General features: G+C 38.4%; 2 protein-coding genes across 2 annotated transcripts; both read left to right on the top strand.

Moving 5' to 3' along the window:
* Positions 1 to 7645: 7645 nt before the first annotated feature.
* Positions 7646 to 10569, top strand: LOC149780427 (uncharacterized). Its single transcript, XM_089937352.1, has 2 exons — positions 7646 to 8154; positions 9034 to 10569. The coding sequence occupies exons 1-2, from the start codon at positions 7729 to 7731 to the stop codon at positions 9835 to 9837; spliced, it is 1230 nt and encodes a 409-aa protein (XP_089793478.1). The 5' UTR covers positions 7646 to 7728; the 3' UTR covers positions 9838 to 10569.
* Positions 10570 to 41463: 30894 nt separating this feature from the next.
* Positions 41464 to 47134, top strand: LOC149780426 (uncharacterized). The gene is made up of 2 exons (XM_089937351.1): positions 41464 to 41917; positions 45104 to 47134. Exons 1-2 carry the CDS (start codon positions 41486 to 41488, stop codon positions 45854 to 45856), a joined length of 1185 nt encoding a protein of 394 aa, XP_089793477.1. The 5' UTR covers positions 41464 to 41485; the 3' UTR covers positions 45857 to 47134.
* Positions 47135 to 53637: the final 6503 nt, after the last annotated feature.

Here is a 53637-nt window from a genome sequence, read left to right as displayed (position 1 = left end):
TTTGTCCGAAACCAAAAATCGCAAAAGTAAGGTCAACTGTTGCAAATGACTACAACTCTTTCACCAGAAAGCTTTAGATGATACAGCTTTACACAATCTGAAAGGTTTTAAGACCTTGATGAAAAGTCCACCACCACCACTACTACCACCAGTGACCAATACAGAAAAACGAGAAGAAGAAAAAGAGTTTCAAATTCTGCCAGAAAAGGTACACAAGTTAACAACACCACCTACATCCAGGATTGGAAGGATTAAAAAGATGATGACCACCCCTTCTTCGTCAGAAGAGAAAAAGAAGGTGAAGATAGAAGTGAAACAATAACCGATTACCCCTATTCAGACATCCTCCTTCTCAACACCTATCGCTGGCCAGACACGCAAAACAATACAAACCAAGAAAATACCACACGAGAAAAAGAGTAGCATCAGTGAAGAGTGGGTGACTTATTAACAACTACAAAAAATGAAGAATGTGTTAGAGAGCATTTACTACGATCTGTCCCTTCCTGCAGGTTACGGAGGAGTTCACAAATTGTATTGTGCTGCCAAAACTCAACTGAAAAGTCTCTGTTTACCTCAAGTGCAACGATGGTTACAAGAACAAGCTACCTACTCTTTACACAAACCCATTCGACACAAGTTTTCCAGAAGTCGCACCCTAGTGGAAGGCATCGATCATCAATGGCAAGCCGATTTAGCCGATGTCTCATTTTGGCCACCTACAATCGTGACTACAAATATTTGTTTTGTGTCATCGACGTCTTTTCCAAATTTGCCTGGGTCGTGCCATTGACTTCCAAATCGAGCAGCTAGTTAGTGCGAGCCCTGCAACGGGTGTTGAAACAAAACGGTCGTCATCCCCTTCGATGGCAAACGGACAAAGGCACCGGATTTCTGAACCAAGCTTTCCAAAAAGAATTAAAGAAACGTGACATTCATTTTTACCACTGAGAATCCTGAAACCAAGGCCAGTATCATGGAACGTTTTCAACGCACTTTGAAAGAACGCATGTGGAAATATTTTACACATGACCACACTCTCAAGTACATCGACATCTTACCGCACCTCGTCCAAGTATACAACCAATCTTACCATCGAAGCATTGGACGTGCCTCGTAAGATGTGACTCCCGACAACGAAGTGCTGTTTTCTGTTCGCCTGTTTGGTACGTTCCCAACGGAGGCTGTCTACAAGAAAGGTGAAGTGTTGGCTGTAGGAGATTGGGAATGCATTGGTTTTTGAAAAGCCGTGCTTTCTGACCTCTCTCTATCCCTCACATCAAACTATTTGAGCATTCCAACTCGAAACCATGTAGGGATGTTCGCGTCCGTGCTTTAGCCATAAAAGCGGGATAGTCTCCAGTCTGACCATCCATTGTCAACTCATCCTCCTACGAAGATGTACTCAAGATTAGCCAAGCTGAACGAAGCCTACGTGAATTCGCACCGGGTCATGAGAAGTCTGATATCGAGACCTGAAGAGATGGACAATGTCAGAATGTTGACAGCCACTGAAGACCTGATAGAAGACCTATTCAGAGAGGAAATCAATAAGGAGAAAGAAGAATGGACAGAGAAGTAGACTTCAAAATCAGCAAAGAGAGCAGCTGCAACAAGAGTAGCAGGAACCAGACAGAGGTTTTGTTGACAGCCGTGTCGACACCAAAGAGCTCTCCTTCTCTTTCTGAAGAAGCAGACCCTATCCTGTGGGAAAGCCTGTCACCAGACTAACCCACAATCTTAGATCATAAATGATTGCCATGGCTCCTCGTCAGTCAGTCAGTCAGTCATTTAATTTTAGTGATGTGCGTTCTTATGAACATGTATCACTGTTTCATTCACATAATGTGATTTTTAATTACTCCTGAGGGAAGGAATGGTGCCACATCCCTCCCCCCGGCTATAATGTACTCAAAAAGTACTTTTTAACTATAGGTGTTAGGTTGTAAGACTATTTGGTCCTTAACAACCTAAGTGTAAGGCTTTTTACATGGGTGGGAATTGAAACACGCACTCATGTTAGTTAAACTGGATTGAAATGCCCCAGGTGTCAACCGAAGCAGTATGTGATGCCTGCTACGATTGGTCGGCAGTGATGATGTCACATTACGACACCTGGGCTTGTGGCAGTTGGAAATCGTTCCACATTCTGCCAGTTGTACGATGTCTGAGCGAAGTAAAGGAGCAAGCCAGCCACGGACGTCAAGTACTCTCCGAAACGCCAGCCCGTACTTATTTCAAATCAAGTCCAGTTGTACTAATGAACATAAATGTACCAATATTGTGTTAGCCACCTCTGTAAGTAATCAAATCCATTTAGTTTGTACATTTTGAAAAATTAATTACGAACAAGTTGGGGTTTAGTGTACAACGTGTACATACAATTTTTTTAATAAAATACCAATCAGTCAAGTCTAAATGACTTATAACAGCTTGCATCACGCAAGACTAAAAAAAAGGTATACAAATTTAAACGGTGGTATAAAAACAGGTCAAATTAGGTTAATTATAAAATAGATATTATCAGATGAGTTCTCAAGCCAAAATGAGAACCAAGATTTAATCGACCAGGCAACTTGAAAGCTTTTCTCGGGAGTTAAGCCTCTGTGTGTGTGCTTACACTAAAGGCTAGTGCATATTCTTCTTTCAAGGAAATGTCACAGCTAAACCGCATAGGAACTCACTGGTACTTGGTCAGGCTTTTCCTCAATTAGTCAACCCTCCAATGTTTATTAGCCATACCCCCTTTTCTTCTATTTTGTTGGTTAGTCATGGCCATGTGGAGCGCGCTTTCTCCGCTACATTCATCTTTCCCTAACACTGGTGGTCGGTGCTCCAGTTATTCTCTGTTCATTTCTTGCAGTCTTCTTCCTTGCTGTCCTCAAGGTGCCCTTCACAGCCGCCACGTAGTCAACAGGAGAGAGTGCTCCACAATGTCGCCTTGGTCGACGTCCTCTGGCTGAATGTGACGTTTTTGGTGATAATATGGATAATGTAAGTTTAGGTATCAAGGATGTTTCCTTCACGTCCGTGCTCAAGTTTTTATAGGAAAACGCTCGTCAGTCTGGCTACCCCTGTTGATTTGTGAAGAACGAAAAATGAGTAGCAGAATTGCTTAGTTAATGGAACTGCAGATGCGCCTGGAATACGCCAGGCGCCACCTGAATGAGCTGTCAGCGGATGACATTGTATAAGAAGGTAGGATGAAAGAGGAGGAGGAGCAGAGAAGGAAGAAATAAGAGGAGGAAAAGAAAAGACCTATCCTGTCTTATCCTACGATGAGACCTAAGTGTGAGGTGAAACCTGAGGCGAGGACGCATCCACAGGTAGCATGACAGCCACAACCACAACAACAAAGCCAACAAGAACCACAACCAGTACAAAGACTAGTGGTTCACCAGAGAGAAAACTGGGAGAAGGAGCTAGAGAGAGAACGGGAACAAAGACAATGACAGCATCCTAGACTGCGGGATAGAAGAAGAAGAAGACAAAGGAAGTTTTCATTATCCCAGAAACTGAAGATTGGGGTGCTGAGGCTACTTATCAAGCCTCTGCACTCCCAACCACAGGGTAAATTGGGAAGGTGATTGGAGCAGACGATGCATATGCGGTGCCAGACCTGGGAGATGCCAGCATTAGCCAGGTGCCGCTGAAGTTCAAAAAACATCCTTTTTCAGGGCTAACCAAAGCTCTAGAAAAGAAACACTATTCAATTTGCCAATGTGTGAAGTGTCGAGTAGTGTGAATATAAACATTAACTGGTATGACTCTGTGTGTGTGTGTGTGTGTGTTTATGTGTGATTGTGCTTGTAAGCGCTCACGTATATTTGTGTGGATGGTAGATTATTGGGGTTTGTAAGCGCTTACATACGTTTGTGTGGATAGTAGAGTGTGTGGTTTTTTCACCTTCCCTTCTATGTGGATAGTACAATTTGGGGTTTGATTTTGGCTTCTTTGCGTGTGTGGATAGTAGATTATGGTTAGTTTGTAGCTTCTTCGCGTGTGTGGATAGTATATTTGGGGTTTGAATTGGTTTCTACGCGTGTGCGGATAGTAGACTGTTGTTATGTTTTTGCTTCTTCTCGTGTGTGGATACTAGATTTTTGGTTTGATTTGGCTTCTCCGCGTGCATGAATAGTATAATTTGGGGTTATGTTTTTAGCTTCTTCGCGCATGTGGATAGTATATTTTGGGTTTGTTATGCTTCTTGGCATGCGTGGATATTATATAATGTGGTTAGTTTTTTGTTTCGTTACCTTTGTGTTGATAGTAGATAAAAAGAGAAAAATAGGGGTATGTTTTCCTTCACGTCCGTGCTTTACATATAAAAACTCAAAGGGTTCGTCATTGCACCATTCTACGGATGGCTATTATGCAGTGGAAAGGCTTGAACATGAATGGAGGCATGCAGTTACAAAAGACTTTGTTACAAGACAAGCAAATAACCTCAAATTTGCCATGGATCTTGTGAAAAAGATGATAGAGGATGAGGTGAAGAGAATAAGAGGCTTCATTAACCCAGAGTATGTGAAAGTGTGTAACTTGAAAGAAGCCCTAAATATTGTAATGAGAGTGAGGTGCTTCTTAGAAGATATGCTGGAATGGACAGAGTGGTCTTTTGTAAAATGGGGAATGGACCAGCTGAGTAAAGCAGAAGAAATTATGAGAAAAGTGCTGACAGAAGTTAAGAAGATTAAAGAAAGATGGGGAAAAGAAAAGAAAGAAAGAATACAAAGAAAGAAAAAGAGAATACAAAGAAAAAGAGGACTTTGAAAGACTGAACAATAACTGGATCAAAGTTCAGAGTGATAGGCCATCCTGACTGGATTCCAGAGTTGGAAAAGAAGAAAAAAGGAATATTTGGAAAATTCAGGAGATGATGAAGAAATGCAGAAAGTAGACGAAGAAGAAGAAGAAGCCATAGGCCTCGAAAAGAATTGACTTTCTTGCCCAATTGTTTTCTTCTTCATGCTGTAGAAGTGTTTTATAATCCACGATATATTCCCATGTTAAATTCCCCTTGACCCTAGATATTCCCATGATATATTCCCATGTTAATTTTCCCTTGACGCTAGACAGTCCCACGATATATTCCCATGTTAAATTCCCCTTGACGCTAGACAGTCCCACGATATATTCCCATTTTAATTTACTTTGACGCCAGGGCATCCCTATCGTTGTCTATATGTTCCATTCCCCATTCACTCCATGTTAAATTTCCCCATGCTAAATTCCATTTGACACCAGAGTACAACCCGCTAGTTTAACAGTAAAGTCCCCTTGATGCAAGGGTGGCCCACTATACTACTGCTATACTCTAGACCTAACGCGTTTCTAAGAGTCCAGGTAATATATGAGGTCCGGGGGTACAAAGGTTCATGTCCAAACATTGGCACATTACTTTGAACTACGAAAAGCCTATAATGTTCGTGTGTGTATGCATCCAAGGCATGTATAGGAAACATTGTTAGGTCTTTAAATTTGTTCTTGCAGTCGAAATAAGTGAGCTTTGAGAGCCCTCTTGACTGTGATCACTGTGTCTTTGTGTCTAAGTTCAGTGGGCAATTCATTCCACGTTGCTAGGCCTTGGTATGCAAAAGAACACTCTCCATATGACTTTGTTTTCATATTGGGAATAATGAATATACGATTGTCAGAAGAGAAGAGTTAAGTATCTTGCTGGTGTGTACACATGGGTAAGATCGGAATTTAATGTTGGTGTTGCTGATATTTATTGTCTGAGGTAAAGGATGTGGATGAGAAAGTCTTTGTGTTGTGATCAGAATGGCCTCAGTTTTATCATCATTCATCTGCAGCTTGTTCCATGTCATCCATGATTTCACATCAGAAATACACCTCTCTACACCTTGGATGGTAGCATCAACTTCAGTTGGGTGGCTAGATTTGTTGTTGTTGTTGTTGTGGGGTTTAACGCCATTTTTCAGCACACGATAGGCTATACATGGCGGCCAGTATTAATGGTGGAGGAAGAACCCGGGAAAACCTCGGAAAGAACCACCGACTCATGAGAAGCTACTGGCAAGCTTTCTCACATACCCACACTGGCTGAATCTGAGACTCGAACCTGCGCAGACAGAGGTGAGATGGCAGTGATCAGTAACGGAGAGCGCTTTAGACCACTCGGGGCCCCCGGCTAGATTTGTATATTTGCGTGTGATCAGCGTACAATTGATGAAACAATGGATAATGAGCTATGACACTTGAGAGCGACTGAGTGTACAGAATGAAGAGAACAGGTCCAAGAACAGACCTCTGTGGAACACCACAACATAGATCTACTGGGCTGGAGTGTATTCCATTTACAGATACAATTTGTGTCCTGTTGACCAAGTAAGACTTGAACCACAGTAAGGCTGTATCATGAATGCCAAATACATGCTGGAGATGGTGAAGTAATATATCATGGTCTATTGCATCAAATGCTGCAGACAAATCAAGGAGGGTGAGGACTGTAATCTTTCCGCTATCCAACGCAGAGAGAATGTCATTAACTACTTTGAGAAGAGTAGTTTCAGTACTGTGGCAAGGGCAATATGCATATTGTACATTGCTAAAAAGACTGTTTGAATTTAGATGAGATACAAGCTGGGATAGAATAACCTTTTCTAAGATTTTTGATATGAATGGGAGATTAGAAACTGGGCGGTAGTTCTTCAAATCGTTATGGTCTAGTGTTGGTTTTTTCAGCAGATGCTTTACAATGGCAGTTTTGAAAAATGATGGGAATTCCCCGGATGGGAGAGAGGTATTAATAACATCAGTTAGTGAAGGCAATACTGGATCTAAGCACTCAAGCAGCAGTGATGTTGGAATTGGATCAAGTTCACATGACTTTGGTGCACTCTTCATCACGATTGTACGTACAAAATCCATAGAGACAGGTTCAAATGCTACTAATGGTTGCCGCTCAAATTCTGTATCCCAGCTGTATGGTGATGATGAGTCAGTTGAAACTGTGAAATAATACAATAGGCATAACACTTTTGGGAGAGTCCTTGGCACAAGGATCTGAGAGGAATTATGAGATATTTATACTTAATCAGTGAGTAGTGATAGAGAAAAGACCACAAATAATTTCATAACATGACACACAAGTGTATATTTTTTATGTGAATACAGCCTAAGCACTAATGATTAAGTATATTATATTAATGTATTATGCATGCTGTGGCATCTGTACTTGTTAGCGTATAATGTCATTCTGTGAAACTCTTTAAAAATTTACTTTTGTAATTTAATTGGAGATATGGAAACTATGTTTTGTCGAGTGTGATTTTAGTGTGAAATTGAAAAGGCAGCTGTCTTGAAATCTGAAAGGGACATAATAATTTCATATTAGAATAATAAAATTATTGCTAAAGCAACACGAGTTATAAAATATAAAAAAAAAATTATATAAAAAACATGTCCCGTTAAAAATTTAGTTAGTTCAGAATATAATTATTTGAAAAACCTTGTCAAATGCAATTACAACCATATGATTAGAGGGACTCAGAAGAAAGCATAAGTTTATGAGCAATGTCTCCCAACGTCGACAATTACCTCTCCAACGGCCGAGTCATATTTGTATGCGGAATAAAGTTTAGGTTGCGACCTATCGAAAAATAAAAACATTACTGTACCAGTCAAGATCGCCCGGCCCAGGTTCATATCCATCTAAAGCTACTGGCGGCGGTACTTTGCCATATAGCGCCGACCCAAATTATCATGTATCTCAGTGTCGATAAATGTGCGAATTGTTATGGCGACTTTGAGAAAAAGATGTCGGGTTATAAACGCTATTCTTTGGAAACGTGTCTACAAGGGTCTAAGACTCTTATAAGAGAAGCAATTTCATCTATAACAGGAGTCACTTTTGAATCGGCGCCAGTACGATGCGGGTTTTTCTTGTGTCAAGTTTGCTATAGGACATTAAGCCGTGCTATACAAGCCAAAGAGAATTTGGAAACGTTTTGTACAAGTACAAATCCATCAAGTTATATTGGCTTAAGAGCTGCTACACGTGATTCTGATTGGAGTGTTTGCCAGAATCTAACTCAACCGAGTACAAGCATACCACAAGAATCTGAAAACCAACAGGTTACTGAGCACAATTACATAAAAGGCACACAGAATAATCGACAGGTACAAAAGGTGCGTATAATCCTGTGCTCAGTCATACACTGGATTAGTCAAGCTGTACTCGGATTCAGAACTTCCAGATTCAGTAACACAGGCACTTGATTCTGGGGAAACTAATGTGTACACTCGTCATAAATGGTGATGTACTCATTAGTTTTTCAGAATCAAATGCCTGAGTTCAGTAACTACCCGATCCTGCAGCTCAAGTAATGCAGCTGGGGTGTGTGAGGAATGGAGCAAATACAAAAGTGGACCCAACATCCCAATTTCGTTGGGGTGTTATGAAACACTCAAATCCACACCAAATCACATTGTGTCTACCGTTTCATTTATAAATTACAATTCTCTCCCTCCGAATTTTTTCTTTAAAGCTTAGCGTTCTTGTGTTGGGTTGATCAATAATAAATACAAATGCAAATTACTAGTATTATATCTTTCAACTCTAATCTCCACTCAATACATAAGTGACAATTTGCTCCATCGCATCACTTCATCGCCTGGTCAAATACTAAACCCTGGAGAGATCGGGTGAAAAAGTAAAAGATTATGGTCATTGATTGGGGGGAAAAATGGTTTATTTTCCACAAATGTTTGAGTTACTTGCTTTTACATAGAGGACAATTAAATATGCATTTTATGGTATTTGTTTTTACAGTTAATATAATTTGAACCAAAAGAGAAAGGAATAGATCTCAAGACAGTGTGTGATGATTGAACAGAGAGGTCTATGGTTAGACAGACAAGGGAAGACTGCATGTCCTACCACTGTTGTAGTGACATATAGGCTTAATTGTAGTAGCCCTACAGACATGCATGCATGCACATGTACGCGCACACAGAGCATGAACGTTTCCTTCTCTGTCTAGCTTTTTACTTTTTCTCTTGTTACAGGATAAGCCACCACCAGTCCCTATGAAACAAAGGAAGCACAGCTATCAATTGGGCAAAGCTGCTGGATATATAAAAAATAGCGAGTACCGTAAGGCATATAGGGCATTATTCAGTGCAACAAAATCCTCCAGACAGCAGTTTTTGAATTTTATATGCAATAGAGTGCGCAGTGAAGTTAGATGCCTACGTACTTCCACAAGTTTTCCTCTTTTTAACAAAACAACTGCTTCAAACTTGAGGAATTTCTCATGGGATACCACCATTGAACAATTAGCAGAATGTGCCCCTGTGTTATATTCGGCACTGGTTGGTGCAATAACACACAAGAAAAATGGAGATTCATTGAAAAAGAAATATAATTTTAATCCTAAGGTTCGCTTGGGAACTGCCTTGTCTTGTCTTCTGTACACTAAGTATCCCAGAAAAGCATCATTTATTCCGTCAGTTTACTCTGCTCAGTTTGCAAAAATAAGAAAGCTGCAAGCAATGAAATACCTTTACCATGCAGGGTTATGCACACAATTGTCACGTGCATCAGTAGTATTGAACACAGTTGGAAATGATTTTGAGATTGCTGCAAAAACAGTTTTTGAAATGGGAAAAGCAGATGATGAGGACGATGAAATGGAGGAAGAGGAGGAGGAAGATGAAAATGATGATACTGATGATGAAGAATCTGGCAATGATGATAATGAGATGAGCAAAGAAGATGCTGAAGACAAAGATAATGATGTCAGTAATGAGGAAGAAGTTGATCAGGATGAAAAGGAAGAAAAATTGACCATGCTAGAAAATGGAAACTGAAATTAGCGGTTGGATTCAAGGAACACTGAAATTCCATTTGATTTGTACAAATCATTAATCATGACAACTCAAATTAATGGAGAATGACATTTGTCTTGTTGAGAACTGTAAATAAGATATGCCAAGGTCAAGGGATGAATACTTCTGGTGGCAGGTGCTTGTGGTGTCATATTAAATTATGAAATGACTTTATATGTAATTTACACCCTTCATAAATTGGACAGATCACATTAACACTGTTTCCACCTGGGGAAAATGATTACTTTATTTTAACATTTTCTGGACAATAACGTTTTGAATTTATGATTAGAATTACTATAACCATTATGGTGGTCTCACAGTTAAGGTGACATCCAGTGAAAATTTCATTCTGCTGTGTCTATCCATAATATTTTGAACATGTGAATATATTTTCATGGAACTGTAGCTTGCTTAATATTGTTAGTTCTGTTTTCATATACCATGTAAAGGCTGGGTGATTGTTTTCATGGTGTTGTGTTATGAGAATACTGCATAAACTTAGAAGATGGTCCAAAATGTTAGCAAGGCAGTAAATCTGGACTACAATGGTCTTCCACTGAAATTAGGGAGTAGTGCTCAACAAGATACATTCACTAATCAAGCTTGATTACAGGTAGGATACCATGTACATGACATGCAAAATAAAACACCTGTGTGCCGATGAACTAACAAAAACTGAACTTGAAGCAATAAAATGTGAAATAAAGGGAACTGACTTTATACTTGTATGGTACTAAGAAAGTGATGTAAAGTTATCAGCATTAATGATTAAAGCTTGAAGCAAAAAGTTCAACCCAAGTTTGTGAAGCATGAAACATGGGTAACAGTTACCTACTTTTGTGAGGTTATCAAGTTGTATCGACTCGAACAATTGTGTGATTCCTGGTGGAAAGGATGCACACAATGCTTACCGATATTGAGCTAAATGGAAAAGTAGCATAAGCCAATAAAAATGTGAAATGTAGGTCACAATAACCTAGTTATCAGGGTATGGTATTGACAGACATACTCTTTTACTTTGATGATTCAAGCCAGAACAGTGCTTGAGAAATAATATTGAGGCATAATATTCATCAAGATCCCCCCCACCGCCTTTTATTTGATTCAGGGTATAATGGTAGGTATGCATGGTTTAAAACCCAAACTGATTATGAGTTAAATGCAAAAGCTTCACATATATCAGTAAAATGTGAAATCAGGTCACCATGACTCTGTTTTGTTTTAAGAGTGTTGTACCAGTTGAAATGCATACAGTCACAAAGATAGAAGATTCTAGCATAAGTTGGGAAGGAATAACAAACTTGAAATAAATTTGAACCAAGGTCAGTGAAATAGGAAATATGGGCAACAGTGACCTACATTTGTCATGAGGATACATTACTAATAAAGCTTCATGATTTTATATAAATTAGTATAAATATAAAAACCTAAACTGATGCAAAATTGAGCCAAAAATGTACAGCTGGAGCAGAGTTGTTTTGGTAGGTTCGATACCTTCCCAGGCCAGCATGGGTTGACTGTAAAGGTATGGCCAGCGCCAGGCCCAGACAGACTACCTGGCACCCTAGGCAAAGTTAGATTCTGGTGTTTCCCCCCGCCCCGAAAATATCAGTTTCAAACTTTATCAACAGTAATGTTTTTTAAATATGCGCCCCCTGAAATCAGCGCCCTAGGTGGCTGCCTAGTTTGTCTATATGGTAGCGCCGGCCCTGGGTATGTCCTTGCATATAGCTCTTATTTCATTGGCAAAATATTGCAGTACTGGATTAAAGTGTAACACAGAGGTCATGTGCCCCACCCCCCATAATACGTGTGCTTAAAGAAACCGTGTCTAGGTCTGCAGTTTAATACTTTGAATAATATAACTACAAAGAAATCATGTACAAGGGGCCCCGAGTGGTCTAAAGCGCTCTCCGTAATGGAGCATTGCCATCTCACTTCTGTCTGCGCCAGTTCAAGTCTGATTCAGCCAATGTGGTATGTGAGAAAGCTTGCCAGTAGCTTCTTGTGGGTTGGTGGTTCTTTCTGGGGTTTTCCTGGGTTCTTCCTCCACCATTAATACTGGCCGCCATATATAGCCTATCATGTGCTGAAAAATGGCGTTAAACCCTGCAACAATAACAAACCGTATATAGGTCTGCAGTTTAATAGTTAGAACAATATAACTATAATGATTATAAACATATTAAGAACAGATTTCATTTGTCAGTAAACAACTTATTTATAACTTACAAACAAAACAGGCATTTACACTTTCTATAACCTTCTTAGGTCAAAAGGCAAAATGCCCAGTGCAGTCTACATTCATGGACATAAATTAGACACACAATTTAGATTTTATGCAATATTTTAATTGACAACAGTTAAGCACATGATATAGATATACGAAACAGGATACAGTTCAATGTACCATGCAATCCATACATTAGATAGATCACACACATGTAATTTCCTCTTATGTACTCCCCACTATATTGTGAAATCACCAGGCCTTACTGGTTAAGCCCAGCCCATGCCATACTGTGCTGTTAGGTGTTCATTTTGAGTGATTTATGGCCCATGTAGTGTAGTTTCCTACTCAGATTCATTTAATCCATAAATGTGTAAGGTAGATAACTCATGCCAATGTAGTAGTATGCTGTTTCTATAGAGCTAAAGTACACCATCGTTATATATCACTCAGCTCTGCTACTTTCTTTTGGTGTCACTTGTAAAATCTTCATAATGAGCACAACCACTGTCAGCATTCAGTAATAATAATGATAATAATAATAATAATAGCAATGATAAAGAGAATAACAATGATAAAACATTATTTTAGAAATTATGCAGTACTTATTTTGATATATAAAAACCCATCAGATATTCATTTTACAGCAACAAAAGGTGACTTGTTATAATGTACATAAATAGACCACTCTGGTGGCCTAGTGGTTAGAGCATTTGCCTCGGATTTGGTATGCCACTGGTTTGAACCATGGCCCGAGTCATACCAAAGACTTGTAAAAATGGTACTAACAGCTGCATCACTAGCCACTCAGAATTAAGAGGTTAATGTTAGGACTGGTTGGTCTGGTGTCAGGATAATGTGACTGGATGGGACATCATGCTACATGTCTACGCCATGATGCCCCAGTACTAGACATCATTATGAACTGCCAGTCTGCAGACATCAGAGCAATATAACTGAATTTTTTTTATTAAAGCTATGTCAAAAATCCAAATCACACACACACACACACACAGAATTTAATTTTTTAAAACTAATATTTCAAGATCCTAAAGAGTATACGTATCTAAGAGGAACTCTCCTCAATTCACCTTACACAGTGCTGTTCTGTGTTTATTGTTTAACACAAATAATTGTTTAAAAAATATAAATGAACTCTTGCAATATAATCATATTGTATAAATCTTATATGCATCTTCATCATCTGATGAAACTATAATAATCAAATAATAATAATAAAAATAAATTTATAGAAGGTGACTAAAGAAGAAAGTATAATAATAAAATCATACATATGGTAATAGCTATTGTTATACAGATTATTTCTAAATGTGAAATTCTAATATTATCTATTAGTTACATGCTCGTGACATCTCTTCTTAAATACTTTACTTTTCTGCACATTTTTTAGGCAGCGAAATGGATGCTTATTTCAATGAACTTTACCACAAAATTAGAAGCTTTTTTTAAACTTCATTGTTCTTGCAGATGAAAGTTCCCAGGTGATTTTGATCAGACTGGTATTGTGTTGAATAGGTCCGGAATAATTCATAGAACTACTCTGGGGCAGCTCCATGTAGACATTCATGTACAAGATAATTAATCCATTCATATTTTGTTTCTATAAACAATGCTTTGGAGGAATAACAAATAGGTGCATTACTGTCAGATCCTGTCAAGCCTAGTTTTCACATTTTTCTCATGCATTTGAGCAATAATCCATTTTTGGAAACATTGTATACATTGAGTAAAAAGAAAGTTTCTATAGGTAAATATTACATGAATCCACCAAATATGGCAAATTTAGACAAGGGTGCTTTATAAAACTTGTCAGTATAGTATATCTGCAAAGTTACATCCTATTTAGATAATTTTGATAATACGATTGGATTGTAACATTAGTTCCATTGATCCTCGTAAGATAAGTAACCTTCGTACATTTCAAGGTATCTGGAAAGTTACCAATCTTTATACTTAATTTTATAACAAGAGTTACTGACCTTTGTATTACTGGAGCAAACAATTTAAGACTTTGTAGCCCAGTGATAGCTGTTAATGCACATATCAAAAGCTGAGCATCACTAACATTACTGTAGTTATTAAAAAGTAATTATCATCTACTATTTTAGCTTTTACAAATTTGGAAAGCACTCCAAGCTCTATATGCATATTAGTTTGGTTCTGAATACAGTCACTGAAGAAGTTTGTGAAGATTAAAGAACGCATTGAACTTTTAAAAGCAATAAATGTATTAAATATATTTCCCTAAATTAGTTAGATAAATAATTTAACAAGTGCAGTGACTAAAGTTATAATTGTGGAATGACAATCAGAATAAAATGAGCTAAACCTATAGAAAGTCTCAAAAACATCTCTTGGATGACAAGAATTTAATATAGGGCACATCATTTTGAGTATATGGATAAGTGGACCAATTATGTTATAAATATGCACAGATTTCACATGATGGATAGTTATAGGGACAGTGGGAATTTAACATTAAGTTGCCATTTTTAGGATTTATAGTGACATAGGTAAATTTATTATTAGAATGCATATATATTTAGCATTGTAGGACTGTATGGTGGCAAGGGAAAAAGTAAGAATCTTTAACACCATATCTCTTTGTTGCTTTAAACACAAATTAGATGGTCCTGGATAGAAAGAATTGGAATTTTACATTGGTCCATAGGTTCAATAGCATGGTTCTGCAAGGCAGCATGGGAAAACTGATTTTTAAACATGAAATTTCTCATTGTTGCTATAAATATTATTGGATGATCATGTATGGTTGCAATAGAAATTTAACATTAGTCCATAGATTTATTATGATGGGTCTGTATGCAACATGGGAGAAACTTAATGTCCATAGATTTCACCTACAGTTTGACAAACCAATACCCAGTCATCTGATCTAGTACCCAGGTATGACCGCTCAGGTGGCCTAGTGGTTAGAGCGTCCGCTTGGAAGTGGGAGGTTGTGGGTTCAATCCCCAGACGAGTCATACCAAAGACTTACAAAAATGGTACTAACAGCTGCCTCAATTGGTGCTCAGCATTAAGAGTCTAGTGTTAGGACTGGTTGGCCTGGTGTCAGGATAATGTGACTGGGTGGGACATTATGCTACATGTCTGCGTCATGATGCCCCAGTGCTGGACATCACTATAAACTGCCACACTGCAGACATCATAGCGATATGACTGAATAATTGTTAAAGCTACGTTAAAAATCCTAATCACACACACACACACACACACACAATGTACTGTCCAATACCCATACCTAGTAATCAGTATGCCATTTGGAGTGAATGGCTCCCAGTGATCTATTATACAGAAACCCATCTATGTACCATCCAGCATACAACACATGTTTAGTAATGACCATTGACCAATATGAAGTTATATACTAGCTATCACCCAGTTATATACTGTCTAATGCCCATGTACTGTAGGTAACAGAAACTTGTCAACACCTCACATATACTTGTCAATGCCTTTTAGAGTGACCAACATCCTATTACACTGTACCTATGATTGGACACCCAGTTATACACAATCCAACATCCAGTGTTTTACTCTCCAACATGCATTTTGTAATGACCAATACTCAGTTGTCTAGAGTCCAAGGTTCATGGATCAGCTAACTTATCATTCACTAATCTGCTGAAAACGTAAGATTTAAAATATGGGGGTATAAAATTTATTTTAAATCCTTCATCAAAGGAGTGAACATCCCAATCATTGTATAACCTAAAATATAATCTCTATCAATCAATCTCTATGTTATGTGTGTTTATATATATATATATATATATATATATATATATATATATATATATATATATATATATGTGTGTGTGTGTGTGTGTGTGTTTGTGTGTATGGTTACTAAAGTTAATTTTCTCACTTTCAACGGCAAAATTATTTCAATCTTGAGAGATGGTGGAGATACAGACTGGTAACTTTTGTGATATAATAATGATGAACACTTGTCATGTAAATCAACATCTTTTTAATAAATCTCGCTTTAACTTTAAACTTGGGATGCACTTTTTGTGCCAAGCGTAAGATTGACAGAGGAGAGAAAATAAAAATTTATATTGGACAGAATAAACATGTATTTGTAGCAAACATGTTACATGTAGCGTTTTTACTTGTGAGGAAAGTATTTTTTGTAAGCTGTTATCATGCTCTTACAGTGTATGGTGGTGGCAACTATTGCAACAAATTTACATTTTTAAAAGCGTCCCCGAATGGTCTAAAGCGCTCACCGTTCCGGATCACTGCTATCTCACCTCTGTCTGCAAGGGTTCGAGTCCAAGGCTCGGCTAGCATGGGTACGTGGGAAAGCCTGCCAGTAGCTTCTCGTGGCTCGGTGGTTCTTCCCTGAGTTTTCTAGGGTCTTTCCTCCACCAGTTATACTGGCCGCCATGTATAGCCTATCTTGTGCTGAAAAATGGCGTTAAACTCTAGAACAACAACATTTTTTTAAAGTTTGATAAAACCAATTCACATTTTAAATAAAATTCACGTTTCTTCTTTCATGGTACAAAAAATTCACATAGAAAAACTAAATTAATGTCAAAGTCGGGTGGTTTTTTTTGGGGACACCACTAGTTGAATGACATGCTGAGGGTGTTGGATAATATATTACTCGGTGTTGATCTCTCAAACCCGGTTGTTGGTAAATATGTGTAGGGTGTTGGGTTATGGATCACTCGATTATTAATTGCTCCAGTGGTGTATCGATAGTATATCGTAGACGTGGGTCAGTAAAAAGAACGTATCGGACGGAATTGATGGTGTGTGATATTAAAGAACAGATGAGAGATATCCTAATTTTATTGTGATCGCAAGAGAGTGTTCTTTTTAAAATGGTTTAGAAATGTGGTTCTCATTGTAGTTTTTTTCACAAACAAGACAACAACAGGTTTTTCAAATAACTTATGGGTGTGCTCTGATCAAGCTTAACGTTCTGCTCCCCGGGTTCTAATCGCCGTAGATTACAAAATTAAAAATTGTCTAACCTGCATGATAACATTATTTATTATCAAAGTCTGTTAATGTTAATTAATAAGAATTCTTTTGTAGGATCCAAATATAGTACGTTCTCTCTCGATGGATGAATATTATTTTGTTATTTCCAAATCGTGGTAACAGAAAATGTTACAAATTTACAGTCAAACTCTAGGTTCGAGACAACTTATTACTAGATGGCAAATTTAACCCGCATGTCAGTAGTTCATATGCTACATTGTACACAGAGAATGAAAACAAATAAAACGATATATATTGTTTTAAAAAATGTACTTAAAACGAATGGCAAACGTAAACGTAAGTTTTCAGCAAGGAAGCTGAAGAGACACTTGTCTCATAAATCGTTGGCGCTGAAATTTACTTTCAACCAAGGTGTGTCAAGTGACACATATGAAAACATTAAATGAGGGACGTCAGAGGCCAGAACACCTTTTAGATTGTACAAGAAAGCAGACAGAACAAATTCTTTTCCAGATAAGTCAAACCTTAAGTGTAAGACGCCCTTTAAAAACTTTGAAAAGAAAATGTCACAACCTTACAAGGCTGGCTTAGTTTCGCAATATAGCAAAGTTACATCTCGTTCCAAAAGTCACATTTCACTCAATGTACACCCCTCCGACGAAAGAAAAAAACCCAACTTGTTATGTATATTTAATTTGTATCGTTTGCTAGCTTCTCCTCCGTGATTATATGTTGTGTAATATTGTTTCTTGTGCTTGGCCTTGTCTAAATGAATTCATGTAACATTGATTTTGTAAACAATAGAATAGATATCTAATATTTTCCTACGATTGTGGATTAAGTATTCAGATTAATGTTAATGTAAGCTTGTTTATTTTAATCTGAGTCTAGGACATTGGAATTACCCCATGCAATAACCTGGTCTACTTGATGTTGATCGTCTTCTTTGTTATCATTATAGTGACAGATTTTTATCTTGTTGACAACTTCAATATTCTAGAATAAAACTTCCATTAAGTGACAGTATTTTTTTTCTTCAGAAAATGGTAATTGCTGCCTAGTTCAAGTAGACGGCTTTATAATCTTGTTTTTATAAAGATAACTCAGTCTTGCAATTAATATCTGAGGCAAAATCAGTCTTCTTGTTTTCAGTTTTTCATTTGTGTGGAATTATTCGTTCAAATTATTCTTCGCCGAAAATACAAAGTACTCGTCTATACTATTGGATTTTAACATTAACCTGGAATTATAGTGAATTCAGGAAAGGACATATTGGATTATGTTATTGAAATTCATCAAAAGAATATTGGTACACCTCACGCCGCAGGCTACTACAGGCACATCAAGACATTCAAAGTTGAAGCGTTTTTTGGAACACCACTGAAATTTAATCAGAACTTTATTCATTAGGAATGGTGATGGAACTATTTCGAATTTAATTCACAATACTGTAACTTCTCTGTAAATGTTCACTTTGTATTTTTGGGGAAAAAAATATTTGTTGAATTTACACAATTTCTTGGTTTTTGTTCTTTTCTTTTAGTTAAGTCGGTCGAGTCATAATAAAAAAAAACAACACAAAATAAAATAAACCCCCACAATTATAACGAAATGAACTGTCACTGAATAATGTCAGTCAAGCATATTATAATCTAGGACGGCAAAACGTAAATTTATTACAAACTGACCGAAGAACAAATTCGCCTCAAAAGCAATACACACTCTGCCAATGTTGATGCAGAGACAAATGTGTAGCGTTTTATTGAGACAATGCAATTTATAACCCTAAAAACGATTTCATAAATTCTATTTCGGAACCATACATGATTTCCAACTGACATGTTTAGCACACATTTTGGATTCTAAAAGTAAGAAGATGGAGAAAACAAGTAGGCACATCTCATATTTGATGTTTACTAGTTTGGCTTTCATGAAACCTGATCAGGAAATATCAAAACCTTACTATAAAATCTAATCTTTACGCCAAGTTGTGATTTAATACGACAATATGGTGAATTTACATGTCTTAACAGATAATGTGTCACATGTCTTTCAGCGGAGAAACATAAAACAAACAAAAACATAAACATCTGAAACGAAATCAATTGACAATGAATACGAACTATAAAATGTACCAAAATCTAGAATGACGAAACGCAAATTTTTGTTTTTGACAAAATGACTGATGAACCAAACTGTTCCACATTTTCTGCCAATGGTTATCAAGCGACGAACGGTGGTGCTCTAGTACGACGGTTTAATTCAGAAAACGAATAAATTAATATCAACTGTAATCCTCCATTGGCTGCATATATGACTTACAACAGATTTGTTTTAAAAAATATTTTGGATTCTAAATGGAAACAGACATATAAAAGCCCTTTCCTAACAAGTGGAATCAGTTTTAAAACTGAAATAGAAGATGAAACTACCTGAAAAAGAAGAGACATAGGTTTTACTTAGTTTGATAATGTAGCAAATCTACCTTTCATCTCAAATGCTCTATGATCATATATTTCATTCAGCGTACAAACAAAACAAGAACAATATTTTCTAATATATTTTTCTTCAAACTCTTCAGTGGTTTTAATGGTCAGTATAATCATGATTTTACATATAGGAGGAACTTTCCAGGAATTTCTTACAGGCAGATGGAGACGGAGCCCAAGGCCAGCAATGTTAAAAATAATACGTGGCCAAAGTCAAACCATCCAGCTTTAAAGCGCACATGAATCGAGTTACATGGTATACAGGACTTTGAAAAGCTGTCACGGTAATCGATAAATGTCAGAATATCTTGTTGTTAACATATTTCAGAATATGTTAGTAAAAAGGAGAGAGCGAGAGAGTATTATCCCTCGATCCGATATAAGAATGCTTGATAATTAACATTCACCGAGATTTAAAATAGGATTAATGTTATCATGCAGGTTAGAAGATTTTACTCTGCAGAAATTAAAACCCGGGTAGCAAATCGTTATGCTCGATCAGGGGACATCCATAAAGTACGTACCCAGAAATTCGGCCAGTTTCTACTCCCTCCCGTTACACAGTGTACACCTCGTACACCTCCATACGTACGTACGCTTGAACGATGAAGCTTAATACAGTCAATAACAAACAGCAATTTGTAAGTTTTAATGTTATGTAACGAAAACCTAACAAAAACAAGAACACTAATAAATTTTAATGTTATGTAACAAAACTTATAATAATAATAATAATAATAATAATAAAGAATTGTATGTAGCTTATAAATATTGACTCCTGATGGTGCGGAAAGTTCGTGCGTATTAACGGTCACCCCTCCACATACGTAGGCGTACGCTTTTGTCAAATCCTCTCCCACCCATGGTGCGTACGTAATTTATGTACGTTCCCTCAGGCAGGGAGTGAACTTACCCAGTGTGTTAATTCCTATTTTTAATTGAAGCAGTCTACCTACTCCTTCAGCAAATTTGCCATTTTAAGTTTGGGTGCATTTGTCTCGAGATGATCATAATACAAAATTCTTTAATAATAGGTATGACAAAAGTGCGAAAAGCTACTAAAAGTTACATAAATAATGCGAAAAGTTTCGAAAATGTCATTTCAAATTATATATATATATATATATATATATATATATATATATATATATATATATATATATATATATATATATAGACCGACCCGACCATTTCCAGTTTCAGTTTCAATTAATACTTACATTTCACAAAATGAATTATATCGTGCAATAACGTATTCTACATAGGATTTAATATATCTTTCTTGTATATAAAGTATTTCCACAATTGTATCCTTGTTCATAAAGGACTTAATTGTCTGCGAAATGGATCGACTATGTTTTATTATCAGTTGTGTATTTCTATTTCACAAATGAAATTATAATGTGTAATAACTGATTTTCAAAATTATTTAACATATATTTTTAATAATGAGTGTTTATAGGTTCTTTTACCAAATGGGGTCCTTTTCGCAAACATGGCTTACCGTCTGCTAAAAGGACCCAACATGTTCTTACCACGGTTTCAATCACTACTTCGACTTCAAGAAATGTAAGATGATTTATAAAGTTTGAAAGTATATTGACCTTGAAGTCTTTGTGGAAGGAAACTGCATTCATTCGCCTACATTTGATTAACAGAAAATTTCATTAGCACTGGTCAATAAATCATTATCTACATCTGGCATAAGTAAGGTGACCAGTGCCGGATTACCAAATAGGCAGAGTAGGCACCGGACTATGGGCCCCACGCCTTTTATGAGCCCCGCGACAACGGATCAAAATAATATTGATTTGATCTTGAAAGAAAATTACACTCAAGCTTTCTTAAATTGTTTCCAAAAGATATAGAATAAATGAATCAAAGAAACGAAAACTTTACGTTAAAGACTCCTTTGAGAAAATATTGTATTAATGTAGGGCCCCACGCCTTTTATGAGCTCCGCGACAACGGATCAAAATAATATTGATTTGATCTTGAAAGAAAATTACACTCAAGCTTTCTTAAATTGTTTCCAAAAGATATAGAATAAATGAATCAAAGAAACGAAAACTTTACGTTAAAGACTCCTTTGAGAAAATATTGTATTAATGTAGGGCCCCACGCCTTTTATGAGCCCCGCGACAACGGATCAAAATAATATTGATTTGATCTTGAAAGAAAATTACACTCAAGCTTTCTTAAATTGTTTCCAAAAGATATAGAATAAATGAATCAAAGAAACGAAAACTTTACGTTAAAGACTCCTTTGAGAAAATATTGTATTAATGTAGGGGCGAGGGAGGCCCCAAGATTTCGACTGCCTAAGGGCCTCCACAGGGTTTAATCCGGCACTGAAGGTGACCCTTAATAAGCTGGTGGCGGTTCTTTCATCTGTTGACTTCATTCAAAGCCAATATTGTAATGTCTTCGACGATAAATTGACTTGATTTTCGCACGCTTGTTTATTATTTAATTGATTGACTTGATTTTCGCACGTTTGTTTATTATTTCATTGTTCTTTTGCAAGCTCATAATTAATCAGTTTTGTGTAGGCAACATACGGGGATTTGTGAATGCGGTAATTATCTTACAAGTAATCGAGTTACAGATTTGTGACCATGTCTGAATACCGACATCAAAGTAGAATCTCTTTATTAACCCCAGTGTGTGTGTGTGTGTGTGATTTAGATTTTTAACGTAGCTTTAACAATTTTGCAGTCATATCGCTACGATGTCTGCAGTGTGGCAGTTTATAGCGATGACTAGCACTGGTGCATCACGTCGCAGACATGTAGCATGATGTTCCACCGAGTCACATTATCCTGACACCAGGCCGACCAGTCCTAATACCAACCTCCTAAGGTTGAGCGCCAAGCGAGGCAGCTGTTTGTACCGTTTTTGTAAATATTTAGTATGACTCAGTTGGGGATCGAACCCACGACCTCCCGCATCCGAGGCAGACGCTCTAACCACTAGGCCACCGGAAAAAGCTTAAAAAATAATGATAATTGTTGCATATACAAAATCTAGCGTACAAACTATACATTGCGATCTATATAATCTTGCTTTTATTCGAACTTTGTGTTCGTCGAGAAAATGTCGAAGAAGTATAATTGTTCTGTTTGTTCTCAGGATTGTAAGACTGATTACATTTACTGTGAGGTAAGTACCTTTTTCTTGTTACCTAATTTATTCATTTCTGTTGTAAGGCTGTTTTAACGATACGGTGTCTTCTTACATCAATGAAAATGGTTGCATTCAGATAAGGTTTCTAGAGGAAACAGGTAACTCTACATAGTCAAGAAAAGTGCAATATTTTTAATGTAAACGTTAAGTGTACTACACGCATCGGAACTTCTTAATTGATTAATAAACTGTAAAATGCAAAAAACATGATGCCATAATGTTACCTAAGTATTTGAAATCATTGTGATTTGTATACATCAAATATCCTATAATATATCAACAAAATGGCTAATAGGTACTCTTTATATCATGGTGCAGATAACAAGGTACATTTCCTGTATAATACAATATTCCTGGCTTAAGAAGATAATATACGCTCGTTTAGATTTTAGGATATTCCTGTGTGAATGGAATCACATATAACAGCATAGATAATAATCACTTAAACATTATAAACGAACAACATCCCGACTACCTAACGTATCTTGATATAATACTTTTTTTTAATATCAGCCTTAATCGGATATAAGACATAAATCATCGTCTGCTACATTTCAGTACAACACACACACACTAATGACAATTCTGTTGTAATTGTTATTCAATATCATCGTTTAAAACAAGGATGAAGTGAGCATGGCATTAAGCCTATAATGCTTCCCTTAATGGTATGTTGTTTGTACAATATAACTGTGTTCATTATATTTATATGCATGGATGAAAAGCATAAACCACGGCGATGCGAAACATGGACGTGATAAAAAATCAACAGGTTGTTCTACAAGAGATCCCATCTCGAAGAAAAGACGGCATGTATTTTATTATCCGTAACGTCGACATCATCATGAAACGTTCTTCGGGGAAAAGATCCGAGCTCTGGGACGACTGTGGCGCTTGTGCATCACCATCCACAACATTTATTGAGAGAAATGGTACTCCCTTGATGATGTTTAAATGCCAAGATGTGTACTGCGTCGAGAGAAACGGCAACAAAAAGCACATCTACGAGCCATTACGAACACACCCATAAGCAAACGAGATCCTACACCGTTCACAGAATTTACCAAACTCTAAAGAGCTCTCCGTCCGGACCTGATCAGTTCAAGCGGCGGATAACGTGGTTCCAGAAAGCTGGTAATCTTCTTCTTGATATTGCAACCAACATCGCGCTTGCCGAATACATTGGAAACTTTTCGTCCAGAGCTTATCATGCACCCGTGAAATATCCGTCCTAAAACGTTAAAACAAAGTATTTCGTTAAAGAAAGTTTAGCAAACGATCTAGAGCACAAATGGGTGAAGGAAGTAGAGAAAATGGTAAATTCTAAAACAAATGACGATTACAAGCATCCAAAAGGCGAGAAACAACTCCGAAATATTACACATTCACTAGCAAAAACAAAGCACAGCCCATCTAAATCAGGGGACATCGCCGACCATATTGTGTGCTTGGAACAAATGACCAAACTGTGAAACATATGAATGGCTTATAACACCCAGTCGTGACTGTTTACAACGAACGACATATCACATACATTAACATGTTCTGCTGTATTGAAAGCGGTAGTGTTCTTGGAATGGACAAGACCTATAACCTCAGTGATTTTCATGTGACTCCGATAGTAGTCAATGACCTGTCCGTTAAAAGGTGATGTACAGATGACCATCCGAATGTGTTCGGCCCAACTTTCATCCATACCAACTTCAACACTAAGGCCTAAACTGCATTCCTCCATGACGTCTCTGACAACTTGAAAGACAACTAGCTCGAGTTACTGACAATCGGCACAGATGAGGAATTGACATTCAAAACCGCTATAAAACGCTATTTGCCTGGTAGCACATGCGTTCTTTGTACTCGCCATCTAAAGCAGAGCGCAAACAGACAAATTAAAGATATAGCTGGGTTTCCCTTAAAAGATCGCCAGGAAGTTCTTAATTTAGTTTTTGGCTCAAATGGTCTTGTACAAAGAACAGATGATGACACCCACCAAGAAAGACTAAACCAATTACGTGCCGTCATCGACGACACGAACTCACATCCCAGCGAAATAAAGTTCAGCACCTACTTTGACACAAGATTGCATCCAATGCTCAAAAAACACGTCATAGACCCGGTCAACAACGGCAAAATTACATGTACATGGACAAACAACAACTCCGATAGTGCAAATCAGATCTTAAAATCGGCTACAAAATGGAAGCCAGCTGAATTACCAAAGTTTGTCAAATTGCTTCGGCAATTAGTGACCAGTGAGCAGAAGAGAGATGTAGTTCCTTGAGAAATATGGGTAATTATTGCTTCTGTGAAAGATATTTGCCCCACCTTGTCGACATTGCTTACTGAGTCAGAATGATGGAAGGGCAACGGGATAAAAAAAAAAATATTTCTCACTGACTGAGGTAAAGACCATTCACATATGATGTACTCAACAGACGGCAAAATAACTACAACCAGAATTCCTTCTGCAGGTCAGAAGCCGAACCAAATTCGAAGAAAGCTGGCAGAATGGTCTAGAACACCGTCAAATACGCCAGGTGCGAAACACGAGCTCGAATGCAATCTATATAAAGTAGAGCAGCAGAGGGGCTGTACAGACCAAAAGCTTTTTGCACAATAAACCCTCCCACGGAAACTATTCGATAGAGGGGTTATTTCGACGAAATAAACCCTTCTATTCAGAATACAGGACAAAAAAAAAATGTCTTTGCGTTCCGCTGTAACGCGACGCTTCAATCCGACTCGTCGACATAATTTTCGCGGTGAGGTATCATCGAAAAATCAAGTGTATTTCGCGGCCCCATCTGCTGCTATGGAAAAAATATTTTACATTAGTGGAATTAAATTACTGACAAATAAATAATGGCAAATATTGGAGAATCATTTACCACTAGACTAGCTCGAGAACGACTCAAGGCAATCAAGGGTTTTCTTCCTGTCCGTGATAGTGTTAGACAAAAATTACAAGCAAGACAGCAAGCAAAAGAAGTTTTTGTAGAATCCGCGGAGGAATTATTTAAACCCGTGACTGCATCTACTAAGGCGGTTACAACTGCAATTGTAGGAAAACCCGATCCTGTCGATGCTGATAAGCCACAACCAAGTTTGCTTCAGGCCATAGAAGGACTTAAGAAAGAACAAGCTAGGAGTGTTAGGGGATTTAATTGGAAGACTGATCTTCTTGATAGTGTTGTTGCTGGGATAAAAGCGATACCAATTAATACTCCCGAAGAAATGGAAGCATTTGGAAAAAGAGCTGCTGCTTATTATCATGAAAAAGAAACAGCCTTAAAAGATCCCGAACAGGAGGTGACCAAACAAAAATTTCTTGATGGCTTATATAAAATAAATAGAAATATGGAGCGATTGGACACAAAAAGTGAAGTTTATAAGGCCTATATGAAGGGAGCCATAGCTCATGATGCTAAAGTTAAAGAGACTAAATTAGACAAGGGGAAGAAAAAATCTGCACGGGGAAAAACTGTAAAATTTAGCCCTCGACCGGCGATTGGTTATAAAGTGGAAGAACCTGTAACCGATCCAGTTGCCGAATTTTTAACGACCCAAGAAGAGGAGGATTATACTACTCCTCCTATTTCTCCGCAACTCGATACGTCAATGACACGGGAAGAACTAGAAGAGCGACAAACCGAATTAATTGATAAAGAAATGGAATTGATAGAGAAAATAGCAGAATTAGAAAAAATGGATAAGAGAAAGGGGGTGGTTAAAACTAATTTATCACAAGCAAAAATAGATAGAGATATTGTAATTAATGAAATTAATGAAATAGAAAAACAACTAGAGAAATTCGGAAGCGGATACACCGGCCGCGGTTATAATATCTGTCCTGATAATATCGTCAATGACGTATCACGGTTGGAAGTTCTCATCGGAGGAAAACGTGCCGGAAATAACTCTCCGGAAATTATAAATGAAGCCGCAGATATCTGTCAGAGACTATTTCAGCGTGGCATCATGGATATCAGCATCTACCGGGGGCTCATTGATGAACTCGCAGACGGTTACCACAGCGACTAGCAAATTTAGTTAGAGAAACAATAATTAAATAAAATGATCGTGCACAATTCTCAACCTAGACACGCTAGCGTGTTACCAGTCCGCGTAGTGAACTCGCGATTACCAGTCTACAGAGCAACCTACGGAGATGGTCTCGGTGATACAGTTACTGGTTTGTTTTCAAGAATAGCCCCTAAGGTGTTACCGATTGCAAAACAATTGTCGATGAAAGCTATTGATGTTGTCAAGGATAAAGCCCTTGGATCTGTTGGTGATCTCGCCGGGAAGGCATTCGCGTCAATCAAGGATAGACTGTTACGGTTAACTCGTAGATCAAAAAAACCACCACCGGTGAAACTGGCCAGTACTGAACTTATGCCCGCGGACGTCAGTAAAGTAATAAATCAGGCTGCCAATCAAAAACTTGCAGAGCTTGTAATCCAAACACCCGAACAAATAAATACAAGCTTGATATCAGGAAGCGGATTTCGTTTTAGAAGACAATAATTTTATATAAAATGTTCAAACGAATATCAGATCCAGCGTTCGACATGGATGCACCAACACTAAAAGATGAGTCCGTGCGCGATTATCAGTATTATTCTTATGAGGCAACAGTACCTAATCAACGCGGACGAATTGAATTACGAGTCCAGGATACAAGTAGATATTTCCTGCCCGCTGAAGCATTTCTTGAAGTCACGGGTGAACTTGTAACAGATGTTGCCGCTAATACAGCATATGGAGCTAATATCCGAGTTGGTTTTGTCAACAACGGTATCATGGCGCTGTTCAAAAGTGCTTCATACAGCATTGACGGAAGAGAAATTGAAATAATTCAGGATAATGTTGACGTTGCTACAACAATCCTGGGATTAGCGAGATACTCAGATGATTACACTAGATCAGCTGGTCCGACTATGATGTTCGCTAAGGATAATTCTGATCATCCTGAACACAGATCTACTATTGAAGTACAAACAGCACAAGGCACTGCTATGGACCCGCAACCGGCTGGATTTGCGGCCAGACCAGGTGCTGCATTTCCAATATTAAGGCCTAGTCCAGATTACAATTTAGGTTTTGCTACACGTAAATTAATGTTATCAGGTGACCGTAGGAGATTTTCATGCGCAATTCCACTGTCTCACATCTTTGGATTTTGCAGACATGTCAGAAAGGTTATTTTTGGAGTCAATCATACAGTTGTACTTAACCGAAAAAATGATGACACTGACGCCATCTGGCGAGAAGACGGTGTTGCTGGCGGTAAAGTAATATTATTCAAGCTTGCTTTGTGGATGCCAGTGATGTCCCCATCGATCACTGAAGAGCAACGGTTACTCTCTTTCATGGACACAGGCGGTAAATCACTGATATCGTGGTTAACAACATCAACAGACTCCATTCAAGGTGCCGGTCTCGGGCAGTTTACGTGGCATATATCATCACAACAGGGAATATCAGCGCCGCGACATATTTTTGTTGCACTCCAGCAAAATGCGAGGTTGACTTCCCAACTACAGAGTTATATGATATTTGACAAACTTAATGTCTCTGAGGTTTCGCTGCGAATAAACGGGCATCAAGAACCATCTGAGGACATACTGATAGATTATACAAACAATCAGGTCGCGCGTGCGTATCATCGTTTGATGACATTTATGGGACGTGATCAAAATATTGATACCGGGTTGCAGATATCACAACTGGATTTTACAACGCTGTATCCGATTTATTACTTTTCGCTGGAACATTTGGATCTAACGAGACAATCTGTCGTTGATATACACTTCAAAGCTCGTGTAGGTGAGTTTCCCCCCGGCCCGCCTGCTGGTTTTAGAGCTGTCGCGGTTATACTCTCCGATAAAGCAATGCTACTTGAAGGTGTTGGCGGACGAATGAGAGTTATTGACGCTCCAGTAGAAAACATGTGATGTTTTTCGCGAGTAACGCAATTAAAATCAAACTTAGGATATAATGTCATACAATCACGTTAACGTCACCTTGACTTCCGGTCAAACGAAGAAATTGCAATCGAAACACGCTAGCACGTGCGGGACATCAATAACACTAAAACGAGATCAGATTATTGGTGGTTCAGACAAATTGTCGTTGACTAATACTCAGCTTAAACATTTCAATAAGGCACTAACAGCAAAAACCGGTGTCCGACTTGATTTCTCTGCTGCAGCTATCGCGGATATGACTAAAACCGGTGGAATATTTCCTCTTCTCGCAGCAATACCGGCGTTGATTGCCGCGGCAGCACCAGCCGTAGCAAAGGCAGCAGCACTTGGTGCAGTTGGAACCGCAGCTGGAATGGCACTAAAAAAGGCAACCGGAAACGGATACAAGAAAAAAAAGGGACGCGGTCTAAGACTACCAGGAACTCCCGCATCATGGTATCCAAAAAATTTCTAACGCTGAAACACAAAGTGTCCCCGATGAGCAATTTTGATTTACTCGATGCTGTTAAAAAATTGCGTGTAAAACATTTCAGAGGCGTATTTATGCGAGATCAATTACCGACGCGGCCGAATAATCCAGAAACTGGCATTATCAATCTCGACAACAAAGACGGTCCTGGAACTCACTGGGTTGCTTACGCGATCGATCCACGTGGAATTATCTATTTTGATTCGTACGGTTTAGCACCGCCAGTTGAGTTTCTCAGGTATGTCAGCAGATTCTCCAAGAAATCCGAAGGATTTCCAATTCCAGTGTGGCAGTCGACGTTACCAACACAAACATTAATTGATCCGCCCATTTGTGGAAACGAGGTCTTAAATGTTCTTGATGCAATCTCAAGAAATCCAGCAACTCCTCCTCATAAAGTAGTGTATGAATATACCGCATCGAGAAATGCTAGCATTTGAAAAACAGCAATAAGAATAATGGTGGATATTTACGGAAGACCTTTCACACGAGGAGGTAAACCAAGCACAGATGCTGATCTCTCAAAATATGCGACCCGAGATGAAGTCGATAATCTTTTGAATATAGCTGGAGTTGACCCAGATGAAGTTGCTATTTTCCAACACAAGCAAGGAAAACTAAGAACGAGCAACATTAAGTGGAATGATATAATTCGCAGAGTTATTGGAGCTACCAAGGATAACTTCGCTGCATTTAGTGATGGCGGCCGGATCAAGGACTCGAATATATCAATCGCAAGCATCAAAGACAGTATTGATAAAGGTGTTGATAAATGTGTGAAAAAAGCCGGTGACACGATGACAGGCGAACTCAGCATGAGCGGCAACAAAATAACCGCGTTAGCGAATCCCGAATCCGACCAGGATGCGTCAAACAAACAATACGTGGACATCATCAACGGTAAACTAAATACGCTGCGGTCAGAGTATGATGTTCACGTGAACGGGTTTAAAAGACTCCAAAGAAACTTTCAAAAAACTGGTGAGACCGTGGATAAGTTCTTTGGGACTCATCCAGTCGCCGATGTGAAACTCGCTGAAATCAAGACCGACATTAACACGATCAAACAAACACAGCAGGATATTGTATCGGGAATTCCTGAGATCGTTAACAAAATCAGTTTGATTAAAGTCCCCGTTGGAGTTACTCCGGGGCATATCACCAACATCGTATTCACGGTATCATCGGGATTCGCAACATGGTCACGACAAAATAACACTATCAAATTTACAGCAACAGCCACCGGTGTTTACAGGTTGTCTGTGTTTTCAGCCGCTAAATTTGAAATCTTCACAACATATCCTTGGAGACATTCCACCGATAGGTATTCCGGGGTTTGCACTGTAATACTAAACAGCGGAACCGAGGAAACATTTATGCTTGAAACCAACGACGATAGTTTAACCGCAGCATCTTACTGGTGGTGTTTGGAATTCGTCGCTGCAACACCTCAATTGGTTACCGCGTAATTGAAAATTGCTGGCGATTTTAAATAATGTCAACGGCGCCAGATGCTCAACAATATCGATACAATCAAGTCCGTGAGTGGCAATCTGAGTTAAAAACTGTCATCGAAGAAACTAGTCAAAAAGTAAAAAAATACAAGCGCCGCATAACAGTGCTGGATATTATGGTTTATTCAGTATCTGTCGTTGTTGCATCTGCCGGAGCAATACTATCAGTGGTCACTCCGGTAACTGCAGCAGTCGCCGCCACGATCTGTGTTTCCGCGGCCACAACAACAGCTGAAGTTTTCGGCATCATAACAAAAAAAATATCATCATGTGCTAACACAAAATTACACGATTACACGACAAAATTAAATACAGCCACGACCGCATATCAGAAATTATCATCGCTGATATCATCATCGTTAGACGTGCAAAGTAGCGACGCTACGATATCAGATTCTGAATTCAAACTAATGTCAGATGCGTACAATGACTATTTGAAAACTAAACAAATAAATAATGTCAATAGAACTGCTTCAACAAATAGTCACAAACACAACACCGGTAAGGACCACAATGATCTCAGTGTCCTCGACGACACCAGAATTCGGTATTAATTTTCGAACTCCAATTCCAGTGAGTGAAATCGCGTTAGCAAAGCTCAGTGTGTATCACAGCTGGCCCAATGTTAGGTCGGCATCATTTGGTGGTCTGCAGCCAAATAATTCATTCGTGTTCGGGAAAACCGCCGACTCCGGCGAACAGGGTGAACTTGACTGGAATACAATTACACTTCCCACTGGGAGTTATCAGATCGAAGAAATCAATAATGAGATACAACGCCAAATAAAACGAATCACCGGCAAGGAAGCCAAAATATCTATAACAGCTCATGAACCAACGCTGTCTGCGGTCATTGAAATCTCAACGCCAGGATACGCCGTGGATATTTATAACAGCTCAATCCGAACATTATTAGGATGGCCAAAGGCCCCCGAGGTTAAACCTCCTCCACCAAAACCTGAAAAATTGGATTTTATGACCTATAAAGAAGCACTACACGACCTCGAGTACAATTATTATTTACTCCTTGCAGATCAATTACTAGCAAGAAAAAGTACTTTAATGCCCGATACTTGGAGTATAAAGACGGGGGAGGAGCTCCGTGTTTACCGTCTAGATGATATAGAATCTGAATTATTTATTCCGATCAATCTAGTACATAAACAACAGCTAGAACTGTTGCGAGTATATTTCCAAGATTATATTTCTGATTTAACAAGTCCGCGTGATAATATTATCACAACCATAGAAAAACTAAACAAACTCGCATCGGCCATGGAAACTATAAATCTAGGAATAATTCAGGCTTTACTGGATCTTAAAGACTATATCGATGATAATTATAGACAGATAGCCAGAGCAGATTTTGCAATTAAATATGGTATTCCCGTGAATGATATTTCAGATTTTAAATTTCCTGGATATAACGTGCCCACGCTGAGAAAATGAGTCTCTGATCTCATCGAGGAATCTTTCGAAGATATTCTTGCCGCGTACACGCGAACAAAATCACAACCTGTTATTCTCAAGCACGACAACAGTACAGCATCCGATGGCAGACACATCTCACCCGGGATCGTAAATATCACAGATGTTATTGCGGTCAATCTTGTATGTGACGTCATCGATGGCAGTTACAGCGCATCAGATACTACGACGGCACAACAGGGGTTTATCCTGTATACGTTCACACCAAGAGACCCCCCTGGTTTTCTGATTGTGCAAGAACCAATCAATCCGGTCTATCTGCGGTGTCATAATCCGTGGTTGTCAACGATAAATTTCAAACTCACCGACCAACGGGGGGATTTGTTGGACCTGCGTGACGAGACTGTTAGTATAAACTTACTGGTGAAGTCCTAAGTCAAGGGATCCATAATTTGCACTGATCCATTTTCGTCATCGTCGTTGGAAACTCAAAGAGTTTCTCCTCGAAGAGTTTCTCGTGCATTTAAAAAAAAAACGGTTGTGTATAATGTATGAATACATTCACGCACGAGTTCATATTCATGATAAGCAAATTCTTTACGAGGCAATAAAAACCGCATTCGGACAGACACACGAACAGTATTTCCCCGTTCGAATAATCGTTGACGTGTACGGCGACGAAGACTTCTTGTTAACTCGGTCACAATTGACGCAGTTACAGCAAAATCATACGATCATAGTTTGGTGTCAACGAGAACAGATTATGAACTATTCTCATTGTTGTATTGATGCTGAAGCGCTCGAGCAAATCCTGAAAATCTGAAAGCGCCCTTGGAAACTCTTCGAGGAGAAACTCTTTGAGTTGAGAAATTCAAAGAATTTCCAGGGCAAAAAAAAAAGTGTATTATTTTTTTTACCCGTGGTTTGTGAGTCACACGCTGCGGTATTTATACTCGGGCGTCACAAATACTAGTATTTTCAGGCATTTCCGTGTCTAGATTCTTTATATAACCTTTTAACCGTCTCACCCTGGTGTTAATTAATTTTCGAGTCTCATACTCGGATGACAATCCAAGACGAATCTTCTCAACTGCATGGCACAGTGGAATAAATTCAGATACCTGATTTTCAGTTATCGTGGCAAGTGATCTGTAAACACGATCTTGCAAACCCTTAATGAACCTATAACACGCAGGGAGATTGTTCTTCCCCAACCGTGATAGCTCATTCAGGGATTCAAAATCTGACATAATTGTTTCAGTGTCTAGTAAAATATTAAAACCTCGCTGTTGTAATTCTTTAATTTCAACAAGTATGGTATTTATATTTTCGTGATTCATATTATTATATATTTTTATATTTTTAAATGCACGAGAAACTCTTTGAGTTTCCAACGATGCTTTACTGAGCGATGCTCGCATCACCCGAGAAACGCTAGCGTTTCCAGAGATAGATAAGCGGTTATCACTTACCGGGTACTCTTCCGGTTTTTTTTTCTTGGTCTTATATTGAGTTATCGTTGTTTGTGTCAATGATATAACAGAATGAAATCTTCTGTTTGAGCTTCTTGGAAAATGCTGTTTTGTAGATCCCATCTGCGACATGCTGTACAACAGGTGGACAAATACCGAAATACCTACCGGCGGCGTTTATTGACTGGAATACAATTTCTTCACCTGTAATTGCGTTTATGGATTTAATAGCTCTTCTTGCAACTGTTTTACAACACCCTGTGTTACCCAGTAGGCAGTTCTTGCTCTGAGTGACCATGCGAAGATTGTTTATAGAGTTATCAAGTATGTTACCGTTAATGTGATCAATGACAAAACCCTTAGGGATCACTCCAAAGAAACATTCATAGACGAAACGATGACATAAATACCTCTTTCCGCACGTGGCAGTAAATCTTAAATAACCACCATTATCAACTCCACCAACTGGTCGTCTTCGCGTGCAGTTTCTCACTATGCCATCTCGGTTTGCCTCATAATTTGGAATAGTTGGATGTCGGACGAATTCTTGATTCATTATACTATAAGCAAATCATTTGTCTAATTCATAATTTGCCTGAAAACTTATTTATGTAATCACGCTCCGTGAGAGCGTTCGAGGCTGGATTTTTTTTATCATAATACCGTTTTAGTTCTCGATAGCGTTTTCCACCACACGCTGAACATAATTGCGTTTTTCCTCGTACTCCAATGCCGCATCTGATACACGGTATCGGTCCTAGACTCCCACCGCGGACCTGTTGAGCATGTTGTCCACAGTATTCGTGTCTGCAGGGTTTGCTACACGGCGCTGATGAATTTAGTTTAATCCACTTGCATTGATTCATTATATATAATATTTTTGTCTATTTAAATACTTGTCTTAATTATAATATGGAGGAATTTGAAAGACTATCCAGAATAAAACCCGTATCAGGTTCTCGATTCGATCTTGACCGGTTAACCGCTGATCCACGACGAAGAGAGCAACGGTAATTGGTGTTATCAAGAACGCCAAAGAAGAGTTTCGTCGTGATGGTGCCGCACACACGTGGTCTTCGTATAAAATTATCCCCGACGCGAGCGTTATCATTGATGCTACCATGAACGATACAATCGCGCGTAACATAATTGGGTATCTCGACGATAGAAGATATTTCATACAGATAAAATTTATTGTTAGAGTCGACGAAACGTGGATTATCAGAGACAAACTAGACCCTGTTCTTGATGCCAGAGGCGTTCGTGGAAAAACCGTTCTGTTAAGTAAAGACTCAAAACCGGGAGTACTTGTTGGGATTGATATACCATATTATGCCAGAGCGTATCCTGTGACCGCAGTCATTTATGGAATTTATCCGATGAAGAAACCACGCGTTGATAAACTCAAACCGATGAAGGTGTCGCCGTTGACAGAGTCAAAGATGAATTGTGTAGCTGAGCGAGTAATGGAACATTTTAAAAATGCAATGCGAGGAAACGGCCTAACACCGCTAAGACAAACTAAAATAACAGCGTGGGCGACACGAGTAGCGGATAAAGGAGCGTCAATAAATGATGTTGCTGAGCTAGAGCGATTACTAAAATTTCCTATAACGGTTTCATAGTTAACCGGTGAGGTATTGTATGAGTGTAAATACAATTCCCGTGGAACACCAATAACTATTATCGATCATAACAGTCACGCCTGGACTGACTCGGTTAGGATATTTCCGCAAGACCGTGTTGTGAAGTATTATCCGGAATTGCAAAAGGGAACCGCTAACGGTTCTATGTTTGATTTTATTTATCAGATAAGTAAAACCGATCCAGTGTCTGTGTGGTTATTCAGAAGTAGCGAAGATGGAGAATATGATCAGTTTGTGAGACCCAACGGGGAAATATACAGAACAATGGCGTTACAGCAGGAAATGAAAAAACTCGCAGAAAAATATCATGCTGGCAACACTGATACGTTACTGACACACTGTTTTACTGTCCCGGGTGTTGCCGCACATGTAGCCCGGGAACGAAATTCATGGAGACCAACTCCGAAAAGTTTTCTTGCGGATATCCAACAGAGCTGTGTTGAATACGGACACGGCGGTTTGTGGAATACTCAGTATGATCACCGCGGTATGATATCCGTGGACATGACGGCGTGTTATCCAGGAAGTTTCCTTGGGCGTGGAGAATGCAGCGAATATTTTAAACGGTTTGGCCACGTTACAAACTCGATGACAAGAGTTGCTGTAAACGGTGTTTTGCCTGATTTTGACTTGACCGGATTTGCTTGTGTGTCGTCGTTTAAATTCGCTAAGGATTTACATCCTGTGTGTTATGTTTGGTTTGGCAGACATTTCGTTGAGAAGCGATGGGCACCGATAGTGTTATTGCGATACATGCTTGACAGTCGAATACTGTTGTCGCTGACGGTCAGCGAAGCGATTATATGTTATTGTCGTCAAACCGAAGTTTGGTTGCCAACTCCAACGCGGGTTACGTTAGAAGAAGTCATCGAAGATTTGTCACGAGAATATCCAGAAACTTCTATCGACGCTATCATCAAGAAAGCTCCTGAAGTACTTAAAAACAAACTCAGAAATGACGAAAGTACAGCAAAAGATCTAGGACGAAGAATAATAGGGAAATTCACTCAAGGTGGAGCGTATGATCATAAACAACATCACAGTCGATTAATCATGGACAAGACTGAATTGGATCTTGTTGTCGCTGATGCAGCCACGAACAACATGTTCTGTAACCGCGAAGATGTGTTTCTGTCAAACGGGGAAAAACTAGGGACTGTTTTTAGTTATATCGACGGAGAATCATCTCAGTACACACATTTGAGATCTTCGATGCTAGCTTATGTATCCATAAATTTGTTGTCGATGATTAATAGATTCCCTGTTGTCGCAGTGAGAGTTGCAACGGATTCATTTTATATTAATAAAAAACACTCAGCGCTGTTGGATAATGTTATATCGGATGATCCATCGTGGGGCTCGTGGAGAATAAAGAATGAAATGTTACAAGGATATTGTAAATCGGCTGATGTTGAAATCGAGGATGAGTATCGCAGCGCAGAAATATCTTCGACGGTTTCGTCGGGGGCAACTTCGTTGTTGCCGCCGGTGCACGATCCTGTTACAAGACACAAAACAGTTTATCTGAACGGCCCTGGTGGTTCTGGTAAGACAACTCGAGCGATTGAATTATTTCGCGGTTCTGACTTGGTCGTGCTGACTCCCACACACAGACTTGCCAGGGAGATGAGACAACGGGATGTTAACGCGTGCACGTATCACAGTTTTTTCAAATACAGCGGCGGCACGTGGACACCTGAACGAATGGGAACGAAATATATTCCCGAGAAAATCATCTGGGATGAGATAGACACTGTGCCGTTAGATATATTAAAACAGTTTCTGGATTGGTTGCTAAAGAAAAATACCGCAGTGGTGATGTGCGGCGATCATGGTCAACCACCGCCATTTACAGGTGAATCTCCACACGAGTGGCTGAAAACTTTTGTAGATTATGATGAGGAAATAACTAACGATGTTAGAGCACTCGATGAAACGCTGAAAGAGTTTAAGGCGTTGATCAGGCTACAAACCAATAAAGTCCAGTGTGAGATAATGCGTGAAATAATTCCAGAGACTTCGCTGAGCGACTTTTGGGAAACGTGGAAACCAGGTGATTTAATTGTGGCAAGTAGAAAGATAGTCAGGGACACACTTCAGCAGCGGTTATTTCAGTTACATCAGAAGAAATTTCCCATGTTGCCAGTGCCGTTGTGTTATAGACCAGCTGATACGCGATTGCAGAATATTGATGTTGATATTCCAGGGCGCCTGACTGCGTCGGGTCCGGAGAAACAGAATTTAGTATTAAATGATATTGTCACAGTTGATGTTGATGCTGTCGAACAGGCACTGAAAATGAGCAAATCCCCGTGGACGCTAGGATACGCTATGACCATCCACAGTTCGCAGGGACTAACTATTTCAGATACAACAGTTTGGATTGTTGATGATCGCATCGAGTGGTCAAATTTAGTTTATTTAGCCGTGTCAAGAGTAAGAAGGATAGCTCAGTTACAAAGAATTGTATTAGATGATGTTATCAGCGACAGCATCAACAGATCAATCGCTGATGATACAATAAGAAAGAAATTAGCCGGTTACAAACAGAGCGACAAAAAAAATGGTAGAGAGTTTGATCCCAAACAAAGTTTGGATGTTGAATTTGTAATACAATTACAACAACAGCAGAATAATCACTGTGCGAGTTGTAATTGTTTATTGCTGTGGCAGTATTCGAAAAACGACCCAAGACAATTTACCGTAGATAGAATAGATAGCAGTCGTGGTCATACACGTGAAAATGTGATGTTGACCTGTCTTGAGTGTAACCGACGCAGAGGTGTTGCTGCAGTTATTTAAATGATTGAATCACTTTAGTGCGAATCACTTTAGTGATCGGGGTGGTAATTGTGTATCCGTGGGAATCACCTGAAGTTGCTCGCGTTTAAATCCGCGTTGAGGAGCAGTCGAATCTAATCTGTAGATTGCGTTTCTCCCAGTTGATCTGGTTATGCTGGATATCTTATGTGTAGTAACACTCCATGTGGGATCGGTTGCTCTTTTTTTTCCTCCTTCTAGTTCGCCTGGTTCGTATAAATACCTAACGGTGACATTACCCAGCAGTGGGGACGCTAGCGTTCCTGGCTGCGTTGAAACATGTCCGCGTTCACTGACGCGGGGTATATATTTTTTTGTGATTGCATTTACAGGTCTCATGTTTGTTGTTCTGGTAATTTCATTATTCAGTGCGGCTATCACGTTTGGCAGTCTTGCAACCCATTCACGAGATCTCGTATCGTAAATGAATTCCCTCGCGTACTGGTATCCGAATAATCTCTCAGCGAGTGTTCTATTAAATCGCTCAACAATTGCCTGATCCCGATGAATTTCAGTATGCCCTCGTCGTATAACAACGTTATGCTGCTTTGTCAGTGATGATACCGCGCCCTGAAATTCTTTACCAGGATCAACTTGTAATAATCGGGGCCAGCTTAGAGGTCCTCGCTGATAAATTCGTTTAAACGCAGAGGCAACTTCAGCGGCTGTTTTAGTCGCTAACGGTTCTGCTTCTTTGTATCTACTAGCAACATCAACTACTGTTAGCGCGTATTTGTATGTTTTTCTACGGACAGTATCATGAGGCAGGAATAGTATGTCAGCCTGATGAACTTCATTGGGCACACTAACATCAAAATGTGCAAAGTTGATTTGTCGAGGTGGTGGTAAGTAGATTTGCCATATTGCTTGTTTTGACAGCCATTTTTTGGCAACCTCGCGTGTTACTGATGCCGCGTTGGCGAGTTTATTAATTGCTGAGTTACCTCTCCAGTATCCGATTGGGGAATAATAAATCGCTTGCATTGGAAATGCTTCCATTGTTATTAATTATCCAGCGCCTAATGCTAATTTAGATTTCATCGCTGATCTTACTAACCAATTAGCGAGTGACTCCTTAAATGATTTATTTTTTATGGCGCTTAGTGCATGAATTAATTTCACATCCGCGATATGCCTGTCTTGTAGATCTTTACTTCGATAAGCAACATCATGTATGTGACACGCTGCGTCGATAGCGTTTATCGGATACTCTCCCGGTTTTGGTTTAGATTGTTCATCAAGTCTGATATCTAGTCGGGTCCCTGGACCGCAGTAATTGTATCCTGGGAGATGTTTTTCTCCCGGATACTTTGCCCAGGGAGTTCCGGGGAGCTTTCCAAGTTTGGCTGCAATGTCACCTCCGCTAAATTCTTGCTTTTTTTTTGAAATCTAAATTTTTTTGTGCCACATCGCGTACACTTACCAGAAAGTGCTTGTCTGTTATTTTTTGTTGTAACCGTTGTTAGATCATTCGTAGGGGTTCGTGCCTTACACTTCACACAATATAGATCCATAATTATTATTCTTTATATACAAATGGAAATTACAGATTTTTCTGCGACAAAAAAGAAAGAGCCAGTTAAGCATAATTCAGTGCTACCAAACTCTATCCGCGCGATTATAATTGGGCCATCCGGTTCAGGTAAAACACAGCTGTTGCTGAACTTGATAATGAAGTGGATGAAATGGGATAAACTGTATTTGATAGCTCCATCTGTAGATGATCAACGATGCTATAACGTTATAAAAGATTTTAATGAGAGTGCAAGCGCGCTGAGTAAAGACGGTGAGGATGTTGTTGAATTTATCACTGATATCGAAGAAGCCCCCAGCGTCGAGGATCTTGATGAATCAATTAACAACCTAGTAGTGTATGATGATGTTATGTTGGACAAGCAAAAAAATCCCGCAAGAATATTTTCCCGGGGACGTCACAAAAACACTGATGTGATTTATGTTACTCAGCGTTATACACAAATTCCTAAAGTAATCAGGGATAATTGTAATCTTCTTGCGATATTCAATGGAGTTGATACACATACACTGAGAAATATTCATCAAACCTGGTGTGATGGCGATATGGATTTAAATAAATTTAAAAATTTCTTCAGTCATGCTCAAAGAAAACCTCACGGATTTGTGACAATAAATTTACACGATCCCAGAACAAGATACCGTATTGGACTTGATACACTATTTGCAACATAAAAATGTTTTTCCTTGGAAACTCATTTCCCAGAGCAGCAGAGAGGCTGGACCCCCCCCATGGATTTTTCAATAACGACCCCGCCACGGAAACTGTTTCAGATTTATTGAAGTAACCCAAGTTGTCAGTGCAAACTCAACGAGTTTGTCCCTGGAAACTCTTCGAGTTTTCGGGGGACATTTTTTTTTTGTCCTGTATTCTGAATAGAAGGGTTTATTTCGTCGAAATAACCCCTCTATCGAATAGTTTCCGTGGGAGGGTTTATTGTGCAAAAAGCTTTTGGTCTGTACAGCCCCTCTGCTGCTAGTAGCTATATGCTGACTGTGGTCACATGATACTCAGATGAACTTTAGCTAATATTCGGACAAAATATCAACAAAATACGATGCATGGACGCTCGTGAAAAGCAGTAAAACAAAAATCATCACTACCATTAATAACAAAATCAAAATAAAAAGAAAATTTAAAACAAAAACAAGAATAACAAATAAAAACGAGAGGGAATATTTAACATAAATAATCAAGTCTAAATTTGTAATATGCATGCCATTTCGAAATATATCTACCAAAATAAAGATTTTAGAAGCACTTTTCACACCCGTTTTTACTTTATTTTTCAAGACCAAAATCCAGTTTTTATAGCAGTTTCGAAAATACATTTACACTGACGCAAATAAAGAACGAAAACCTTTGTTATTACTTACTTATTTTAATTTTAAAAAATGTCGAGAAAATGACTTTGTTGTAACTTTGAGCGAAGATTTCGGTTACGATGTAAACTTTTCGTTGTAGTAGTGGAAACAAAATTTCTTCTCAAACATTATAAAATAAAGGAAATCTTTCGTGGGGTGGGTCTAACGGTTAATGTAATTTTATATATAGTATAGCTTTTAGGAATAAATAAGCCTAAATAATCAGTTCAATGCAACTTTTCTCGTCTTAGCTTACATTAATTTTGTCTATTTTTTTTTTTTTTTTTTTTTTTTTGCAACTTTTTTGGGGTAATTTTTCGTACGTGTTTGTAATTTTTCTCAACTTTTTCCCCGCAATTTTTTGTAACTTTTTGCAAATTGTTTGCACTTTAGTCATACCCTTTATAATCTGTATCAATCAAACGTTTTAAGGGTAATTTATCTATTCTTCGGAGGCTTCTTTTAACCAGGATTTGCGCCGAAAATGTCTGCGAATGAATGCGCGAACTGTTGCAACAAATTTGAAGTAAAGAAACAGAAAAAGGGATACAACCGATATTCTCTTGAAAATATTATCCCAGGAACTAACACTGTTGCAAGAGAAGCCATTGCGTCCATAACGGGAGTCGATTTTGAATCGTTGCCAACAAGGCAAGGATATTTCTTGTGCCCAGAGTGTTGGAGAACATTGACTGGTGTTCTAAAATACAGAGCGTATTTGAGCACATTTTGTGACAACACCAAGCCCACAAGTTATATTGGTTTGCGAGCAGCTACCGAGGACACTGACTGGAGTGTTTGCAAGAAACAACCTTGCGTTACAAGTACACCAGTTGGGTCGGAAAACCAACATGTAATACTCGAGCACAATTATATAAAGCGCGAAAAGAATGACGAAGAGACACAGAAATCAAAGGTGATTAGAATACACATATATGCAATACGTTGATCTTTTGTTATACCCAGTCCATCCAGATTTCATGATATGATCTAATCTTTCAATGCAACAAACTTTAAGTGCATAGTATGGGGACGTCCATTAATTATGTCAACAATTTTTCGGGAATTTTTTTTACACCCCCCCACCCCCCCACTTGTCAACAACTGTCAAACTTTCAGTGACCCCCCTAATAAAATTGTACCCCCCCCCTCCAACAAACTAATTATATTTTAGCTTCTATCATAAGCCAAATGTCCCTCAATTGTTATAATGGGTATAGTGGCTGATTCACTAATTTCTTGTGGAACCGATACACCTGACAAGTCAACATCATCTTCATCTAACCATTCTACGCTTAACATCTCTCCATGAGAAATAATGGCCATCAGCTCTCTCTGTCTTTTGGCAGCCACTTGTATTCCCCAAATTCTTTGCAGTTGAGGAGCATGTGATAATTGCCTAGGCCCAAGATCGTGTTGTCGGTGCTGTTGAACATGTTTCTTCAACATGACGTGTGAAGCAACATAGAGGTGACAGATTTTGCAGATCCATTCAAGCAACGACAACTGAATGGAAGGACAATATAGATTATATGGAAGAATTTTGAATGCCTTTGCCGATCGAGGTAGCATGTTATCAACTTTCAAATACTGATTGAAGAAAAGAGATGGAAATCTGTGCAAGTCGCTCTCAGATGCATCTGGTGCTTTAAGGCCTTCACTAGTTTGGCAGACTGGAATTAGTGGTGGAATGAATCTATCGGCGATAATCTCAAAGTACGAGCTTCGAATCAGTTGGCAACAATTTACATCATGGCATTTTACAATTTGTAAAAAGTATTGACTTGTTCTTACATGGTTTTTGCACCAATCTTGATCCTTAGTTAGCAAATTTTCTGCCTCAAGCTCAGACACTTCAGGCACAATATACTCTGCCACTGTTGGAAAATTATCTATAGTTATTTGCGTCCATACTTCTGACAATGTTTTGCCAGCATATTTGAAATTTGATTTTGTCAATTCTTCATCAATTGTTCGACCTTGTGAGTCGTGGCTTCCAAAATTCTTATGTGGTAAAATTAGGCCTGACAGTTCTCGACTCAAAGGAGCCATTTGCCTTTCTACTCGATTGAATGCACTCCTACCAGGTACATTCATTGCAACGAACAATGCTTCGAGGTTCTGCTTCACAAAATGATGAATTGCCACATCAGTAACTTTTTGATACCTCGGATTTATCATGTCCATCATCCATAGCAAGAGCTCAACTGGTTTAGGATTAAACTGGTGGGCTGTTAATGGGCAAGCAAGTGTGTGCCATACCAATGCACAGACTAATTTCCTATTTTTTTATTTATTAAATTTATTGTATAAAAACAACACTTGACGTCAATTTATCTTGAACTCCCCCCTCTCCCATGTCAACAATTGTCAAACTTCTTCAACCCCCCTCCCCATATTTTGTTGACATAATTAATGGATGGCCCCTATGGTGTAACACTTTAATCTTTAATCCAAATCCAGCCGAATTTCATGCTATGCAATAATTCTTCAATGTAAGATCTCTACACTGGCATGTATGACGCATGTCAGGGTCGACAGCACAGACACTGGATTCACTTAAACCAACAAGTAGGCCTCTGCTTTGTCTTCTGTCAAGAAAAAAGAAAAAAGTAGAAACCTATTTGTTGGTCTACTGATTCAATCAGTGAAGGAGGGAAACTCGTTTAACATCATTTGCTCCTCCCAAATAAAAGATAACAAACTTACACAGCCTGAAATCCATGACTCAGTACTAATAGTCTTATACTATGCGAGTTGCTTATACCCACCATGATAAAGTAGACATCCACACCCTTCCTCCCAGTGCTCAAAGAATTTTTTTAGGCACTGTCCCCTTGCTGGTGAATTAAATAAACTCATAAGCCCATACTGAAATTCCACAAGCCCGGACAGTTCATACCTGTAAACTCAAGCTGCGAGAAAAACCTCCCGATTTTGGGGGTACTTACCTCAGATCTCATAATATCTTCTGATTTTTTTGCAGAGATCTTCCAATTATTACATTATGTCTGTCAATTTTCATTTGTCACAAAAATGCATACATAAATCAGAGGTCTCGGAAACGTTTAATTACACGTTTTTGGACGCCATTTTTTGATCTGGGAAGCAGAAAATCACTGAGGAGGGAGTGCTCCGTCTGCATGTAATAGTTGTGTGGCAAAATTCAAAGCCTTGCCAATCCTGCTTTGTGTGAAAATGTGTTGATCAATTAGCTGTGCTGATATTTACAATGACAGAATTCAGTGACTGAAAGACCCCTTGATGTACATACATGTTGCCATTTTAAGGGTACTACTGTGCAAGTTATTATGGGGAGTTGCACTTAAGATCTTACATTTTTGGGGAATATGCTTTGGTAACAGTTTACTTATTCCCTGATTGCCAAGCTATCTTCATTTAGTGACCGAACTGTACACACCAGGTCAGAAAGATCTTCCTGCCATGAAAATTTGTTGTATTTATAATTTTTGATCAGTGTGAGTATAAAAAATAACCCTAAAATGCTTATTTAGGTTAACCAAATTCTACTTTTTCAATGCTTGACGTGTCCACAATTTTAGGCAGTTTTAAAAGTTAAAATATAAAGAATTAATTGATTGTGAATAAACATTTGTAGAAACTGAAAGTCCACAAGTTGCTAGAGAAGTAATACCATTCTAGAGTCATGGGGGAAAAATAAAGAGATAAAAATTTCCCACCACTGGGCATGAACTCGTGCATCAAAGTCGGTTGTGTGTTTCAGTCACATGCATTATCATCTCAGCCACAGTAACTGTAGCTGTACTACATAAAGAAATGAGCCGAATACTATTCAAAGAAATCAGTTTTCCTTTGTTTTCTTCTGTACCAATGGCTCTAACAGTCATTAACAAGAAACGGCATATTAATATTATTTACTGTTTTTTGCATGATGATACAAATTTAATAGTTTCCTGTTACAAAATGAGCAGATAATGGGGTACATGTGAGGTGGTTGTTAATACATGCTGAATGCCTTAAATTTGTTAGAAGGTAACATCTCTAAACATCTGAGATTTTACAGTTTTCCATATTCTAATTTATTTCAGAGACAAGTTCAGATTACTCTTTACTTTTTCAGGGAAAGCTACCATTGAAGATGTCATCGTTCCCAGTGGGACGGAAAATGAACAGCAAGAAATGGGATCCAGTAGTTAGTGCAGTAAAGAATAGACAGTACCTTAGGGTATATAAACAGTTATTCCAAGCCACAAAGGGATCAAAGGAAAGCCTAATCCGATTCATCGGCATGAAGATTCGTAAAGAAGTCAAGGATATAAAAGATATTCCTCTTTATAGTGAAGCAACAGCTTCGAACTTGTCAAACTTCTCATGGGATACCACGATTGAAAAATTAGCCGAATCTGCTCCATTATTACATGCAGCTCTGGTCAATGCCATCGTGGACAAAAAAAATGAAGTTACACTGGCAAACCGTAGCATTAATCTTAAGTTTCGTTTGGGAACTGCTTTGTCATGTCTCTTATATTCCAGATATCCTGGCAGAGCGAAATTTATTCCAGCAATTTACTCAGCACAACTTCTGAAAGCAGGTGTCAAGCATGAACTAATTCGGCATCTGTACCATGCAGGGCTATGCACAAGTGTTAAAAGATCAGCAGCAGTCTTGAACAAGATCGGAACTGATTTTGATGCTGCTGTAAAAACATTTTATAAAAATGGAAAAGTAAATGGTGATGAAGATGACACTGAAGATGATGACAAAAGTGATGATGATGATGATGATGATGAAATCACTGATGATGATTTTGATGATGAAATAAATATGGAAAATGTTGACGATGAAGATGAAGAATTTGACAATGTGGAATAGGCTTCTATGGAGGTCATGATATTTTGACTTTATCATTCCGTGGCTCATAAATGTTTATCTTTCTGGTCTTTTTGCACTTATTTTAGTACATTGTTATCGACGAGACTGTTGGCACAATTCTCCTAACTAAAATATTGAAGATGTAGTGGTAGGTGACCATTCAATTCTTGATACAAAGTAATGATTTTTTGCAGTGTGCTTTGATGTAAAAGAGAGCTACATGGAGTTCAGAGATAATGACTTAAGAGTTTTCTCGTTAAATAAATACAGTACCTGTTTTTGATATTGCAGTTTTCAATGATATTACAAATATTGAAACATTGAAAACAGGTATTTATTTTCTGAGATAAAACCCTTTCTCAAGTCATTATTTGTGATTTTAAAGGTAAAAAACCACAGCTTGTTGACACCATTTGCACTCTCGTGATATAGTACGACTTGTTGACCTTGTGCACTCTGATGATTTAGTACAACTTGTTGACACCATCTGCACTCTGATGATCTAGTACAACTTGTTGACACCATGTGCACTCTGATGATCTAACACAACTTATTGACCCCATGTGCACTCTGATGATCTAGTACAACTTGTTGACCTCATGTGCACTCTGATGATCTAGTACAACTTATTGACCTCATGTGCACTCTGATGATCTAGTACAACTTGTTTACACCATGTGCACTCTGATGATCTAGTACATGTTGACACCATGTGCACTCTGATGATCTAGTACAACATGTTGACACCATGTGCACTCTGATGATCTAGTACAACTTGTTGACACCATGTGCACTCTGATGATCTAGTACAACTTGTTGACACCATGTGCACTCTGATAATCTAGTAGAACATGTTGACACCATGTGCACTCTGATGATCTAGTACAACTTGTTGACACCATGTGCACTCTGATAATCTAGTAGAACATGTTGACACCATGTGCACTCTGATGATCTAGTACAACTTGTTGACACCATGTGTACTCTGATAATCTAGTACAACTTGTTGACATCATGTACTCTAGTACAGATCTCCCTTGTTATAAAATCCTTTCTTTTAATGCAATTCTAGATATAAATAAGTCAGTACAAATACGTACCACATAACCAAAGTGGAACAATTGTACATAAATTGGTCTTGTAAATGCTTGACAGTAAGGGTTGAAAGAAACAACACAAAGCTTAGTATTATATCTTTATATCCATGTTTCCTGTTAAAACATTATTATTTGATCAAACTCAGTGTACAGATACCATGGAGTAAAATAATATTATGGATTTGGTTTTGTTTATTTCCCAATCCCATGATGGCACTATTTCAACACCATAGATGCAATGCATAGAATTGAATGGAGTTATAAACCACAACTAGCACACTTAAGAAAAAGAAGAGCTGTGGTTCTTGACTTAAGAGATTTTGAAAAATAATTTACCTTGTTTTTTCCATATACCATGAAGAGAAACCAAATTGGTTCATATTAGATTTAAAAATCAACATCATTGTCACCTAGATAAAAAATCTGAGATAAACACATGGAATTAAATATGGCAGGATGAATCCAATTTTGAGTTGAACATTCAGTTGTTTATTTTCCTTGCAGTTGACATAGTGATAAAGAACTCAAGGCATGGAATTTTTCTTTGAAAACTTGAATTGTTCATGAGGACATGAAATTTAGACAAGATTAACTTTATTATTATGCATTTTTCTTGTGTACTGATTAGTTTTTGCTTCATGAGTAAAACAGGTTAATGATATATTGTTGATACCCAAAATGCACATGTGGAATGTTGGTGTATGTATTGAACTGCAGGAAATTTAAGACTGGGCAACCCCCAAAGAGGACAGATAGCACCTCAAAGAGGGAGGGTTCCTCAGTGGCCAAGTGGTCTAAAGTGTTTGGCTTTACCAATCACTGCAATCTCACCTGTGTCTGGTTGGGTTCAAGTCTCAGGCTTGGCCAATGTGGGGATATGAGAAAGCTGCCTGTAGCTTCCCATGGGTTGGTGCTTTTACCAGGGTTTTTCCTGGGTTCTTCCTCCTACACTGGTCTCCTTATATAACTTATCTTTTGCTGAGAAATGGCATGAAACACCAAAACAATAACATGAAAGGTAGAGTGCAGTACCCTTCTTTCTTTTTCCCAGCTAGGTTATCAGCATTTGAACTGCTGCTTGCTGTGTCAAACCTTATTTACCCTGGGCACTGAGAAATGGAAATTTTACAGGTAAGGGCTTATTTGCCCTGGGCACTGGGAATGGAAATTTTACAGGTAAGGGCTTATTTGCCTTGGGCACTGGGAAATGGAAATTTTACAGGTAAGAGCTTATTTGCCCTGGAAAATGGAAATTTTGCAGATAAGGGCTTATGCTGAATAAAGCTGTGTAAAGCTTACCCCTGCTAATGTTACATGAGGCAGGATTTTTAAGCTATTGTTGAATTAAGCACCTGAGCTGAATACTATTTTTTTTAATTTTGTAAAGCCAACCCTTCATCAAATACCATAGTATTTACTTCAGTTTCAAAGGAAGAACTTGTGTGACTTTTCAATAATTTTCTGACTAGAAAAAGAAATTTTGACATGTAGAACCTGTACAGACTAGTTTTGATGTACAAGTAACTTGGCAGGATTTTTTCATGAAATCAATCTGACTTGGACCTAGGAAAAGTAACTTGGCAGTTTTTTTTCATGAAATCAATGCGACTTGGACCTAGGAAAAGTAACTTGGCAGTTTTTTTTTCTTTCATGAAATCAATGCGACTTGGACCTAGGAAAAGTTGATTGCCTGAGTTTTTGTTGTTAAAGTTTTGTTTACTCATCATTAGCCCCAGGCTGTTTTTCATGTATACAGCCAACCTGGAAACTACAGCCTTTTTCATATGTATATCCGACATGGAAACCCCATCCTATTTCATGTGTACATCCAACCTGGAAACCCCATCCTATTTCATGTGTACAGCCAGCATGGAAACTCCAGCCTATTTCATGTGTACAGCCAACCTGGAAACTCCAGCCTTTTTTATGTGTACATCCGACATGGAAACCCCATCCTATTTCATGTATACAGCCAACATGGAAACTCCAGCCTTTTTCATGTATACAGCCAACATGGAAACCCCATCCTATTTCATGTGTACATCCAACCTGGAAACTCCAACCTTTTACATGTGTACATCTGACATGGAAACCCCATCCTATTTCATGTGTACATCCAACATGGAAACCCCAGCCTATTTCGTGTGTACATCCAAAACATGGAAACCCCAGCCTATTTCATGTTTACAACCGACATGGAAACCTCAGCCTATTTCATGCATACACTCAACATAGAAACCCTAGCCTATTTCAAGTGTACCACCGACATAGACCCCAGCAATTTAATGCATACAACCAGCATGGAAACCCCAGCCTATTTCATGTTACAACTGGCATGGAAAATGGTTGTAGTGTTCCTTAATTTCAACCCTGTACACATCCCCAAAAGAAAGTAGGTCACAATAATTTCCATGCATTAATGAATTTATAAGTTGAACCCACTAATACAGTTTTGAGTTTGTTATTTCAGCATAAGTTGTTGGTGTGGCATCTTCATGTAATTTGGTTCACAGTCATGTTCCTTGCAGCATTCAGATCCTATCCAAGGAAAATACATCACAGTAATTTGGGTCACAGTCATGTTCCTTGCAGCATTCAGATCCTATCCAAGGAAAATACATCACAGTAATTTGGGTCACAGTTATGTTCCTTGCAGCATTCAGATCTTATCCAAGGAAAATACATCACAGTAATTTGGGCCACAGTCATGTTCCTTGCAGCATTCAGATCCTATCCAAGGAAAATACATCACAGTAATTTGGGTCACAGTCATGTTCCTTGCAGCATTCAGATCCTATCCAAGGAAAATATATCACAGTAATTTGGGTCACAGTCATGTTCCTTGCAGCATTCAGATCCTACCTCGCAGTAACCTACATAATTATTTCTTTTGGAGAGAACACTGATCAGGTTTCATGTTTATCTAGATAGGCTGTACAGAATAACCAGTCTGTTTGATTTTTTAATGTCACATGGACAGTATTACAGTGTGGTCAGCCTAAGAAATAAACATACTGTGTATTCATAGAAGATGGATGCAGGTGTTGTCAGGGCAGGGCCAAGCCATTTTCCCAGTGCACAAGGCAAGCCCAGATTTGCAAATTGATAGAGACACATCATATAAAGTTTATAATACTTTTCATTATTTAGAATTTATAATTCATGCACCCTTTGACATACATTACCACAGTCATTCAGTCACTTGAGCCATTATTTCATGATGCACTGTCCAAGTCTCTCACTTCCATCCTTAGTCACCGTGAACATCAATCTTCCATTTTCAACATGATTGTCAATAAGGAATACAATTCCAAGAGAAAACAGCTGATCAGATATAGTCGTGCAAATGCCTAAACAGGAAAAACATTTTGTTAAAAATGTTACTTGCACATGGTCGAGTTAAATTAAACTTTTACTTGCCTATCTGAATTTTCACTTTCTGATCCAAAGTATGATACATGTCAGTATTTTCAGCAGATCACTTGGCATGGTAGGGTGCTTTTCATGACATTCTATTTTGAATGCAGTCCTTTGGTACATTTATGATTATTTGCACTTTGGAGTGAAAACAGGTTTTTGATGTCATGTTTGATGCCCCTAAAAATTGCACATGTAGAATGATGCAAAGTGCAATGTATTAAACTGCTGGAGGTTTAAAATAGTTTCCTCAAGGACACAGGGTACAAGACACTACAAAACCAGGCTAAGTACAGCTATAAAGGTGTTATCATATTTCCCCTTCACATATGTTCCCTGATCACATTAATGTTAGGAATATAAGCCCTACTACCCCCAAATCCAGCTCTCGCAAAGTGACACAGACCAAAGTCTTTTTCTGAGAGTAAACTTTCATTGTTCTTTGCAATCATGCCTTCTTCACAGGTCTCATAGTTTTATACAAAAGCTTACCCTACTTCTATACAGTGGATAAAGACATTATGCACACCACTTTGAAGCTCGCTCATAATGGGACGCATCTTTGTTGTTGGGCCTGGTGAATTATTTTACTTGCATTCAAGGCTGACAATGCACTTCCTGTATTGACCATGTGAACTTCTCTTTGGCTTGCCTCTGTTCTTTGGCAAGATAGACGGACCCAAGAACCGCCTTTCCATCTCTTCACACCAATCAATCAATCACCTTATACATCATCATCTCCAATGCACCCCAAGAGACTTTTCTAGTGTGATAGACAGGGCCCTATGTCAGAACAGGTCATTGGGGTAATCTGAGGCAATTTTGTTACTCTGTATAATTTTATTCCTTCAGATTACTGCTTGTTTTAACATCAAGCTCACATCGAACATTTGTGATGCACCCTCAATGACATGATAACTAGAGACGAGGAGATATGGGATCATTCACTACACAACCCATATGCCAGCCTCTATCCAAATGCCAAAAAATGGAGATAATTTGTTAATCAGTTTCAGAGATAACTTTATTGAGGAGAAATGAAACCATGTTTATCTACCTCAGCACTTCAATTAAGATTTACAAGAATGCGATTAGTGACGGTTTCTGTAGTTTTTTTCAAAAAACGATAATCTATTTGTCATGGGTTTTGTTCAAAGCTTCAGTAAATACCAAAAGTGAAAATGGTTGATTACAATTTTCAGATGAAATTTATATGTATCTTCTTATTTTGACTATTATGCCTTTGCTGAATACTTAGATGATAATTTTGGGACACTATCAGCAAGCACATTTGCTATGTCATGTTTGGAATTAAAGTCTTTATTGTTTTATTTTTTATGTTGGCTGATTGGTTTAATGTGCTTGCCTTTACAGATCTCACCTTTGTCCACATATGTTTAAGTCTCAGCTAGACCAATGGAGGTCTTTCAGAAAGCTTGCCTTAAAGTCTACAGATCTCACCTTTGTCTGCATGGGTTCGAGTTTCAGCTAGGCGAACCGGGGTCTTTCAGAAAGCTTGCCAATTGCTTCATGTGTGTTCTTCCTTTACACATTACTGGCCTCCAAGTTTAGCCTGTCATGTGCTGAACAGTGCCATTAATCCACAAAACCAAAACTAAACCAAATTTAATTTTTTACCACTTGAGAGACTTTCAAACCCGATTTTAACCAGACTTGATAAAATGGATACTATCAACATGTTGGATAGATATGAGCTCTTCTGGCCATAGATGGGCAGAGGGATGGCCTAAAGTCTGTTTGTTACCACCACTACTTCTACAGTAATTGACAAATTGCTATGAAATATTACACAAGCCCTCCCCTCCATAAATCTCAAGAGTTTGTTGGTTGTAAATTAAATGTTGCCATTTGGATATCCAATATGGCCACTACAGTGGCCATTTTGAAAATCTTGTTATCGTTATTTTATTTCAATGAATGGTCATATAAACACAGTGATTTCGTTAAGATGGCTTACTATATCTAGTCAGTCTTAAATGAAAATGGTGATGATATGGCAACCATTTTGAAAATCATATTATCACTGTTCTTGCTAAACAAAAGGTCATATTTACAAAGGGGTTTCACCAGAAGACTTAGTTTAGTTGTTCCATAGTGAAAACAATGCTACTTGCACATCCAGTATGACCATGACATGGCTGTCAATTTTAGAATCTTGTTATTGCAACTCCTCCTGAATGGATGGTCAAATCAACATTAGGTTTCCGCTGAAAGAATTTGGATGGTGTCTAGTTAGTCCTAAATAAAAATAATTTCACTTAAGCATACAATATGATGTCACAGTGGCCATCCTGAAAATCGTGCTGTCACTACTGAATGAATGAATGATCAATCAGCATTGGTTTTTCACTAAATGCATCTTAAGATACCTAGTTGGTCTTCAATAATGATGTCCAATATGGCTTCAGTGGCAGCCAACTTGGATATTCTGTTATTGGCAATTATTCTGGTCAAATATTCATATTGATATAGGATTGCAACTAGAAAACATATTGGCTAGATGGTTCTAAATAAGAATGTTACTTGCACATCTAATATGGCTGCCACAGTGGCCATTCTAAGAATCTTGTTATCACTGCTTCTTCTAGATAGCTGCAAGAGGTCGCAGGTTCAAACCTTGGCCGAGTCATACAAGTGACTTATAAATATGGTACAAACAGCGGCCTTGCCATTTACTCAGCATTAAGAGATTAGTGTTAGAACTGGTGTCAGTGTGGGGGTGTAGTGGTTGTCTAGGGGTGGGGTTCTTCTTATAGACTTTAACGAATTATGAGAAGTTCCCCTGGTCCTTATTCAGAAGGTTAATTCTGGACACTATATTATTTATTGACTAAATATATTTATGGCTACGAGCCCCCAGTCAGCAATGCCGACAGTTAAATTAAAAGAAATACAAAGATGAAATTTAAACAATAACAATTTAATAAATGAAATTTAAAAGAATTTAAAGTAATCAATGTCTCTCTTTCACCCAATGATCCCTTTGATCATCATTTGAGTTCACAGTGTGAGGAGATTTTTCCCTTCTTGAGTGCTACTCATCTAAATCTCTTCGTTCCCTTGTCTTTCTCTCCTTTCGTGATCTCCACTTCCGCTTCCTCTTCTATTATCCTTGTTCCTTGCCGTTATCTTGACTTCCGGTTCCTCTTCTAGTATCCGGAACCCTTGACGGTATCCCTTGAGGTCACCCGAAATTCACTCGGTATCTCTCACCGTCACCCGAAATTCTCTGAACTTCTCTCGTCC

This window comes from Sinohyriopsis cumingii, chromosome 16, assembly GCF_028554795.1.
Source record: "Sinohyriopsis cumingii isolate HCF-2022 chromosome 16, ASM2855479v2, whole genome shotgun sequence".
In the NCBI taxonomy this organism is placed as follows: domain Eukaryota; kingdom Metazoa; phylum Mollusca; class Bivalvia; order Unionida; family Unionidae; genus Sinohyriopsis; species Sinohyriopsis cumingii.
This window is presented reverse-complemented; position numbering and strand designations above follow the sequence as displayed.

Bases quoted from the DNA above. Each gene is read 5' to 3' on its own strand.
- LOC149780426 (XM_089937351.1), top strand. From the start codon at position 41,486: ATGTCTGCGAATGAATGCGCGAACTGTTGCAACAAATTTGAAGTAAAG. The intron at 41,918-45,103 runs GTGATTAGAATA...TTACTTTTTCAG, and splicing joins AAGAGACACAGAAATCAAAG to GGAAAGCTACCATTGAAGAT.
- LOC149780427 (XM_089937352.1), top strand. From the start codon at position 7,729: ATGTATCTCAGTGTCGATAAATGTGCGAATTGTTATGGCGACTTTGAG. The intron at 8,155-9,033 runs GTGCGTATAATC...CTCTTGTTACAG, and splicing joins ATAATCGACAGGTACAAAAG to GATAAGCCACCACCAGTCCC.